We start from the raw sequence: 72089 nt of genomic DNA, 5'->3' as shown, positions 1-72089 counted from the left end.
GCTATGGAAGGGGTGAGGAGCGGAGATGGGCACAGTAGGGTCTCCTGGTGGTTCCAGACATTATAAGGGTGGCAACGGTGGCAAGGGAGAAAGTGGCTCTCAAAGAGACAGTGTCATAAGTTTGGTTGGAGTGGCACAGAATGGGCAGGGCCTGGTGGCACAGGGTTCCTTGGTGAGAGGATTCAGCATGGTCCAAGCTAAAAAAAAAAGGAGCCTCAACCAAATTCTTTTGCCCCAGGGGACTCATTGGAAAAATGCTATCTCCTACATCCACCATATATGGAGGTATCTGATTTGGCCTAATGCTTGATGCTGGACCATTCTCCTTTCTTCTGTATTTTTATCTGACTGGGACTCATTCTTTCTTCATGCCTACCCCATTTGGGAGAAAAGGTCTCTATGCAATCAGTCCCACTCCTCCCATATCTTGGTGCCCCAGAGCCCAGGACCTGACAACTGACAGGACTGCAGAAGGAGGTGGCCCACCAAAACCTGTGCCCCAAAGCCTAATGCCCTGGGGACGATGATGTTCGTGCTGCAAAAGATGCACTTTTGGAGGACAGGAAGAAGGAAAAGCCACCGGAAAACATGCCCTTCACCCACCCACTGCTGCCAAGGCTTTAGTCCTACTCTTAAGGGTGTTGACAGAGGCCCCCCCCAGAGTGGAGAGGTTAGGGGGTGGGGATGGCAATAAGAGGTCCCACCCTCTCTGACAAAAATCCCAACCCCTTTCCCCACCCCATCTAACTGGGCTGTGGAGTGTGCGCGATTTAAGTGCCTGAATCCTGGATCGCTGCCCTCAGCTACTGCCCTCCCACACCCCTAACTCACTTCGAGTGATCATGGATGGCCCAGAGCCAAGATCTGGGTGGCCCTTTGCCCTCCATGCTCACCCAAGGCACCTCCCTTCCTGCCAACTCCTCAGAACCACCCCCTCCAGGGTGTTGCTGTATGTTCCCTGTGTGTCATCACAGATACTTCACCGAGGGCCAACGGGAGATCCTGGGATCTCTAGTTCCCCCCCTTTGGTGTCTGGGCCTTAGGCCCCTCTGATTTCCAGGGATACTAGGACTCCCCCTGGGGAAAGAGGAAGGGGACATCTCCTTTCCCAGTGGCCATCCTCCCATTCAGCAAGGTATCTTTTTGGGTCTCAGACACTCTCATCTCCTTACCTCCCCATGTAGCCCAAGCCAGAGAGATGGGAGACTGAAAGACAGAGTGGGCATTTGCCCCTGCCAGCCAACCGCCCGTCTGGGACAGTGGAGATTGGGGCCAAAGGGGTCAGGGAAACCGCTCCTCTGCCCCAGTTCTCTACTGCCCCCTCTGCCAGTGCCTTAAAACCAAGAGTGATGCCCTTCCCATATCCATGTCTCCTCCCCCCATGCCTCTGCCTGCCCCTCTTCCCAGCTCAGCCCAGGCCAGGCCAAGGGGAATTGCCCCACTGCACTTTTGTCTTCCCTGTTGGCTCTTGGGGGCGTGAGATAGATTGGAAAAGGAAAGGTCACTCAGTCCAGTCCCCTACTCTGTGACCAATCCCTGAGAGAGATGGGGTGAACCCCAGTAGGGAGGGAAGGGGGGACTAGGGGAGGTCCCATAGTCAAGGTCCAGAACAAGTCAAGATCTGGCAGAGAGGGAGAGACTGCCAAACCCCAACTGGCAAGGAGGGCAGTACCCTGGCCCTGACTGGCTTTTCCCTAGTGCCCTTTGTGCCTGGGCACTCCCCTCCCATTTGCTCCCCCATAAACACATATACCCCAGCAGAGTGAGGAGTAGCTCAGGCCTGGGGTGGGCAATCTGTTAAGCATTTCCGTTGAGCCGCTTTGATAACACTAAGCTCAGGGAGCCAGCCCTAGGCCTCCCTCCTGCTCTCACCTCTGACCCTTCCTCCCCCAGTCACCAGGGGAGAGAGGAGACACTTGGGACTCCGCTTCTGGGCTGCCCTCGGGCCTTGTGAGGCCTTCCCCCTGGTCTCGGAGGGGCCCCTTTCCCTAGAGGGGCCAGAGCCATCCAAGGGGCACTGAGCCAAAGGGGCTCCTCCCCTACCATGGGACTCTCGCTCTTGGCCCCAGACCCCACTCTCCTCCTTTCTCTCTTCTCACCCACCCACTGCCACCTCCTCCAGAGACCAGACTTTCCTCTCAAACTGGCACAAAGGCGTGGCAAACCCAGTTGATCCAAAAGAGAAAGACCAGAGTTTCGTAAGCTCCCTCCTCAGTTCCCCTCCCCACCCTGTGCCATCCTTCTCACCCTCTGGAGCTTCCCCGATGGCAGCTTTGTCACCTAGTGGCAGAGGGCGCGACCCCCCATGCACTTAACCCTGTTGTCTCCCCTCCCCCAAGAGGCCTCCAAGCCACTGGATGGGGATGGCCTTTGGGACCTGAAGTGAGCCTCTCTTGGGGGTGGATGGGTGAAGAGTGTGTGTGTGTGAGTGTGTGTGTGTGTGTGTGTGTGTGTGTCTGTGTGTGTGTCTGTGTTGGGGATGGGGTGGGCTTTGGAACCTTCGGTACAGGCAACCCTAGCTCCCTAGGGTTTTAGGGGTGGGGGTGGGAAAGGACCGCATTCCAGGCGGGACCTTGCGGAACCAAGCTGGGCTAGCAAGATGGCGGTCAAGGGGAGAACTCAAAGCTAATAAAACTGCATGGTGCTTAACCAGGAACTCGTGTGACCTAGCTCAAGCTGTCAGCTCGGAGCTGATAAATGCATGGCAGACTATAACTGGCTCTACCTTTCCCCCTCTCCACCTTCCCCTGCCCCGTCCTCTTTAAAAAAAAAAAAATTATATAAAAAAGTGAAAAAAAATTCCATGTTTCCTAATTTGCACGAAATTTTCTATCACATGATGTGCCTTGCCTTCCAAGAATAAGTATTAACTTTCAACGGTATCACCGCACAGAGATAGCTGCATGCTCTGCTCGTGTAGTTAAAATAAAATCAAATAAAAAATAAAAATGGAAAAGGGGGATGTACTTCTATTTGTAAAAAAACAAAACAAAAAAAAATCACCGAACAAAAAACTCCAACCCATTCAGCGTCCAGCCCTCCTCAGCTCCTTCTTTGGGCCCCACCTCCGTCCATCTCTGTTCATGTTTCTTGGGCCTAAAGAGGGGTCTCCTCATGGAATGGCCACCCCAAAGCCTTTCTAGCTCTTGCCCCTTTCTCAGCTATCTGCCCAAAGCTAAGCTTGAAGGGTCCAGGAGGCCATTTGTTTTTAATTTTGAAATTTTAGCATCCAAGCCCTAAAGGGATAGCCTGAAATTGTCCTTGGAAGAAGAGGGCTGTGTTCCTACCACCCTGGAGGACCACCTTGTGGAGTGTTATTCTGAGTGACTGTCTCCTAGGGTTAAGACCCTAATAGAGACAACCACCTCCCAGAGCAACACTAACTGGGAATCTATCCCTGAGGGTGTCACCCTAACTAAAAAACACCTGTCTTCTAAGATGTCACCCCGACTGGAATAAATGCCTCCTAGGGTGTCAGCTTCATGGAAACATCTGCCCCTTGGCATGTCATCCTAACTGGATGACTGTCATCTTAGGTGTCACCCTAACTGGAAACCACTTGTCCTATAGGGTGTTACTTTAACTGGGTTGATTGCCTCCCTGGGTGTCACCCTGATCAAAACACCTGTCCCCTAAAATGTCACCCTACTTGGTATGATTGCCTTCCAGGGTGTCACTCTAGCTGGGACAATTGCCTCCCAGTTTATCACCCTAAGCTGAGATGACAGATCCCTTCCTTCCAAATGCATAGATCCTCTGCCTGTCTCCTGGACAGACAGGCAGGAAGTGAGTCGCCCAGTTAGGGTTCAAGGTTATCCAATTATCATTTAACCTAGGAGAGATGGTCATTCTTATGTCTCTTCCATCTGACCCCTTCCCCCAAATAAGTTTTGCCAAAGCCCTTCTTTTCCCTCTCCCCTCACTCCCCACTTGGTGGGCCATTTGGGGTTGGATTTGGCTCCTGTCCTGACAGCTTCTCCCTTGCTTCATGTCTTCCAGTTGTGAATACAAATGCATCTAGTATGGCAAAAGTATATATTTATCTATCTCTCTATATATGCAATACCTGTTTAGTCTCTGCTCCTAGGTCTGGCTAACCACTCTCAGTGACTTCATGGTGAGAGACAGGAGGAGGGCCTTAGAGAAGCTGCATTGATCTGGGAGTGGACTGGGATGGAGGCCAATGCTCCCGTTTCATTTCCTTGGCAGTTTTGTGTGTTTGTTTGTTGTTTTTTTTCCTAATTGACCAAAGCAAAGCATGTGCTGCATTTCTCCTCCCTCTATGCTTTCCTTTCTCCTCACCCCTGGTTACAGGGGCCCAGGGTTTGGGGTGAAGGGCTGATCCAGTGACCTAAGCTGTGAAATTAAGGGAAAGAACTGCCTTCCAGCCTCTGGTCCTTTCTTTTCTGGGGGTCTCTTCTTGGAGAATCCAGCTTCCAACAATCATCTGTTTCATCATTAGGTCAGGGATACTCGTCTTCCCACTCAGCCCCATTTTTTATGCTCTTTAGGGAGTAGCCTAGAAACAAGAGTAAGGGATCACCAAGGACTTGTAGCTCATCATACAGGCCTTGGGCAATCTGGAGAGGTCTGAGATTCTATCTTGGTCATGATGGCTCAATGGCTTCTTCTTCATCACCATCCCAAGCTATCATCTTCCCTGGCCTCACTTGACACTTGCTTTTGACTCTTGGGCAATGCAAAAAAGTGGAGCCACTGGTTCCAATTTCTGTCCAATGAGAGCCCCACTTCATCTTGGATTTTAGCAACTCCTTTCCCTTTCTGTCCCATCCTGTCTTCTTTCAAAAGTGCCACCAAAGGCCAGAGCAGTGGGGATGGACTGTATGACAACTCCATGCTATCTTGTCAACCAAATCTGAAAGCCGTGGAAGTTTGTATCTGAGATTCAGATTGAATGTGACTGACTTAAACAACAAAGCCTCTTTTGTGGGCTAGAGGGTTCCTGGAGAGATCCTAGGGGTCAAGTCAGAAAGAGTCTTCCTGAAGTCATTTTGTCCATCTCCCTATCATCATGCTTGCCTGTACCTCATCACCATTCCTAACTCAGGAAGCATAAGTAGGGTTCCTCCAAGTCAAGAGCTCCCAGAACCAAACATCTCTTTTTTCTGTTCACTCATTTCACAAATAGTTTCTGAGGGTCAGGGGCTATTCAAGACCCAGATCTGTCATCTTCCAATTAGACTCTAAAACAAGTCAGAGTTCCAGCCAGTGAGGCTCCTGAGCAGACAAGACCCCATCACTTTCTCCTTTCCTTTTTGTTCCCATTCTCTTCTCAGTAGTAAAGACTTTTCTCCTGCCAATATCCAGGAGCTTTGGAGGAGAATTCTATGGAAAGGGAAAGAGAGATTTGAAACCCATCATGTGCATAGAAATTCCTGCAAAACAATGGCCTTGTTGCATAATGGACTTAAAACACAGTGCCTGTAGGGCCCAGGCTGGAGTGGCCCTCGGGTCTTTGAGAGTGAAGGCGATCTAGTTCCTTTCTAAGAGTTGCCAAGATCACCCTCTCTCCCCTCCCAAATTGCAAGAGGATATGCTAAGTCACAGCCCTTGGACTAAGTGGTCAGTCAATGTATTTCACTCCTCAGGCTAAACTTATGGAGTTGGTATAAGAAAAAGAGATGCCCTAGTGTTGGTAGATATGCATCTGATTTGAAAGGCTAACAGAATCTTCCCAAACAAAGGAGATTTTGGTCCAAGGATCAAATTCTCCCAAATTCGAACCTCACCACCTCCCAACATCCAGGTGCTTAGGGAGATCTGGGAGCTTTACTAGCCATGTCCCCATTCTCACGTGCTCCATGAACAGAAGAATTCAGGTTCCTATCTAGTTCCCCTTGTATTAAAGATGTCTCATTGGTCACCAGTTACCCAACTGCCTTCAGGGCACCTGTCATCTGCCTGGCAGTTTCTGCTTCCTTCCTTCATTTACCAAGATATGAAACTCTGAATGCCACCTCCACCCAAAATATGGTATGGCTTTGACTGACCAAATGGCTCATCTCTTCCTGGTTCGGAGTCCAATGGCTCTCGTTGCACTAACCTATTTACCATCAAGTAGTTTTTTTCATATGCTTTGTCTGTTCCTAGAATCTCCTCAGACCATTCAGGGCATGACCACACATAAGCACACACACACACACACACACACACACACACACTCCCCCTGACCCTTAAGGACAATATTTACAAGACTTTCAAAAGAGACCACCCCAAAAGTCCAATACTGGATTAAACCTAGGAAACCAGGTCCTAAAGGGGTTGGTCCTGCATCATTTGAAATTCAAGGTCCCCTTCTGGATGAGGAAGTTGTGACAAATAAGTCTTCACTCTAACTCCATCTCTTGAGAGATATCTCAAATCTTTAGCAGTTTGGTCTGGGCCACCTTCCTTCTCCCCAAACCTCCCCCACTCAGGAAGGAAATAAACTTCAGGGGAAAGATAGCAGAGGGGAGCCACAAGCTTTATTTGATTGAGAGAAGAGGCCAGAGGAACTCTGGTTAGCCTCTCTTCTCTCTCAGTCCTAGAGAGTGCAGAAAGGAAGGGATATCCCTCCCCCCTCAATATGGTTTTCTTAGAGAGGCATCAGGGGATGAGGGGACACTACTTTCCCAGGGATATGCGTATTACAAATCTTTGTTCTCTTCCCTCAACTTCACACTCATCCAGACACAGGAGTGGAGGATAAGGGCAAAGGGGAGAGAGAAATTTATGCAACTAGACAGTGAGCACCCCAAAAAAATGAGATGATAATCCCATCTTCAAGGTTCTAAGATGGAGTTCTGAGATGACCCTTTCCCTAAGTGCTCAGCACCAAAGCCAGTGTCCATGCCTCAGGACTTCTACCCTCCAAGCGGCCCTCAAAATCCAAATGGCTTAGGCCTCCAAGTTTGGCTGTTCTTGGCTTGGCATTCATGCACTACATTGGCTGTCTTGGTGACCACAACCTCAAGTTGGCTCAGATAGAAGCAGAGGTGGGAGGGATGTGTGGAGATTACAGTGAAAGATGAGGCCCACAGAGACCTGTTCACCAATTCCAGAGTCCTCCAACAGAGCTCACTGGGAAACACCTCAAATCAACAAAATTTAAGCTGCTTCCTTCCACCCAATCTGACCATCCCCAGACCAGGCCTCATTGATGGTACTTTAAACTTTATCATCCACACACAATGTTTTTGTGATATGGATCATAAATTGCTGCTCTTGAGGGGTCAGTTTCTGTAACTGGCACATCATCCAAGAACCTTGGTTTTGCTCTTCATTTTTGAGTGGATGAACATCTTCCTCCCATTCACATCCCCACCCTCCACCCGGTCTATATTTTCTCCTGTACCATGTCATGCTACTTCCCCTTCCTGCCCACCAGGCATCTGGAAAGTGGTAGATCAGCTGCTGAATCTCTGATCAGCCTCAGTTCTGGTCATAGTGATTCCCCCTTCTCAAGTGTGCCTCCTACCCCTCTAGTATCTACTCTCCATTATAGCTGGATTGAGGCCCCTCTGGTGCTCCATCATTTATTCATGATTAAAAATAGCCACACAATTAATAAGAAGGCCTCTGTCTCTTTTCAAGGGAGGGATTGGGACAAGGGAGAAGGAGGGAAAGCCAACCAAAAGTCAAAGCAGCAGGACTGTTGACATCCAAACCAAAAAACAATTGTTCCCAAGCAGTGCCTCGCAAGTCTCTGCTGGCCTGGCTTTGAGGGGTATTTCTCATCTGGCCATCTGAGTCCTTGCTTAGGAAGCTGTAGAGAGAAAGAGGGTTATTTGCCTCCTAAAAAGTGTATATCTCAATCCTGAGAGGATAAGTCCAGCCTGTGATTCAGGTGAGGGCAGGGTTCTAAGGTGATCTAGAGAACTTAGATAGAGTCAGATGTTCCCTGGTCTGGAGGTCTTTGAGGCTATAGATTCCATATTTTCCAGGGCTTTGGAACATAAAGGTGGTAAAGACTGAGCCTGGCAGAATCCCAGGTCTGACTGGAAGCTGGAATGGGAGTCTATCTGTTCTTCCCTGTGGAGCCCACATTCCAGACCTGGAGCCAGACTGGAGAACTCTGGAGCAAAAATGAGGAGATGGGTTTTGTGAGGGGCTGGGGAGCATCCATCTAAGACTGCCTTCCCAATCCAAAGCAGTGCTCTATTCAGAGCCACAGGCCTCCAGAAGCCATCCGCTCCATCCTCCAAGAGGGTAAGATTCTGCTCTACCAATGAATCCATGGGTTTATTGGACAGAATCAGGGGATGAGGAGACAGTCGTGGCTTTCCATCAGCACCCTGGACAAGGGAGCAGGTGGACAATCCAGGGCGCAACTCTCCTATGGGAACCCTGAAGAAAGTCCAGTCTCTAGCTCCTTTGTCTCCTGCCCTGGCATTGCCCTCTCTGAATCTTGGCCTCAAAACGATCTATCCTCCCAAATACTTGGGCCCCAATGACCCCTCCCAAGCACCACCACCACCAAAAACCAAACCAAAGGCTCTATCTAAGACACCCTTGGTCCCAACCCCAGACTCATCCTTTCCCAGTTCCTGACCCAGCAAAGTAGCCCCAGGCTCCCGACTCCTCTTCAGTGCATTGGACAGGAGTTGGCAAGAGGCAGGAGGGACAGTTCCCTCAACCCCAGTCTTTTCTGTTACAGTTTCCATAAATCTTATTTTGATCGCTCAAAGACAAAATACAAGTGAATGGGGTGGGCGGGGAGGGAGGAGAGCGGATGTTACATAGAGTGAGATCAAGTACCAGAGAGCTCTCTCTGGGAATATGATATAATGGAGAGAAAAAAAGAATTTGCTTTACTGGTGTCCTCTTCAATTGTTTTTTTGTGTGCGTGTTTTGTTTTGTTTGTTTTGTTTTCTCCAAGATTTCTTTTTCCATTTTATATTTTATCAATATTATGGGACTAGTTAATCTGTTTCTTGCTTCTTGCTTACTGCACCCATCCCACAATGCCCTCAAATACACACACACACACACACACACACACACACTCACACCATGCATCATAGATTGGAAACCACCGCAGGCCCAGGACTGAGCTCTCTTATCCTTGGCCTACCCATCAACAAATACATACACAGTTGGCCCAATTCCAAGGGCACAATATTGGAACTGGGATGGAGGATGGGATCTAACTGGGCCCTTCCTCCTCCCCCCTTCCTCCTACCTGTTCCCTCTCCTCCTGCCTCAGTTTCCCTCTCTCCCTTCCCTCCCCCACCCCCCGTCCTGCGCCTCACACCCTATTTGATTATAACATTGTATGATGCAGCCCTTACGGTCTAGCCGATGCGCCTACCTAAATACCATTTACTGAAAGTGACGATGGTTTGTTCCCTATGCAAAAAAAAAAAAAGAAAAAATATTCCAAAAAAAGAAAAAAATGTATAAAACATTAAACAAGCTATGCTCCAACTCTACATGTGTCCCCCGGACTCTCTTTTCTTCGACGGCGGGGACGGGGACGGGGCAGGTCAAAGGACACAAATGGGAAAAGGGCTGAAGGAGGCCCTGAGCTGGCTGGGCTCTGAGGAACTCTGACTTCAGCCCTGGCCCTCTCCTAGGCTTCCTGAAGAAGAGGGGACCTAAGGAGTGGGGGGTGGAGGCAGGAGGGGGAGGGGGAACAGGAAAAACAAGGGAGAGAGAGAGAGGAGGAGAAGGAGGAAGAGAAGGATCATCAGGACCCTGGAGTCCAAGTCATCTAATTTTTTTTTAAACCCTTATTAGATTCTGCCTTGGCATCAATGCTAAGTAGAGGTTCCAAGGCAGACGAGCTGCCTGAGGGTTAGGCAGTGGGGGTTAAGCGGCTCGTCCAGGGGTACACAGCTAGGAAGTGTCTGAGGCCACATTTGAACCCATACCTACGCATGGCTCTCCATCCACTGAGCCACTCAGCTGCCCTTCCTTCTGTTTCTTTTTACAAGTGTCACCTGTTGCCACTCATCGTCCCTTTAGGGCCAAGCTGAACAAATGGCCCCTTCCCTCGCCGTGACAGCTCCAAGCATGGAAACAGCTTCTCCAGGAAGAGGATCCAAGACTAGGTCTGGAGCCTGGAAATGGATCTGGAGACTGGGAGAGGGTCTATTTGGTGGATTCTGTTGGATTGAGGCCATCTTTAGTCCTCACCGGGTTCCACAGAAACCAGCCACAGAAGTTGTGGCTGGCCTTGGTCAAGGGTCTGTGTGTGGGTGTGGGTATGTCTGTGTCTTAATATTTGCACTGTTAGGGGCAGCTGAGTGGCTCAGTGGATAGAGAGCCAGACCTGGAGTCAAGAGGTCCTGGGTTCAAATTTGACCTCAGACACTTCCTAGCTGTTTACCCCTGGGCAAGTCCTTTAATCCCCATAGCCCAGCTCTTACGATTCTGTCTTGAATTGGATAGTATTACATGCATTGGAGATAACAGTTCATAGGCAAATGGAGGCTGGTTTTGGGAATCACATTGTATTTTTTCCCTGAATTTATTTTTAATTTTCTTATTGCTTTTCCTTTTATATTTTTAATAGAATAATAGATTTTTTTTGCCTTTTTATTCTAAGACAGGAGGTAAAGATTCTTTAAAAATACTAGTACAGTGGGGGCAGCTGGGTAGCTCAGTGGAGTGAGAGTCAGGCCTAGAGACAGGAGGTCCTAGGTTCAAACCTCAGCCACTTCCCAGCTGTGTGACCCTGGGCAAGTCACTTGACCCCCATTGCCCACCCTTACCAATCTTCCATCTATAAGACAATAAGTACAAGGGTTTAAAAAAAAAATACTAGTACAGTGAATGATAATGATAATAGTATTTACATAGTACTTTATGGTTTACACATGCTATCTCATTTGATCTCCTCAACAGCCCTAGGAGGTAGGTGCTATTCTTATTCCCATTTCATAGATGAGGAAATTAAGGCACAAAGTCAACCACCCTGTGCCTTAATTTCTTCATCAGGGATCAGCAAACTGCTGCCCACCACCAGGCTTCCTATTGCCTGTGAGTTGAGGTGAATTTGATTGGATTTTAAAATGCAAGGAATACTCTTGGCTCGAAGGCAATACTCTAGTTTGCTGACCCTGCACTGCTGATCTGTATCTGCCTATATATATCTATGTGGCTTTGGTTGCTGTCTCTTGGTGGGGTGGGGAGAAGATGTGTCTGTCTGTAGCCAAGGGGTGCCATAGTGCATAGAATATCAGGCCTGGAGTCAGAAGAACTCATCTCCTTGAGTTCAAATCCAGCCCCAAACATGTACTAGCTGTGTGACCCTGGGGAAGTCACTTAACCCTGTTTGCCTCAGTTTCCTCATCTATAAAATGAAGTAAAGAAGATGGCAAACCATTCCAGTATCTTTGCCAAGAAAACCCCAAATTGGGGTCATAAAGAGTTGGACAAACTGAAAAATGAGGCTCTCTGTTGCATACACCTTTGCTGGGTGTCCATGCATGCTATCCATTAGTGTCTGTGTCTCTGTGTGGATTTAAGTCAATTTAACAGGCATTGATCAAGCAACTCCTATATTCAAGGTGCTGGAGATACAAAGAGAAAAATACAAAGAGAAAAAAATATAAATAATACAAAATATTTACAAAATACAAAAAAAGAAAAAAAGACAAAGAAAATGAGATGCCTCCTGTCCTACCTATGCCATATCTCTCCCTGACCGTGCCACCTCTCTAGTGCAAGCCCTCATCACCTCACACCTGGACTATGGCAAGAGCCTGCTGGTGACTCTGTGTGCCTCAAGTCTCTTCCCACTCCAATCACATCCTCTGTTCAGCCATTAAAGTGATTTTCCTACAGTACAATCCGACCTTGGCATCTCTACCCCCAGACCCTTATCTCCAATAAATAAACTCCAGTGGCTTCTTACTGCTTTGAGAATCAAGTGCAAAATCTTGTTTGCCATTCAAAGTCCTCCACCCTTCTTACATCTTAATTCACCTTATGCCCCGCTCCTCCAGAATACTTCTTGACCCAGTGACACTGGCTTTCCAGCTGATCCACAAACAAGACACTTTGGGCGTTTTCTCCAGCTGTCTCCCATGCCTGGTGTAATCTCCCTCCTCCTCATCAATGCCTCCCAGCTTCCTTCAAGTCCCAACTAAAATCCCACCCAATTCTAGTCTGGTATCCCTGTCTTAAACACTGGGAAATAGGGTGGCTAGTCTCATGATCCCTTCTCCTAGTCTCCTCTTTCTTGTAGAGGGGCGGGCAACGTTCCAGAGACATCTCTCATCGTCTCCCGTCAAGCCACCTGTCTTGTGGCAACTTTCAGCGTTCCACGTGGACATACAAATCTGACATGGGCAGTAAACACCTTACATGAGTGTCAGAGAACACATAGTACCCCCGGTGGGGCTGGTAGATAGAGGACTAGGAGGCAGTGCAATGTGAAACAAGACACGAAACTTGGGTTGGAGTCAGATTAGGAAGGCTGGCCTCCACATACGTGTCTATATTTGTGTCCCTCTGTTCCTCAGGGTGGCTATCCCCACCTCTACTTCTGCAAGCATGCACATGTTGGGTTTGTGTGTGTGTCTACCTCAGTGCTTGAGTCTCTGTTATCTGTAGCCAGGTATGTCAAGTCAACCTACTCATTCTTGAACTGTAATGAACAATATGATCAAGGCTTTGACCCAGGGCACCAACATCCAGAACCTTTCAGAAGAGGTCCTCCAGCCCTCTGGTTCTGGGCTGTTTGACCCCATGAAGATTCTATTCATTTCCCTCCCTATTGTAGCTCCTACCTCCTACCATTCTCACCTCCCTTCCCACAAAGATTGCCTGGCACAGCTGTACCCAACGAAGGTATATCCTGCATGCACCACCAGTGCCAATTGAATTTGTCCTGAATTCTTAGGGCCCATTTTTTTTTCTGAGGTCCCTTCTAAAGCTTACTTACAAAGTAGGAGAAATGACCCAGCCTGATCCCAACAATCCCTCCTCTGTCCCCTTCATATATATCTCCTACTATACTCAAGAGAAAAGACTCCTAGGAGTACGACACAGAGCAAGACCTGGGACACATTAGAGGTGAGACATGTGCGTCCAAGCCCCCATCTGGTCCAAGGATCTTGGCAACCCCATGGCATATGAAGCTCCCTACTAGGCACTTTGAGCATCACACCCTCCACTACATGGAAGGACAATGCCCTTGACTAGCTAGTCACAAGAAAATATACTATACCATGGCGCCAACAGTGGGGATAAGGTTCAAAGGGTCTCCTATGTTCTATTGTGAAGTCCATCCCAGAACCCAAAAGACCATTAAGAAATGCCCAACTCGGGTTGAGGACAGAAGGCTACAGTTCCAGCTCTGGGCAAAGCCCTCTCTCTGAGTTTGGATATGGTATGGGGAAAAGAGAAGAGAGCCAGGACTTCCCCCTTGGCAGCAACCAACTCTCTCCTTGAGAGAGGGCCTGACTTTAGGAGCATAGTCATGGGAGTCCATCTCTAGCCCCTCAAACCTCACTCTGTTCCTCCATCTTATCATTGCCCCTCAAAACAATCCTTCCTCATTTTATCTTAGCTTCCATGAACTTACCTCTGCTCCCTTCATTCCATCTGCCCTCCCAAACAAGCCTCTGATCCCTCATCCCACCCTTGTTCCCCTAAATAAGCCTTTACTTAGCACAGTATTTGGCACATAGTAGGCATTTAATAATGTCAATTGGCTGATTGAACCAAACCTCTGTTTCCTGATCTCATCCTTGCTCCCCTAAGCAAGGTATGCTGGAGTAGGACTTGGGTTCCAAGGACTTTGGGTAAGTTACTTAACTTATGTTGGTCTCGGTTTCCCCATCTATAAAATGATAGTCTCTAAAGTTTCTCCTAGGATCTAAAACTATGGTCTTACAATCCTGTTCCTCCTTTCCCCAATCTGCCTCTGTTCCTTATCTTATCTCTATCCCTTAAGCCCACACCTGCTTCCTCCTATTCCCCAAAACGAACCTCTATTCCTTCACCCACAAGACAGGGTGGAATTGGGGACCAAGTACTAGACTTGGAATTAGGAAGACAGATTTAAATCCTGCCTTAGACCTTTCGGATGGCAAGAAACTTAACTGCTTTGGGCCTCAATTTATTCATCTCGAAAATAAGACTCAGTGACCTCTAAGGCCCTTTCCAACTCTAAATCCATGATTCGGTGATCCTTGTTCTACTCTCTCATCCTATCTTTGCCCTCCAACCTTCTGCTTTCCCCAGTCCAGTATCCCCATACCTAACTGCCAGCTCTCCCAAACCTATCCTGCTTTCTCTAGATCCATCTCTGATGACCCCCACTTGACTCTGAAAGGGTCTGGATGACCATTTTGTCAAATATATTGAATAGGTTCAAGTATTGGTTGGTCTAGATTGCTTCTGAGGTCTCTTCCAACTCTGAGATTCTATGGGTCTGAGAAGGTCTCTGGAGCTCCCCAAACTCTGGGGATGATAGATATCAAGCTGAAAGAGATTTAAGAGGCCATCCAATCCAATCCTACATTTTGTAGATGAGTAAACTGACTCCCAGAAAGGTTAAGTGTCATGCCCCAGGTTATACCAGTGGTAAGTTTCTGTGCCAGGTTTTGAACTCATGTTCCCTGATTCTAAATCCAGAGCTCTTCCTCCCAGATCATACTGCCTTTTGTTTCAAAGTTGAAAAGAGCTCTTAAAAACTATTGAGTTGGGGCAGCTAGTAAGCACAGTGGATAGAGCACAAAGCCTGGAATTGGGAGGACCTGAGTTCAAAACTGGCCTTAGATACTTTCTAGCTGTATGACCTTAGGCACGTCACTTAACCATGATTGCTTAGACCTTGCCACTCTTCTGTCTTGATACTAAGACAGAAAGTAAGAGTTTTTAAAAATCCATTGAACCCAACCTTCTCATTTAACAAAAAAAGAATCAGACCCAGGGAAGTTAAATGACTTTTACACAAGTCATATGCATAGTAAGAGGAAGAGTCAAGATTTGAACTCATGATCTCCAACTTCAAATCCAGAACCTTTCCTCTTTCATCATGCTAAATTGAAAAGGCACTTAGAGATTATCCAGTCCACCTCCTCATTTCCCAGATGGGAAAATAGGCTCTAAGAGATGGAGAATACCCCAAGGTCCAGAAGGTGAGTTAATGGCACTTTACCTACTTTCTAATTTTGTGAGTGGTGGGCATAGACAGGCCTCCTCTCCAGGATCAGACAGATAAGAGCGGTCAGCTGAAGAGTGAGGCCATAGACTCAACCATGAAAACCCAGGGATTTAGGACTATAGGACTAAAGGAGATGGAGACTTGCCAAGGGGATGACAGGATTGTAGGAATGACTGCTTGTAAGAAGGTGGGCATGGAAAGAGAGACCCTGAGAACCCCCTTCTCCTGTTGAGTAGGGCTTATCCCTCCACACCCTACCCCCAAGCTCATGAACAGCCGAGGCTAAGAATATGGAGACTGGGGTCCAGGACTCTTAGGTTCTTATCTCCAAATTCCAGAACACTAGAACGTTAGGGCCAGAAAGGCCATTAGGCAATAAACACCTAGTCTAGAGCCAGCCCGAACCAAAGGCACAAAATGGGAGAATTGGAAGGATCCTCTGGGTCCTTTCATCGAACTTGTATCTCAACAGGCATACCCTCTGCTACGTGCCCAACAAATGATTTTCTATTTTCTTCTTGTAAACCTTGGAAAGTATGCCTCTACCTGAGGACCCATAAAACTCTTGGGTAGTTCTACACAACGATAGCTGGAAGAGACAAGAGTCCAACATCTTGGGGAAACTGGCTGGAGAAAGGAAGTCAGGATGTGGAAGCAGATCTCCTTACCCTCACTTTCGGGGGGCTCTTTCTGATACGTCAAGCTGTCTGTTCTCAAAATAACGGAGGAACCCATTCAGGTCAGGGCTGGAGGAAGGGATGGGGGTGATATATGGGGACTGGCAGAGGTACCCACTTTCAGAAGGGACTGGACCCCAGGTTTGGGTCCCCATACCCACTGTAGTGGAAAGAGAGTTGGGCTATTGATACAGAGAACCTTGGTCTTCATCCCAAGCCCTGCTATTTACAGTATGTGAGTGGATGTCTTGGGCATCCATCCCTGGACCACTATTTCCTCACCTGGGTGATGAAGGAGGTGGACCCGATCACCTGTCTGGCCCCTTCCAGCCTCAGATACTCCTCAGGTTCTTCTTACAAAGGGAATATTTAACCCCCATAATGCTTCAACCAAAGGGCTTTCTCTCTCCCCAACCCCATCTGGGCCAGTTAGGGCTCTGCTGTGAGCCTCTGGTACCCTCTGGCGGCCATACCAGGGACTCCAAGAGCAAGGACAGAACATTTTGTAGCCACGGGCTGGTCTCTCCCCATGCTGGAGAGTCTCTTGCCCTGGCCATAACCATCCACCAGCCCATGAGCCTCCAGTGCCCCTCATCCTGGACTCCACAATCAGATCTCTCCCTTTGCCCACTCTTCACCCATGGGACACCAGGAGGCAAGGTACTGACTTTTTGACCTAAGTCAGAGGCTCCTCTCGTGCCAGGGCCCTTATCCAAAGGGTGGAATCGGGGTTCAGTTTTACCAGTAGGGGCTCAGGCTGGGGACAAGGCTGGAGTTTCAGTTCATTCCAGATGATCACCCTCATTATCACCTGACTCTACCCACTATAGCCCTCTCTAGGCATAGTTCCCTTCACTGCCCTGCCTCCATCACGTCTATCAATTAATAAAAGAAGAGAAAAGGGTAAACGAGTGGAGACTTAGTTCTTTATCTCTCTGTTGTGGAGAGATCTGACGTAGAAGAAGGTGAGGAACTCAGGGCCAAAGAAGAAGTCTGGGAACCCAAGGAGTGAATGGAAGAACTCAAACCACTAAGGACCAGAAAGTCTATGTGTTTATGATGTCCATCCTGTTTTGTCCCCCTGCTCCAAGTCTCTCTGGTCCATCTTCTACTCAGCTGCCACAGTGATTTTCCTAAGTGTCAGGTCTGACCACATCACCTTCCACCTCAATAAACTCCAGTGGCTCCCTATTACCTCTGGGATCAAATATGAAATCTGCTCTGTTTGACTTTTAAAGTTCTTCCCAACTTACCCCCTTCTTACATTTTACGTTTTATTTTATTTTTAATTTAATTTCATTTTTTTTCCCAAGGTAACATGTTGACTCCCTCCCTTCTTGTCTTCCCCCTCCCAGAGCTGACAAGCAATTTGACATGTACTATCACTCAAAACCTATTTCCATATTATTCATTTTTGTAATGTAAATATAATTTTGTAATATTATTAATTTTTACAATCTCTTAAAAACCAAAGCCCCAAATCCTATACCCAAATAAACAAGGGATAAATCGAATATTTTCTTCTGTGTTTCTGCTCCCACCGTTCTTTCTCTGGATGTGGATAGCTTCTTTCTCCTAAGTCCTTCAGAATTGTCCTGGATCATTGCATTGCTGCTAGTAGCAAAGTCTATTACATTCAATCACCCCACATACAGTTTACATTTTAGTCCTTTCCACGTAGGCTACTTGTTTGATCTGTTGTTTCTGACTCTTTGTGACCCCAGATAGGTTTTTCTTGGCAAAGATCCTGGAGTGGTTTGCCATTTCCTTCTCCAGCTCAATTTACAGATGAAGAATGAAGGCAAACAGAGTTAAGTGACTCGCCCTGGGTCACATCGCTAGTAAGCGTCTGAGCCTAGATTTGAAATCAGGAAGATGAGCTTTCCTGACTCCAGGCCCATCATTCTATCCCCTGGTTCACCTACCTGCCCTGAATAATCTGCCTTAATAATGGCTAGCATTTATATACTACATTAAGTTTTGCAAAGCATTTTACAAATATTATCTCATTTTATCTTTACAACCAGCCTGTGTAGGCAAGCACTTTTATTATCACTGTTATATAAATGAGGAAACAGACCGGCAAAGGTTAACTGATTTGCCCAAAGATCACGCAGCTAGTAAGTGCCCAGATTTGAATTCAGGTTTTCCTGACCCCAGCTTTAGGCACTTTCCCCAGTGCCACTTAGCTTCTCATCTTTCCTTTTTTTTTTTTTTTAAACCCTTACCTTCCACCTTGGAATCAATACTATGAATTGATTCCAAGATGGAAGAGTGGTAAGGGCTAAGCAATGGGGGTTAAGTGACTTGCCCAGGGTCACACAGCTGGGAAGTGTCTGAGGCCAGTTTTGAACCCAGGATCTCCTACCTCTAGGCCTGGCTCTTATCCACCAAGCTACCCAGCTGCCCCCACATTTTTCCATTCTTTATGTGTGACGCTCCTGATCCTTCCTTTTCATTCACTGTCCCCATGCCTGGAGTGTTCTCCCTCCTCATCTCTAACTCCCAGCTTCCCTGGATTTCTTCAAGACTCAGATGAAATCCCACTTTCTGTAAGAAGACTTTCTCAGTCACCTCCTATCTCCCTCTCCCTGTGCCTTCCATCTGAGTTCCCTGTATATCCCTAGTTATTCACACATTGTCTCCCTCATTGGAATATGAGTGCCTTGAGGACACAGACTGCCTTTTACTTCTTTTTGTATCCAGCAAATAGCACAGTGCTTGGTATAGTAATTACTTAATAAATACTTGTTGAGGGGGCAGCTGGGTGGCTCAGTGGATGAAGAGCCAGATTTTTTAAAAATTATAGTTGATTAAAATATAGTTAGTAAGGGCAGCTGGGTAGCTCAGTGGAGTGAGAGTCAGGCCTAGAGACAGGAGGTCCTAGCTTCAAACCCGGCCTCAGACACTTCCCAGCTGTGTGACCCTGGGCAAGTCACTTGACCCCCATTGCCTACCCTTACCAATCTTCCACCTATGAGACAATACACCGAAGTACAAGGGTTNTATATATAGTTAGTAAAAAATCTCCCAAGGGATGGGAGATCCTGGGTTCAAATCTGGCCTCAGACATTTCCTAGCTTTGTAACCCTGGACAAGTCACTTAACCCCCATTGCCTAGCCCAGTGATGGGCAACCTTTTGAGCTTGGTGTGTCAAAACTCGCCAAAAAACCAAGCATAACTCGGGTGGTGTGTCCCTTTGAGAAAAAACCATAATTTCGTGATAGTTATAGTTTAAATAACAAAAACATATAATTGTAATACATAAATTAATTATATATTTATATGTAATTATATATGTCATATAATTATATAACTTAATTAATGATATATTTAATAAACCAAAATAGGCAAATTAATAGAGGTAGAATTGTCATCTATAGTGCACAGAGTGTCTACATTATAGCAAATGTTTCATCCTCAGCATGCGGCCCCATATTTCTCTGTATGCAGCCTCATGTCATTGAAAATGGCTACGTGTGTCAGTGCTGACACATGTGTCATAGGTTTGCCATCACTGGCCTAGCCCTTACTGCTATTCTGCCTTAGAACCAATACACAGCCTTAGAACCAGTTCATAATATTGATTCTAAGGCAGAAAGTAAGGGTCTCTAAATGAATGAATGAATGAATGAATGCTAGTTGACCAGCTGAGCCCAAGTAGAATAAAATGAGACTGGCTATAGTAGAAAATCCAGTAACCTCAGATATAGTGATTGGGGAAAGCTCAACGGGCCCAGAGCTTACACACTTCAGAATTGTCAAGTTCTCTAGAGAATACGAATCCAACCCACTTAATTTACAGTTGGGGAGACTAAGACTCAGAGAGGGAATGGACATGTCCCTCAGTCACTCAGGCAGTTTAGTAGCAAAGGTAGGAGCTGTCCCCCCCAGTCTCCTGATTTCTAGTCCAGGGTCCTTTCCATTACACTGCAAGATGACAACACCCCAAAGTGGATGACAACAGGTTTTTTTTTTCCTCCAAATAAATGAAGAAAAAACCTAGAGCTCAGAGCCCAGCGGAAAATAGGTGTTCTATGCAGAGCTTCTACGTGTTGCTCTGGCAGCAAGCATTGAAAAATTCCCAAGTGTGACCAGATTAAAATATAGTCAGTAAAAAAAAAATGAATGAATGAATAAATATATATATATATAGTTAGTTAATTAGTTAATTAATTAGTTAGGAAGTGTTTAACAAAATAAATAAAAATACAACATAACATAGATAATGTTCATTTGAGGTTTTTGGATTCATTTCAATTTGATTATGTCACCATTGTTCTATCCAACCTATTCATCGTCCATTCCTTGAAGCTGTAATAATAACAATGTAAATAAAATGTGGGTGAAAATGGTGGTGGTGGAGGAGTGCGGTTGGGAAGTACCAAACACTTGTGGATACTTCTAATGCCTGTCTTTCCAAAGAGACAGTGGACGATGATACTCTCTTTATATCTGAAGGAGGTATTCTGATCTCTTTCTGGCAGTTCTTGTATCCTCATACTTGGATTGAAGATGCTGTGCTAAGGACAGTTAGGTGGCTCAACCTGGAGACAGAAGGTCCTGGGTTCAAATTTGAACTCAGATACTTCCTAGCTGAGTGACTCTGGACAAGTCACTTAAACCCAGTTGCCTAAGCCCTTACCAGCTAGGAAATGATCTTCTGCCTTGGAACTGATCATCAGTATCAATTCTAGGACAAAAGATGAGTGTTTTAACAAACAAAAGATGCTATGCCCACCCATATATACCAAGGGAGGAAACTGAGTCCCAGTATATACTTGTCTTACTAAGCATCTGCTCTTCATTAAAGCAGACACCCTAACTTGGCAACACTGGATAGGCTGTGCTATCCAATGGCTGCATTTCCTTAAAAAAAAAAAAATCCTAGAATTCAGACTTTTCATTTATTCTTTTCCCCACAAAATTTGATTGTTTCTTACATCTGAATCTTGTCTCCTAAGTGTCCCAGTACAGGAAACCAGGGGAGGAGAAAGACGCCCTTTTACCACTGTGCCTGGCTGGTTGTCATATCTAGTTTTAGGACCACAAAGCAAATAGGAAGGACACAGCAATTGGTGATGTTATAATTAAAATTAATTTTGGAGACATATTAAATCTGTAATTATTTATCTGTAAAAGAGAGAGAAAGAAACAAGGGGCAGTCTACCTAGAAGGTCTCCAAGCTTAGCCACGTCTTTTGACTCCAAGTCCCCATCTGCACAGCAATGGCAGCCACTTTTCCCAGAGAGCTTAGAGAAATAGCTGCTTTGGCCCCAGCCTTCAACCTCAGGCAGGGAAAGATGGGAAAGACCATGAGATTAGATAAGAGCTGGACTGTTCTTGGTCTGGCAAGAAAAAATGGCAGAGAGCAAGTCTCTTGTCCTGCTGGTCTTTTAAACCTTGTTTTAATCACTCCTACCAGATTTTCTGGCAAATTAAAATACACGACTCTATGGCACCTAAGAGATGTCTTCCTGGAATTGGAGTTCCCTAGATATTTAATTCACAGGGCACCTAGGTGGCTCAGTGGATGGAAAGCCAGGCCTAGAGATGGGAGATCCTGGGTTCAAATTTGGCCTCAGACACTTCCCGGCTGTGTGACCCTGGGCAAGTCACTTAACCCCCATTGCCTAGCCCTTACTATTCTTCTGCCTTGGAATAATACATTGATTCTGAGGCGGAGGGTAAGGGTTTTAATTTAAAAAAAAAATTTGTCTCTCCTGGATCTATTTTCTAGGTTCGTTATTTTTCCAAGGAGATCTAAGTATCTATGGTTTTTTTAAATTCACACAGTGAGAAATTAGCCTGTGGTGAAATGAAATTAGGGAATGGCAACTCAGGCAATTACTGAAGAAGAGGCAGAGGGTGCAGGCAGGCCAACCCATTCCTTTTCCAGATGAAGAAATTGAAATCCAAAGAAAAGTGACTTGCAAATGGTCATCCGGCCATCAATAAAGATAATAGCTAACATTTATATTGGGGCAGTGGATAGAATGTCAGGCCTGAAGTCAGGAAGAAGACTTCGAATCTGACCTTACACTTACTGTGTGAGCCTGGGCAAAACCATTTAAAATTGTTGGCCTCAGTTTCCTCACCTGTAAAATGAGCTGGAGAAGGAAATGGCAAACCACTCCAGTATCTTTGCCAAGAAAAACCCCAAATGGGATCATGAAGAGTCAGGCATGCCTGAAAAATGACTAATGTCAATATTTATGTAGTCCTTACTATGCATAAACCATCACAAAGAAATTACAATTAGCATCTCATTTGATCCTCATAATAACCATGGGAGGCGGGTGCTATCTTCCTCCTCATTTTACATAAGAGGAAATTGAAGCAGGGAGAGGTTAAATGACTTGTGCAAAGTTACATAGCTAGTAAGTGTCTAAGGATGGATTTGAACTCAAGTCTTCCTGACTCCAGGAGGTTTGGCATTTCTGCCCATTATACCTCCTAGCTGCCTCGGTAGCATTCAAACCGGGGTCTTCGCATCTCAGACTTCTTTTTTTCCTTAACCTCATTGGACTTCTGTTTCATCTGGAAAAAGAGGGAGTGATGACCCCGTCGATGACCACTAGAGGCCCTTTCTGAATCTATGATCTCAAGTTCCTAATTACAATTCAGAGAAGAATAAGCCATCACTGACAGCAAAGGGGCTGGGCTTTCCATAAATAATCATTTATTTGTAAACTCATCTGCAGGGAGGGGAGGAGGAGGGAGAGGAGGCTGAAATCACAGCCCTGGTTCCTCCATATTTCCTGTTGAGGAAAGAGAGGAGGCACGGAGTCGAGGATTGACAGGATTTTTTGTTTATTATAGATTCAATCATTCTTGGAGCCTCATGGGGTTGTAAGTGGCCCCTGAGGCTGAAGATGGAGTTTGAGAGATAGGCATGAAGAAATCAGGGCTCCGTGGTGGCCAGGCATCCCTCATAAGCTAGTATGTTTCTCAGTATCACTGGTGCCGGTGGCTTTTTCATTTAGTTCCAGGGCTTCATTGGTGTGGCCTTTCTCCTTTATCGAGTCGTACATATTCCTAGAGAGAGGATGACTAGATCTCAATGCCAGCTTATTTGAGGGGAAACAGGAACCTCCTGACTGGGCCTGCTCCTGCCCAAATGAAGACACCCTCATCCCAGATGGGGATCCAGGCACCACCTCTTGGAAGGAGGTGACAGGGAGGTAAAGAGGTAAGAGGGGGTTCTAGACAACGCAAAAAAAGAGGGGGAAAAGGAGATGCTGCCCATACGGAGAAGCTACAACCTTTCACAGCTCCCACAGCCCACAGGAAAAAGTCCAAACTCTTTTAGCCTGGCATCTGAATCGTCTATGGTCTGGCCTGGAGCTCCTTCTCCAGATTTGTCATCCTGGCTCCCCTCCCTCCTCTCATGGCCTCTCTTTTCTCCACAAACTCGGCTTATTCCCACCTCTGAGTTTTTTCTCAGACTCACTTCTCTCTTCTCTGCCTCCATCTCCTTGTCCAGCCATTAGAAAGTGCCATAAAGGACAGTGGGGGATGCATAACTCATGGACACAGGTTCATCCACATATAACAGACTCACCTGTGTGCGTACAGGAACAGGGTGGTATAGACACATCATTTCATTAGTATGAGGCACTTCTGGTGGAAAAACTCGCCTCTGCTTGACTCCAGAGGCCATCAACAACTTCTCCATAACTTAAAAATCTGAGTTGTCTGAGGCATGGAAGGGATGATGACAACCACGAAAAATGAACATTTCTAGAGTTCTCACTCTGGGCCAGGCATTAGCTAAGAGCTTTACAATGATTATCTCACTTGATCCTCACCACAACCCTGGGAGGTAGCTGCCGTATTTTACAGATTTATTTTACAGGTGAGGAAACTGAGGCTGAGGGTCACTGGTTCGCACCTCAGCTTTAGATCTAGGACTATAACTGTTTCTAAGACTGAAGTTTTTTTTATACTGTACTATGGTAGCTCACAGAAAGTGCAGGCATGATAAACCCCAAACAACATGCACACATACACGCTTGTGTGTACACTCTACCTCAGATTAATGTTCCCAGAGGAGTTCTCAGTTGATTGATTCTCTCCAAACTCCTCGTCCTCATTGTCCCTGGGGAGAAATGGAAATCAGGAAGCTCTCCTAGCACCAATTAATTTCTTGCTTGCTTTTTCTTCCTTTCTTCCAAGCCCTTACCTTCTATCTTGGAATCAATACAGAGTATTAATTCCAAGGTAGAAGGACAGAAAGGGCTAGGCAATGGGGGTTAAGTGACTTGCCCAGAGTCACACAGCTAGGACCTATTGGAGGCCAGGTTTGGCCCCAGGACCTCCTGTCTTCAGGCCTGGCTCTCATCTCCTAGCACCAATTTCCCCCCCTCCAATCCCCACTTGCTCCCTGGTACCCAATTCCACACCATGGATACTTCCTCAAGCTAAGGCTCAGTCCCTGGGATTCCAAACCCTTAGTCATTGAAGAGGATATCAAATTCCCCTGTTTCAAAGATTAGTAAACTGAGTCACTGGATGAGGAAATGTTTTGTTCAAGGTCCCACATAGGGAGTCTGTGATACATTTGACTGGGACTCTAACACAAGTGACCTGGCTCTCTGGTCAGATCAAATAGGGTGAGGATAGCCTTAAGGAAGAAGAGAGGGAGCTGGGATTCAGCCCCCAGGCCCAGGGAGCAAGGATTCCCACCTCTTCTTGGAACACCATAACCGGTTGACCAGCATTAGGACGAAGACGATGAAGAGGAAGCCCACAACGGCCGTCAGACCCATCAGCCAGGGCTGCAGCCTCCTCTCAATCACTGCCAGGGACAGAGCAAGAGAGAGAGACCCATTGAGCTTCAATGAGAGGATGTGGGGTTTAGTGCCAGGTCCTGGAATAATTCCCCTTTTCCCTGTTCCAAAAGATCTATTTCTCCATGTGAAAATAAGGAAGTTGAGTCCTAGAGCCAAGATAAGAGTATATGGCTGTCCCCAGAAGCCCATTACCCAGGGAAACACCACCCTTGCTTCTCCCCCATCCTTGATCTCCCACCTTTCTGGGCATCCACTGATGACAGCAACAGTATGGAGAGTACGAAGAAGGTCTCCTGGAGCTCCATGAGGCCAAGCTACCGTGGCTGGTCAGTCTGTCCGGTATCCTAGAGTCTGGCCTCTGTCTGCACTGGCTGCAGCAGAAGGGAGCTGGAGAGATGGCTCTGAAATGGCCCCACCCCAGATAAGCGAGTATGGCAGGGGCAGAGGTTGGGGGGGTGGAGTGTTGGTGGGGGAGTGCTCACTGAGCCCGGAAAGCCCCACTCCTCACTCACACCTGCCAGCTGCTCAGGGGACTGCACCTTTCTTCCCTTTTAACCCTCTGCGGAACTTTGAGGAACTAGGTGCCTGGACTTCAAGGTAACCACAGAACGAGACTCTTCATTCCCAGTTGACCCCTTCTCTATTATTCTGCCAATATTTCCCACAATGGAGGGGTTTGCCAAACTGTGCCTGTTTGCTCTGGTCCTTGTGTATCATCCTCCACACACAAAGGGTTAATAGGAGGGGAATGGGGGGGGGGGGAGAGGAGTAGACTCTGGACTTAGGTAACAATTAACTCAGCCCCATTCTGAGGAAGTGAAAATCCATCATCCCTACTCAATGCTAAGGACAAATGGCTGAGGTCCTCCCAGAGGGCATGACTTCACTAAAGGGCAAGAAAGAATCCCAGTCCCAGCAATCCAGGTCAACAAAGCTTCAGGCTACCTGCTCAGAACAGGTCATTATCGTCTGGGTTCCCTTAGAGACTCCTAGTCCTCAAAAAGAGATTTCCCCTCTTCATCCTTAGACTTGGGGATCCTCTGTATGTAAACATTTCATTGGCTTAGGCCACTCATCTGACGAGCTTGGGAAGCTCTTGGACCCTCCTTTGTGGTGACCAACTCTCTAATGCCAATGGTTGGGGCCCCTCGCATCCATTTTCCCAGCCCAGGCAGAGCTCAGTGTCCCCTCCACATCGATCACAGAAGGCAACATAAATATCAATAAGCAGGGAACTTCGGCACCCATGCATATAGGAGGCTGTACCTCCACAAAGGGGCTCTGATGTGTGAGCTGAACCTCAGGGAAAGAAGTCAAATGGGCTCCTATTCCAAAGAAGAGCACAATCCCACTGAAGGAAGGGGCAGAGTCCACTGGAGCAGCAGGGAATCAAATCTCAAGTCTTGTAAATAGTATCTACTGAAGGACCAACACCCATACCATGGTGCCCCATGGAAGGTAGGAGGAGAGATGAGCCAACACAGTGGCCTGGAAAGAGCACTGGATAGGCTGAGCAAACAAGTTCAGGGAGGCGAATCAGTGGCAGAACAAATCTTAGATTTAGACTCAGGCTTTGTTAATTATTGGCTGGCTGTCACAGGGCAAACCAAGCACCCTCCCCTAATCTCATTTTTGCCCTCTGGTAGGGGAACTTGGACTAGGTAATTTCAAAGTCTTTTTCAGTTCAAAATCCTATGATCTATGAGTCATCCATTAGCCTTGGCCCTTCCCTGGGTGAAGGTGAACTCTATCCCAGCTTCCATGGGAGAAGCTATAGACCTGGCACATGGTCGGAAGGTCAAGGTAGTAAGCAGTCAACTTTCTTCCTTCCCACTCACCCTTTCCATAGGAGAGACCCAATGAAGTATTAAGGGTTGGGGGGGAACATGGGAAATTAATAGGGAATCGGTCCAGATGTTCCCTGGAGGATGGAGAGAAAACAACACAAGCCCATAGCTGGACTGTTTGATGTTTTCCAGAGTACTTTCCACATTAGCTCATCTAATACTTCATATTTCTATTGAAAATGCATTTGTTTTTCCCACAACCACCCTTTGAGGTAGATAGTTCAAGCATCTTTGTCCCAATTTTATAGAAACTGATGCTGAGAGGCTCATTTGCTTCATTCGCATGGTGTCACAGCCAGGATGCTGTGTCTTCTCATGCCAATGCACTTTCACAACATGATGCCTCTCAAGAGTCCTAGCAGGTTGGCAGCACAGCAGTTATTCTCAGTTGACAGAAGGAAGACTGAGGATCAGAGAGGACAAGGGACTTCCCGAAGATTCCACAGGGAGTCAGTAGCAGAGATGGGACTAGTAGCTAGGTTCTCAGACTACCAGCCCAGGGGCCTAACTATGTGCTTAGTGAGTCTTGACTCCAGCTGTGCAGTGAGCCCAGTCTTATGCTCAGTTATACTACAGGAGAGGCAAGAGGAGCCACTGTCCTCAGGGAGCTCTTGGCCTGGCACAGGAGATGAGAATCACACTTCCAAAAGGATAAGAGAACAGTAGGAGCCCAGGAAGAGCCCAGGTTCAAAAGACTGGAGCCAAATGGAACCTGAGAAATCAGAGTCCAACTCCATTTTGCATGAGGGGAAACTGAGGCACCAACTTGCCCAAGGTGACACAGGTAGCAATTATCAGTCAGGATCTGAATACAGGTCCCCTCATTCCCAATACAGAGGATCCCAAATGCTGAAAGTTGCCCTATAACTCCCTTCCACTCTACCCCATCTCCAAATGCAACTATTTCCAAACTATCAAGTCATATCCACCGCTGGATAGAAGCTGGAGCTGGGTGGGAAGTACAGGTGGGAAGCAGAAAAATTGAGATCTGAAGGACTTTCCGCCTTGGCAATGTTTTCTAATTTGGGATTTATAAGTCATCCGACCTCTAAGAGTTGTCACATAAAAGAGGGTTTGATTTACTCTCCTTGGACCCAGAGAACTCAAGTCAACTAGGGGAAAGTCACAAAGAAAATTTCAGCTCAATGTGAGGGCAAACTTCTTAATAATCAGAGCTGTGGGAGACACTGCGGTGTGGTGGATCGAGTGCAGGCCTTCCACTTGGGAAGTTCATGAGATTTGACTGCTTTGCAGCAGTGTGGATTGGATAACACTGGTTTGGGTAGGTTGGATTAGATGATCTCTGACGCTCTTTCCAGCTGAGATTTTATGATTTTTACCAGGCCAGTGGTGGAACGGAAGTCATTTTCCACAATTCAGTCTGCAGACTACTAGTAGAAATGAAAAGAGAGGTCTCACAATAACCCAGTTTAGTGAGATTTCCTCCTCTTTCTACCTTCTGTTCTGTGGTAACTGAGCCAGGGCCTTTCTGGCAGCCAACTTTCTGCTTGCCAACCTTAGGCCCTTACTAAGTCCCAGGGAATCAGAAAGGCCCTCTATTTTTCACTCTCTCTAGTCTTCACACTGGCTCTTGGAAGGTGATGACGGAGGGGCGTCGAGGAGCAGGGCGGGGAGGCCAGCAGCGGGTGGCCCGGTCCTCTGGGGCCCCAGCAGGGGCCTCATCTGGCGAGACAGTTAGTTCTTCCCCACGCCAGGTCAGGGCCAACTCCAGGTCCAGCTCCTCCAGGTCTTCGCCTTCTAGGCCCTTGGGCAGCTCCCTTGGAGAATCTGGCTGGTCTGGCTTCGGCCCAAAGGCCCAATCTGCACATAGGATACAGACAGGACAACCTCCTTCCTCCTCTTGCCCTTCTCCTCCCACCTTCACCAAGAGGTTGGGAGATAGGCAAGAGCAAGGAGAGATGCAGAAAACAACAAGGGAATTTGGCTGTGTTGACACAGACCCAGGACCCAAGCCTACGTCTTCTGACTATTGGCTAAAGTTCTCTCTCTGAGAAAGGGATTTGGGGAAAATTCCAATTCTGGCTACGACTAGTCCCCTTTCATTTCCCCTGATGGGTCTCTAGGGGAGGGGAGATAGGATTGGAACCCTTCCACATCTGTCTCATCAGTTTCTTCTTCCTACCCCTACATCGCCATTCTTCTGGTTCCTACCTATTTAAAAAGTGCTTTACAAATACTATTTCAGATTGATCCTCTCAACAACCTGGTGAAGCAGGGAGTACAAGTATTATCATCGTTACCTTACAACTAAGAAAACAGAGACTGAGAGAGACAGAAGTGTCACACTACCCCTACCTCTAATTTCTTGGTGTCATACAGCCAGGAAGCTGAAGAACCAGGACTTAAACTTGGGGCTCTGCACGCTAAAGCAAACATTCATTTCTCTACACCAGACCTCCTGCAGACTGAATAACAGATCCTGAAAACATGTATTACTTTTGTTCAAATGTTTGTAGATACTACTGGGATGAATATACAAATTCACTTAAGAGCATTCCTAAATTAATGGAATGGGGGGGGGGGGGTGTCATGCCTTCCACAGTACGTGGGAGTTCTGAGTTTTTCAGAAATTAGAGATTGTCATAATTGAAACAGCTGACAACCACTGTGCTCTAACCTGTCTGCCCAGGTGCCCACCTTCTTCATGCTCTCACAAATGAGCCCTGCGCTGGGAAGGGAGGTTCCAGGGAGAAGAAAAGGGAGCTGTCTGAAGGCAGGCTTCCCTGTCTGCCTACCCTACACACCCCAAGGGCTACAGAAGAGACATGCTAGCATGCATGAGTTCCATCCCCCTCATCTACCACCTGTCTGAGCCCTGCTCTGGGGAAGGGGATTGGAGGACATCTGAAGGGAACACTTCTGCCCTGCTTTCAGGAGGGCTCTCTAGAGGATGTGGGCCACCAGCACTCACCAGCCAGATCATGCATGAGGTCTTTGATGAGGTGCCCAACGATGGCATAGGCCACAGCGATGACAATGAGGGCAGCAAGCAGCAGGTACAGCACATACTTGGGCAGGCGCACAGCATCTAGGGCAGGTGGGCGGTAGTCCTCAAACAGGGGTGGCTCTCTTGTGTGGTCCTCGCCTTCTTCTTCCAGCAGGCGCCGGGGGCCCCAGCACCCCACCATTCTGGTCCTTCAGCAAGGTGGTCTCATAGGGGGAGGCCACCGTCTGCCTGCCAGGATGTGGGGCATGGTGCCCAAGAGGTTGGCAGTGCTGGAGTAACCCCCAAGGGCGGGCAGCGGAAGCATTAAGGGTCTTAAGGACTAAGAGGATTGTGGAGATTATGATGGGGAAGGGTGGGGGGATGGGACAGGAAGAGGGTGGTGGGGCACAGAGGCGATGGGATCAGATATTCAGCGTGGCTGAGCTGGAACTGAAACCACTTCTAGACTCAGATCCAAGGTTCCTTTCAGTACCCGATGATTAGAATTTCATTGAAGGAATCACCATTACCCCATCTTCCTCTTCCTAAGACATAATGGAAACTGGATGGGGAACCTACCACATTCCAGGCAAGTCTTCATTTTACTTCCCTACAGAATCTTGGTTTGGGAATGCAGGGTCTGGGGCAGGGAGGCCTGGATAAAGGCAGCAAAGGGAACCTCGAGGAAGGTGTGTGCTCTACACAGGAAGGCACTTGAGACTTTGGAAATCACCTAGTTGAATTCCTTCCTTTTACAAATGAGGAGACTGAGACCCAAGGAGGGGAAGACACTTGTTCACTATGTGTGGGAAGCTAATAAGAGAATAGATAAAAATCTGAGACTCCTCTTTTGACCCCTTTTATGATCCATACCTTTTCTTATTGGAAAAACATTCAAGACTTATTGAAAAGTTTTAAGTTCCTAGCAAACCAGAAGGTACAGAGTTAACAATTTCTCTCCTTGATAATTAAGAAGCCTGAACTCCAAAAAAAATATCTTAGACAATCAAGGCCGGAAACAGACAAAGCTAGACAAGACTTTATCTGACCAGGAGCAATCCTGTAAATCAAGAGTAAGGACTCAATTTGTTTAGGATCTCTATGAAATATATTTCTGCTCCCAGAATTAACCTCCTACTAATTGGTGGTTGGAATTTGGCCTTTGACCCTGGACCTATCTCTCTACTTTTTTAGACTTTAATGGGTTTTTGTATAATTTGTAACTCCTTCACAGCTGTGATTCTTTCTCTGTGCTCTTTGTGTGAAACCAGTATATATTAAACTCAAGACTCCATGGCAAGTTGGAGTAGTTATGAGCTAAGCATTTAGTCCGACAGTTCTCATTCAATCTAAATGCCTCTCTGAACCCCCAGAAATATAGAACTGGTTCTCTATAACTATGAGTTAATGGCAGAGCTGGGACCACACACAGGTCTCCTGACATTCATTCATTCATTCGTTTGTTTATTTATTTAATTAAGGGGTCCTTACCTTCCATTTTAGAATCACTACTATGTATTGGTTCCAAGGCAGAAGAATGGTAAGGGCTAGGCAATGGGGGTTAAGTGACTTGCCCAAGGTCACCCAGCTAGGAAGTGTCCAAGTTCACATTTGAACCCAGGACCTAGGTTCTCTAGACCTGGTTCTCAATCCACTGAGCCACCCAACAGCCCCCTCTCCTGACTTTTAGTCCAGAATTCTTTACAACAAACTACTTAATTGTGATTATCATCTCAAAAAACGAGAAGGGACATTAGTGGTCATCTGCGGCCCAATGAGGGAAATAGACTTGTTCAAAAGTTGGGACTAGACTCAGACCTTCTGACATCCAGTCCAGGGCTCTTTCCATCTCACCCTGTCGCCCCACATAGACATGTCACATGATCTTTTCAGAGAAATAATTTAATATTCTGCTCAGATGACCTCTATATCCTGGGACTCAACTCCAGACCTCCTCTCACCTCTCCCCAACACCCTACCACCCCAGCTCTCTTTCCCTGGGAAGAATTCACTTCAGAATTCTATCCACCTCATGATCCACCCCACTCCACTTCTCTCAAAGAGAAGGGTTCCCATCCCCCCATCCCAATTATCTGACTGGAGAGGCACTCTCCATTTCTTCCAGACAGGCAGTGGGTGGATGGTAGGAAAAGGAATACAAATGGGTGGGCTTCCCTCTTCAGTACTGGGCTGGTTAGCAAGCAATGGAGCAGACACAGCAGCAGGACATGGGCTAAGTAGAAATGACCAAGGGCTTGGGAAGAAGGGACTGATCAACTGAGAGAGAAAGAAGTTCTCCAGATGGTCTGGGACATATGGACAGGTAAAGAGCAGCAATTCAGAATAAGCTTCACCCATATGCCTTTTCCCCCGATCAATCCAGATTCTTTCCCACATCTTCTCCAAAAGAGCCCCAATAAACCTAGTTTTACTGACAAATAATCCCAATATCTCTGAATAAATCTAGATCACATATTACCACTAGATTCTCCCGAGAAAACCCTGAAGATACTCCCAATCTACTCCCCACAGGCCCTATTATTTCAATAGATCCCAACACCTTCTAGCAAACTCTGAGCTCATTCCCAATGGCTCACTTGTGTCCCCCATCAAAAGATCCCAAACTGCTCCCAATAGATTCTGTCCCAAAAGAGAAGAATGCCTTGAAGGAGATCTTGATCTCATACCAACACACAAGATATGTTCCCCAAAGAACTGGCCCGGCTCCTAGTTGATTCTGGCATCTCCAACAGATCCAATGTCCCCTTCCCAGAAGACCCCTAATTGCTCCTATCTTCTTCTAACCCACCCAGGTCATTTCAAGTTTCCAGTCCCATTCCAATGGGTAGCCATTCCCATGAGAGGACAAAGTAGGCTGGGAGCAAGAAAGATGAGGCCAAAGCAGATGATGGTAGAAGCTACCAGAGCATGGCAGCAGCAGGTTTACAAAGTCAGGAGAATCCATCCAGCCCAGCAGAGGGCAGATGAAGCTGGCTGAGGCCATTGGCATACTGAAATTCAGACCCATTCTCATAGGCATACATATCCAGGGCCACCTCGCAGCTCTCACGAACTACGCGCTCCCCATCAGCTGCATGGGCTCGAAGGGCTGCTAGACAATCAGGGTGGGCAATAGAGCCTAAGGCTTCAGCACACTCGTGTCGTACCATGGGGTTCTCAGCTTGGCAGGCCAGAGCAGCTGTAAGCTGGGGTATACAGGCCTCATGTTGCAGCTGGCCCAATACATAGCCCACCTCGTGTCGGAACAGAGCACTACCGCAGCACAGCCCTGGAAGCAAGAATCAGGAGAAGCTGATCAGTTGGTTGTGGGGGGAGGAATCACCCAAGTGAGAAAGTAGGAGGTAGGAGTCATCTGGGAAGGAAGGTGGGGGAGGGAGTGGTATTAACCCAAGGATAAAGAATTCAGCCAGGGAATCAAAGTTAGAAGGAAAGGAAGTTATCTAAAGGACAGTCACTTAGGGAATAATCTAAGGAAGATAGTGCTGATAGATAGAGGAAGTCAACTTGGAGGATGATAGTTAAAGGAGAAGGAAGACTGAGGAAGTAAACCTAGGAGGGATGGTAAGGAAAGAGTCAGCTAGGAGGAAATTTCACTGTGTGTGAAAAGTGGGTCTGGAGAGGAATCAATAGTTAGAGATAATTCTTCAATTTACATGGAACAACCAAGGTTCAAGGTCCAAGGTCATATAAAAAGCCTCAGGTGAAAAGCCACATATCCTCACCCTGGACTAAATAATATTCAAATCAGAATACCAGGGGAATAAAAGCAGAACTATAGACTTGTTGGTCCCACGCCTTTATCCCACCCTGGGGTCTCTTCCTCACCTTCTGCAAGGGCCAGTGCAGCCTCCTTGCCTCCAGCATTTCGAAGAGCAAACATAGCCCGATAGCGGTCAAAGAGTGGGCATGCCTCATCCAATAGCATTGCCCGAAGACGGCTCACGTCCTTTTCCTCTGCTGGTGGGGCTGGGTCCACAGACAAGTAGGGACTACCTGTAGGTTCTCCTCCATTCTGCTGCAGCCACTCTAGTCGTTGCACTGCCAATTGGCATGTCTCTGCCACCTAGGAAGAATGAAGGGACACTCAGAAGCCTTCATGGCCTCCTCAATCTTCTCTCACCTAATCCTCACTCTAAGGGACCTTATCTGGACAAATGAAAAGAGGAAGAAGCACTGGATTTGGAGTCAGAAGACCCAAGTTCAAGTCCTGAATTTTAATAGCTGTGTGACTATGGGTCAGTTATTTAAGTTCTCTGAGCTGGTTTCCTCATTTGAGGAACAAGGATCCTAATATGGCAATGCCTACTTCACAGGGTTATTGCAAGGAAAACTTTACAAGTTATAACAGCATTTGAGAAATATCAAAATTATTCAGTTTGGGAATTCAAGATGGGAATGCTGTATGATAACAACAGCAGTAGATGCATCTGAAGCTGTACATGTAGATGATTTGGATGCCAGTCAGGAGTTTGGGCCTGATGATGTCCCTGGGTCCTCCTGATGGGTTCTGTGCAAAGAATGAGGAAGCCACACCTCAGAGGAGACAGGCTGCATGGAGGTGTGGGAGCTAGCAACAAGGCCTGGGATCCCATCCTAGCTTTGTGATACACTTGTGTGTAGCAACACACACAATGATTGTGACAGCAATGTTTAAAAAGCATAAATGAGTATTTAAGGGAGAAAGTACAATGAGAGAGCTAGTTTCTGAATCTCTAATTGCCTCTGCCTGGTATTGGAAGGCCTCCACAATCTAGTAACATTCTACCATTCTGGCTTAAGTTTCTATTGCCACCCCCTCTACTCTGCGCCCAACCCTAAATCCTATCATCACACAATATGTATCCCTCCCGGACTGGCTAAACAACATGAGAACTGGTAGCCACTGTGGGAAAATGAAGGGGTATTATTTTACCTCAATCACAGGATCCTTGGAGAATTCCTTCAGGAGTTCCAACACTGCTGGATCGCCAATAGCTCCCAGAGCCTCTCCTGAAAAAGAAAAGCACATGGAATACTAGAGCTGGAATGGACCCCAGGGCACAGAAAATCAGGGCTAGAAAGAACCTTGGCAGTCAGCCAGGCCAGCCACTTCATGTGACAGCAAAGGAGAATGAGGAAAGAAAGGTGGAGGGAACTACCCAGAGCCCCTCTACTTATGCATTCCTTACACCTGAAATCCTTCGATTTCTCCTGATGTCTACTTGATATTTTATTTTCTCTGCCTTGCATTTAAGGTCTTCTATATCCTGGTGCTACTCTCCCTTTCTAGTCTTCTCTCCCTTTATTCCCCTCCACATAGTCCACATTTAGACCCAACTGGTCTAGTCCATGCTCTTTCTGGCCTGTGTGACTTTGCTCACATTATTGCTAGGAATGTCCTCTCTCCTCTCTGTCTCTTGAATTCTTTGAAAGAGCAGCTCAAGTCCAGCTGCTCAAGACTTGAACTCATGTCATCTAACATACCTCGGTGGAGACATGAAGCACTCCCACCGCTCTCTTACTGCCAGGACCATGGTCTACAACAAGAGTTTCATCAAACTGTGTTGTTGTGCACACTGAACCCTACCCCCCAATGTCCAGGGAGTACCACTACCATCTATTCATAAATATCCATCTTACTCACCAGCCTCATGGCGAACCATAGGCTCCTGGCTTGTATCCTTCAGTACCTCCACTAAGACAGGGATGGCTCTGGTGTCTTGCATCTGGCCCAAGCAGTAGGCCAACTCATGCTTCAGGAGGGCTGACTCATCCCTGAAGGCCTGACTGATCCAGGAAATGGCCCCAGGCCCACCTAGCCCTCGAAGGGTGAAGAGGGCCCGGAAACGAGCTTGCAGGGGCTGCTTGGGATCCAAAAGGGTCTGCCCAATGGCCTCTACTTCCTTCTCTGTTACCATGGTACTTGAAGTCCAAAAGCTTCTGCAAGGCCAGCCAGGGTGACTTGTGGGCTTGGGTCCTAATGGGGAAAAAGAGCTCAAGTTAAAGCTATCCAACCTCCACTTGAAGACCACCAGGGTCAAGTAACTCAAGTTATTTAAACCAGCTCATTTCAACTTTGGACTGCTCTGTTTGGAAGTTTTTCCTTTTATAAAACCTAAATCCACTTCTCTGCCACTTTTGTCAATTGCTTTGGAATCTGGCATCCATTGGGGGAGGGGGCAGACAGTGTACACAGAAGAGTCATCTAGATGGTGCAGTGAATAGTGTCATGACTGGAGCCAGGAAGATCTGAGTTTGTTCTGGCTGTAGCTACTTGCTAGCTGTGTGAACCAAGGCAAGTCACTTAATCTGATTGCCTCAATTTCCCCATCTGTTAAATGGGAGTGATAATAATAGCACCTACCTCCTAGGGTTGTTGTGAGACCCAAATGACATAACAATTATAAAGCACTTCACAAAGTATGAAAAAACAAAACTATGAACTCGTGAATACTTGTCACAAGTTCCACAGGCCTAGCAAATCTTTCAACCTTGGCTGAGATATTTTTTTTAACAAAGTCTATTACTACCATAGTTCCAAAATGTGGCAGAGAAGCCCAGAAACAAAACACAAAAACACAAACCTCTGTACTGTTGATGAAAACCGTTTTTTGGGGGGTCTAAAATGTCACCAAGAATTAAGATCATTCTGGTGGAGATAAGCAGAAGGGTTAAAAAAATATGTAGAAAGGTATTTACTTTAGGCTTCCTGCAAGATGTTCTCTCTTGGGAGCCATCCAGGGGTACCATGCCCTAGGAACATTTTCCCAGCTCCTCTGTTATGAGACTATTCTATATCTTATCCATCACAATTTTACAAATGTAGAGGTGGGGAATATATAATAATCACTTCAGCTACTAAATGAACCCTTACCTCTTGTTACAAAGAACTCAGAGGCAGACAAATGATCAGAGGTAGTGGATGCTACTAAATATCTAAAAATTACTCTGAAGGCCCCTTAAAATCAACAGATATTTAGCTCATTAAATTCTCTAAGGATTGTTAATACAGGTTGTAACCACTTTGATGGAGTCCATCCATCATATATGTGACAGTTAACAAACAAAATTAAATCTTAAAACAATTACTAAATGCAAAATATGTGACAGGATTGGCACTGTATTCCAGAGTCCTTTTTCTTCACTCCAATAGCCATGTTAAAAAGACTTGTTCAGGGCAGCTGGGTAGCTCAGTGGATTGAGAGTCAGGCCTAGAGACAGGAGGTCCTAGATTCAAATCCGGCCTCAGCCACTTCCCAGCTGTGTGACCCTGGGCAAGTCACTTGACCCCCATTGCCCACCCTTACCACTCTTCCACCTATGAGACAATACACCGAAAGTTAAGGGTTTAAAAAAAAAAAAAAAAAAAGACTTGTTCACTATTATGGAGGGGAAACAAAACTGAAAAGAATTAACCATTAATAAAACAATGGAGTCTGAAAAGGCTTAAAAATCACCTCCAAAATCATTAAATTTCCTTCTCCTCCCCAGTATCATCATCCATCTAGATTTGCTTTGGTCACACCTCTTGGGATCCCCATACTGGCACTGAGCATAGTGTGGACAAACCTCATATTGGATGCGTTGCAGATTATTCAGACTGTCAATCTTCTCTTAAAGAGAGAAAGATGGATGGCCACATATCCTGCTATCATAAGCATACCCAGGAACAGTGTTAAGTATACCCACTGGGATATATTCTCTGGGAATATAAATCAATTTAAATACCAAAGAAACAATGTTGTTCCAGCTTGGGAAATGCTATCAAAAATCATTTTGAATGGTTTTCTTATCATGTTTAAATTTAAGTATTAGACTGCTTGTAATTCTAGTTTTTGTTTGTAGTGAAGCTACTGAGTAGGTTTTTACTGAGTAGGTTTTTCCCGTGGCTTGGGGTTAAGGTCAAGGTGTGAGAATTCATAAGTAAGGGTGTGGTCCCTTTAAGTACTTCACAAGATTTAATTAACTTTGGGTGGAGGGCAGGCTAGGAATCTTTTGTCTGAGGCCCAGTATTGGATTAAGTAGCTGCTGAGGGTCTTTTGGGCAAAATGCAGCTTTTCTGAGGCAAAAGGAGATTTTTCAGGAGTTAAACAAGGTAAAAATGCTTAATTTCAACTTAAAATCACTCTCTCTAATAAAAGCTAAGTTAAGCTCAATGATTTTTCTCCACTTTTTCCAGAGATCTTTTACAAGGTGAAATTCTTTGGGGCACGGAACAGAGATGCTTTCCCTCTGAGAGGGTTTTAAAAGCTTTTCTCTAGGTGTGGCTCACAGTTAATTAAGAAATGAGCAGCCTGTTTGTTGCCAGTAAGGCAAACTAGGCAGTTTACAACTAAGGCAGCTGAAAGATATAATCCTTCCCAAAATCTGAGGGTTGGTTAATTTGAAACAGTTCCCCAGGTGAGGCCTATACTCTCCAGAGTTTTTCCTGGTGTGGGAGGGGTTGGTTTGGGAACTAATTCTCCAGGTGGGGTTTTAGGACCCAGCAGCTAAAATTCAAACAGCTGTGTGCTATTTATTCTAAGGTAAATGGGAAAAAAAATTGAACTTACTTCTTTAGCTGTATTGAGTTGAGGTTTACAGAGTGAAAGAAGAGGCAAGAAAATATCAGAAGATTGAGGGTAATTGGGCACAACCTAAGTGGTCAACCAAAAATGTAAGGGGGGGAAAAAGGGTTTTTTGGGGTTCAATATATTAAAAGATGGTCACTCGCCAGAGGATTGAACTATTATCAATCCTCAATTAAGAATAATCTCAAATCAAAATTGACTTTTATGGAAGTTTATTTACAATTAAGAAGAGAGAGGAAATAAGAATCTAACCCAGTAGATAATTTACTACAATCCTCTAATTAATCCAGGTAGATCTAATTACCCCTCAGCTGAGAGTCAGAGAGTCAGAGGGCCAAAGGCCCAGAGGTGAATGAAGTAAAGCTTCATTTACAGAGTCTATTTAGGAAGTTCCTTAAGAAAAGTTCAGGAAGATTCAGTCAGTCTTTAAACTCACCACCTCCATGGACTAGAAGAGCTAGAAGACCTCTTTCACCAGCCACCCTTCTCACTCACTCAACTCCCTCTTTTTAAAGGGGTCACTCATGCATCACTTCCTGTGCCTTACCCTAGTTTGTGTGTCCATTCACAATAGAAGCCTAGGGGGCAGTCTTCTGATTTGTCACTCACTCTAGCACATGTGGATTAGGACCTCCCAGAATAGGAGGTGCTCTCACCTTTGGTGATTAAATCTAAAGATGGGCAGTGTAGACTTAATCTAATTATCACAGTAAGTGCTATATAAATCTCAGCTACTATTATTATATAGAAGAAGAAACAAATTGGGGGGGGGCGGGATCAGGAAACCCCTCATATGAGGCTATGCTCAAGTTGAACTCTTTTGGAAGCTAGGAATTCTAGGAGATGGAGGTGAAAAGGGAATGCATTCCAGGCACAGGATAACCTGAACAAAGATATGGACACAGGGGGCAGCAAGGTGACTCAGTGGATAGAGAGCCAGGTCTGAAGTCAGTTGGACCTGGGTTCAAATCTGGCCTTAGAAACTCCCTAGCTGTGTGACTTTTGAGCAAGACACTTAACCCCAAATGCCTATCCCTTACCACTCTCCTGCCCTGGAACCAATACTTAGTATCAATTCTAAGACTAAAGGTAAGAGTTTTGAAAAACAAAAACAAACAAGATATGGGCATGGGAGATGGGATATAGCATATATTAAAATAAAAAAGATAATCAGTTTGGTTAGAATAAAGAATTCGTAGAGGTATCTGTGCAATAAACTAGCCCATAGAGGCTGATTGGAGACAACTTATGAAATACTTAAATACCACAAAGAAAAAATTATATTTTATCTTAGGGGTAACAGAGACTGGGGAGTAGCATGGGCAGTCCTGTGCTTTAGTAATCTTTCTGACAGGAGTATGGAGTATGGACTAGGGAGGGGAGAAAATGGATGCAGGGAGACCAATGAAGATTCCAGCTACTGTCCAGGAAAGAGATAATGGTGTAGTATCACTAAATTCTTTCGACAATTCTTGTAAGGAACAGATTGTAGGATTAAGTATGTGTAGAGTTGTGTCCAGTTCTCTGAGGAAGACAGGAACCTAAAATAGAGAAGAAGGCATGGTGGACAGAACAAGCCTCAGAACCAGAAAAACCTGGGTTCAAGTCCCTACTTTGACATATACTGGTTATGTGATCTTGGGAGGCACTTTTAAACTTTAGAGAAGCAACTCTCTAAAACTATAAATTACAAATAGTAATAGTTCACATTTACATAGCACTTGAATATTTCCCATATATTATCTAGTTTGATCTATAATACATCCCTGTGAGGTAGATGCTATTATCCCCATTTTATTGATGGGGAAGTGTCTGAGAATCAGGATCAGAACTCGGGTCTTTCTGACTCCAAATCCAGGTCTTATGCCACAATGCCTCATAGGAAAGGGAGTGTCCTCATCTGAGAGTTCCCTATACCAATGAAATCACAGACCCAGCCCCTGCCTCCCTGGAATCTAGAGTTAATGTCTTGTCTTTCCTCAAATGTGGCATTCAGAATTGAACATGACATTCTGATGGGAGCCTATGGTTCTTAAAGACCCTTCATTCCCTATGACTTCTTTCAAGGTCCTGGTCCAGAGCCACTCATCCCACAGAGCCTTTCTAACAGTCTCACCATCGAAAATAATGACAGCTATGCAATTACACAGCTGACCCCCTGCCCAGGCACTCATACCCAGAAGGTGAGGGCAGGGTGCTCTCCTCCACTCACTGACTCCTTCCAACATTCATTACAGGGCTGTTCACACAGCATGTGTGCAAGAAGAAATAAATACCTACTACATGGGTTCAAACATAGACCATACTTTTCCTTCAAGTCTAGATTGAAAAACCCCAAATGACCTACAATCAGCATTTTTTTTTCTCATTCCTTTCAAAAAGATCTCAATTTAGAGGCATAAGCCTCATTTAGGAGCACTGGAATGAAATAAAGTGTATTGTTAGGGGGGAAGTTGGGTGGCTTAGTGGATTGAGAGCCAGGCCTAGAGATGAGGCTGGGGGGTGGGTTCTGGGTATAAATATGGCCTCAGGTATTTCCTTGCTGTGTGACCCTAGGCAAGGCACTTATTAAATCCCATTGCCTAGCCACTCTTCTACATTGGAACCAATACACAGTATTGATTCTAAGATGGAAGGAAGCACATAATTAGAGATGTGTATGGCAGCAAAAGGAGAGCAGCTTGTCCAAAGCACGGAATCAGGGATGGGTAGATGGTTCAAATTTGCTCCTCTACACTACTAGAAAATCTAGGGGAGGGCACCCAACATGTTGGAAGGAGCTCCTGTGGAGCACTGATGAAGAAAGTTGAATGAAATACAATCGGTACCACTGGAGGTAGCATGCACAGCAAGGAGAGCCTCTGAATTGTAAAATATGGAATTAAATTATTTTAATATAAGAGAACAGATATGAGTTATAGCTCATAATTGTTGATGATTAATTAATAAAAGCAACTAGTGGTACAGTGGATAGAGGAAGTCAGGAAGACCTTAGTTCAAAAGCTAGATACTTACACAGCTGTGTGACCCTGGGCAAGTCATCTAACCCCTGTTGACCTTAGTTTCCTATAAAATGAAGATAATAACAGCAACCACTTCAAAGTGCTGTTGTGAGGATTAGATGCGATGATAATATTTGTAAAAGCGCTCAGCAAAGTGTCTGACACATAGTGGGCACTTACTTTTCTTAAGGGTAGCTGAAAATCTGGTTCCATAATTGCAAATTTGATATAGCTAGTCCAAATTAATAAGGATACAAGTTGCATGATCTAAGGCAAGTCCCTTGTTCTCTCAGGGTCTGGGCCCTTGCTCCTGGCAAACCCCAGGAGGAAGGAAGCAGAATCAGGAAAACACTGTCCCCATAATGACTGCAATATGAATGGAAAGAACAATTGGAAACACAACAAACCAAAGAGAAGGCTATGAAATCCTTCTGAAGAACAAGCAGGGCTCAAAAGGGGCAAGAGAGAAGACACTTCATCCACACTTGTTTTCATGCAATTAGGGCAAGGAAAGGACATGAATATGAGATGAGGGAATGCCATTTATTATCTGATTTTCTTTAAAAAAAAACACACACACACACACACACAGAATATGAATGACAAAAAGAAGAAAAAGAGAACATCAATGACCTAAAGAATCTAAGGGACAAAAAGAGTAACAGATAAATCAGGAGAGTAAGTAAAAAAAGTAAATTAATATTTTAAGGGGGAATATTACCCCCTCATTAGTAAATCACTGTTAGAGATGTTAGAACAACAGAAAAGAACAGTTCTCAGAAGAAAAGGCCTCTTAATGGTTTGTCAGGATTCAAGGTAGTCAAGAGGTTTTGATTTATGCCTCTGCCTTTTGGGCATTAGGATAACAAGGACAGAATATTGTAGGGGTGGAGGCAGATCAGTGGAGGGAAAGTGGGAGTTGAATATATGCAACAGAAATGGAATCATCTGACAGTAGTGTGAAATGCCCTTATCAAGGCAGGAGAGGCTGAGACAAGGGTCTTTCACTAACTCTGCCAAAGAAATATGGTCCCTTCAAGAAGTAAGCTACTACAGGATCAGGTGGAAGGGGTGAGGAGTGGGAAAAGGAGGAACAGTTGGCTACTTGGTTGAATAACTGGGGGTAAGTCAATTAATCTTTTTGAAGCTCAGTTTCTTTATATGTAAAATGAGGAGGGCTGGACTCATTCATCTCTCAAGGCCCTTTTGGCTTTAAAACTATGACCCAATGATCCTGTTGTTGTTTTAACTTAGTCTCTCCACAGAGTACCAGTCCAGACCTATAGCATTAACTATATTTTGAGCTATATCCTAAGCATCTAAAAACCCAGTATGTCCAAACCAGTAATCTCCTCCCCATCTCTCCACTCTCTGATACTGTCAATGGAGAGCTCTTTCTATAGGAACATGCTCTTTTTTCACTTGTCCTCTTCCCATCTATACAGTCTCATAAGACTACAAAGATTCATGGCTTTGCAACTTTTCTATGACTTAGAAGATAGTTTAAAGAGTTGAACTAGCTAAAAAAAAAAAAGTCACCATATGATTGTCAAATTTTTTGTTATAAACTCTCCCTTAACTTAAATATGATAATAGCTGGCTGCTGAACAGATGATATCCAGCCAGCTTGCTGGTTTGTATTTAAAGAATGAAAAGGACTTGCCAGAAAGTGTGATGATGATGGAACTTTGAGAACCCATAATTTCTCTGGGAATGAGGTAGCATGGTACATGGAAGGATTATTGGGTTGGGAGTTGGGAAGACCTCGATTCAAGGCCCAAATCAGACATTCATCATAAGAGTGACCACAGTCAAATCAATTAACCAACCCTGTGAGCCTTGGGGGACTTAAAATAAAGTAGGCTTGTTGATGGTAATGTATCAATGATGTTAATGAAGTACAAATAAAGCAAACATCCCAAGAAGACTTATCCTGAGACACCCCTCTCCCCAATACACACACAAGCAACAGAAGAAGGCTTACACTGGGGAACAAATAAGTGGTATCACACCTTCTGACCATGAAACAAACAAGATTCAAAGTATGTATGTAGCAGCTTTGACACTACTAAAAAACAGGTGATACTAGCTTTTATGAAAACTTCTAAAAAATCCACTGGTATAATAGAGGAGAGATAGTTGTCTGCGCATGTAAAAAAAGCATTAAAAAGGCCCAGTCAACTTCAAAGAGAATCCAGTGAACGAAAACTGAGAGCTATAATGCTGTCTGGGAATTCTGGGAGAATTGGCAGGGAGTTTAATAACCATCTAGGACAGAGCTTCTTAAACTAGGGACTATAACTTCTTTTTATATTCATGTGCATGAATATATATGTATATATATATGTGTGTGTATATATATATATATATACACACACATCTGTGCACATGTGTAATTGATTTAAAATGATTTTGTTAACTATATTTTAATGTAATTGGTTTCCTTTGTAATTCTATATATTTTACTTTAAGCATTTAAAAACATTATTCTGAGAAGGATCCCATAAAGTGATGACAAATGAATCTAGGACACAAAAAAAGTAAAGAACAACTTATCTGGTACAAACCTTTCTCTTTACAGATAAAAAAACTGAGACCTGTGGAAGGGAAGTAACTTGCTCAAAACTGCTAGTCTCCTCACTAACAGTGTCCCGTATATCAGAGGTGTCAAACTGGATCAAAACTCTTGAGTTCTGCCAGAACCAGATTAAAATGTTATTGGGAAATGTTTAACAAAATAAATAAAAGTACAACAGGACAAAGATAATATAAGTTGTGGTTTTCTAAGTCAATATGCCATTTCAATTTGAATTTGACACAACTGTCTCTCACAATGATTATAAGATGATTCAATGACATTGGCCTCCTTGCTGTTCCTAGTTCACCACACTCTATCTCCCAACTCCCAAGCATTTTCACCTATTGTCCCCCATCCGAGGAATTCCCTCCTTCCTCATCCCCAATCTCGACTTCCCTCAAATCTCAGCTAAAGTACCAACTTCTGAAAGAAGTCTTTCCCAGCCCTTCTTCATCTTTATGCCTTTTCCAGAGACTATCTTCAATTTATCCTGAATATATCTTATCTGTACATAGTTGTTTGTATGTTGTCTCTGCCATCAACAGTTAACTCCTTGAAAGCAGGGACTGTCATTGTATCACCAGAGCCTGGAACAGAGTAGATGCTTAACAAATGCTAGTGGACTGATTTTTACGAGCTTAGATCGGTAAGTACAAATTCTTTTGTGGGGGGGGGCTTTCTTTATTACTCCATCACAGTCCCTCACATTGTAAGCACTTAAAACACGCTGAAATTGAAGGTAAAAGCAATGAATGAGTCCCGAGGCTCTAAGGGATCAACCACTTCCCATTCCTGCCTAACTCCTGAGGAAAAGGATATACCGTCTCCCATCAAAGGGGGTCGGGATAGGTGGGATACCCAGAAATTGGATCCGCTCAAAAAGGAGACTACCTCTCCCTTTCCCCAGAGGTCGGATCTCGGAGACAGCGGAGCAGCTGAATCCCTTGAAAATGGAATCCCTAGAGACTGGATTCTCCAGGACTGTCTTCGCTGAAGAGGGCAGACCCTATGGAGGATCAACCAATTAATAGGTGGCATTTATTAAGCGCCTACTGTGTATCAGGAGCTAAACCAAGTGCTGGAAGAGAAGCAAAAGCGTGGTCCTGGCCCTCAAAGAGCTCAGGAACTAGCTTCTTCTCAGTGGCCAGCCCTCAAAAGGTAAGATCACTGGGAGACAAACACTGTCCCCGAGCTTAATCCCTATGGACCTCTCTGTTTTCTCCACCCCGAACACCTAAGGGAGAGGATATGCCTGACCCACGTGTAAATTCGCAGCCAATTACCCCTACCCACCTCCCCAAACTCACCCAGCGGCTCTCCTGGCAACAGTAGCACGCAAAGTTGCCGGCTCTCTCAGGGAGCGGACATCTTCCGCTCCATGTGACCTCTTCCGGAACGTACCAATATGAGCGGAAGAGGGGAACATGCTGACCCATGTCCTCCAAGAAAAGAGAAACTCCGAAAACACTAAAGCAACCTAGAAATGAACACTTATGGATCACGTTTAAAGTTACCCTTGATGTCCTGTATTGATTTTTTCACGAGGAAAGGATGAAGAGAGGAGGACTTTTTGTCCCTCTGGAGAAAAGGCTCCCCTTCCGTCTAAAGTGGTAGGTACCGATTCAAACCCGGTATAATGCGCGTGCGGGATAGTGCGTACGGGCCCTGCTTCCTGAGGCGCTCCTCGTGGAGGGACCCGAAGGATGATGGGTAGGGCTTGCGCGGCTAAGTCTCTGTAGTTGAGATTCGGGGCTGTCTCTGACTTGAATGGCTTGGGCTCCCTTAGAATTCATTACAAAGGACTTGAAAACCTTATAGCCCTTACAGTTGAAATATTGTTCCACCGATATGTATTTGGGTCAGAACTGTAATTTTAGCTGCGTAGGTAAACTCCCTGGGGTGGAAAACTCCCTCCATTGGTGCAGTTCTGCTACTACCTCTATAATGTGCTCTTGGGAGGACCCAGAGCTCTCATCATTTGCCCATGGTGAGACAGAACTTTGGCATCAGAGGCCGGTGCCCAAGTTCTATTCATTCACCCATAGGACACTATGTTGATTAAGTTCTTACTATATGCGGCACACCGTGCAACCTATCCTGGAGTTAAAATAGGAGGGGAAAAATAGGTACTGGATATTAAATTGGGATGACCCCAATCCTGACTGCCTTTCATTTATTACCTGTGTGATCTTGGACATTGTTCTCCTCCTCTGAACTTCTGTTTCCTGTAGCTGTAAAGAGTGATAGAGAATTATTCTTGAATTGCTTACAAAGGTGGTTTTGAGGATCAAAAAAGATTTTGTTTAAAATGGTTCTTTGGGGGGCAGCTGGGTAACTCAGTAGATTGAGAGTCAGGCCTAGAGAAGGGAGGTCCTAGGTTTAAATTTGACCTCAGACATTTCCCAGCTGTGTGACCCTGGGCAAGTCACTTGACCCCATTGCCTACCCTTACCTCTTTTCTGCCTTGGAGCCAATACACTGTATTTACAACAAGATGGAAGGTAAGGGTTTAAGAAAAAAAAATTAAATGGTTCTTTGTAAAACTTAAAAGGGTAAATATCTCACCCAAATAAAAGGCACCAAAAACGTACTGTTTCTAGGAGTCATAGAATATTTGTTAGATGCTTGTTCTGTGCCAGGCAGCCTGCTAAGTCTTGAGGATATAAAGAAAGGGGGAAAAAAAAGATAATTCCTGCCCTCCCCCCCCAAAAAAAAGCTCACAGTCTGATGAGGGGAACCTTGCAAACACTTATGTACAAAGGATATATACAGCATAAATTGAAGGTTACCTCAAGGAAGGCACCGAGATAAGGCTGAGCAAAGCAGAGCCCTTTCTCAGTCCTTGGTAACTAAGAAGTGATATGAAGACAGACTCATGGGTCCCAAGTCAGCAAAAAGCATAAAGTTCAGTTCATGTGTGAATTTGTGTTTTTAAACATAATTTAATTTAACATAATCTTTGCTGGAAGCCTATAGGATCACTTTGTTTTGTAGGAAACCTCTTTAGGCAAAAAATGTATTTTCTTCTGAGCAAGAATGGGCCTCTTTTGTGAAAAAGTCACTTTTTCTTTTCTTTTCTTCCTCATCCAGAATACTTCTCTATTGAGAAGAGGAAGTTTCTGGAGGGTAGAATTTTTTTTTAGATGCTCATTTATTGTTATTTGTTTGAGTCTTGTCTCTTCACCCCTTTGGTGTTTTCTTGGCAGAGTCAGTGGACTGGTTTAACATTTCCTTCTCCCATTCATTTTACAGATGAGGAAACCAAGGTAAAAGGGTTAAGTGACTTTCCTAGGGTCACACAGCTAATAAGTATCTGAGGCCAGATTTGAACTCAGGAAGATGACTCTTCCTGATTCCAGACCTGGAACTACATCCACTGTACCACCTGGCTGTCCCTATTCAATTGACCCTGTATCTTACCTGATCAGATAGAAAAGACGACAAATTCATTTAAAAGTCAAACACATACAATATCCAAAGTTTTGTCCTATTCCAAAAAAAAAAAAGACAAGGTCTTTGTTCTCGAAGGTTGTCAAGTCAATAAGAATTTATTAATCACCATGTGCCAGTCACTTTCCTAAGCATTCAAAGAAGTGCAAAAACAGTCTCTGTCCTTGAGTTCATATGGAGAGATAACATGTAAAAAACAATGTACAAACAATATCTCCAATTGGAGATAATCAACAGAGAGAAGACACTGACATTAAAGGATATACTTCAAGGAAGCCAGGGGCAGAGTCTAGGAGGGAGAGAACTCTAGGTTTGGAAGACAACTAGTGAAAATGTCAGGAGTTGGAGATTTAGTGATTTGTGCTAGGAAAGGCAAGAAGACCAGTGCCACTAGATAATAAGAGTATATGTAGGGGAATAAGGTGTCAGAAGACTGAAAAAGTAGGAGGGGACCATGTTATGAAGAGCTTTAAAAGCCAAACAGAATTTTATATTTATTCATATAGGTAATAAAATGCTGCTGAAGGTGATAGAATAAGAAGTAACAGGCACTTTAGGAAGATCACTTTGCTGAATAGAGGATAGACTGGAATAGGGAGAGACTTGAGGCAGAGAGACCAACCAGCAGGCTATCATAGTACTCCAGGTTGGTGGCAGTGTCAGAGGAAAGGAGGGGGCTTATACAAGAAAGGTTATCAAATTAGAAATAACAGGATAAATTAGATATGAGGGTTGAAGATGAAAGCCATAGATTGAGAGTCTGGGTGAACAGAAGGATGATGTATCCTTGAGAGTAATAGAGATGTTCAGAAGTAAGAAAAGTTTGGGGGAAAGGATAATGAATTCACTCTATTTTTTAAAAACCCTTACCTTCCATCTTGGAATCAATAAAATTCAATATTAAATATTGGTTCCAAGGCAGAAGAACAGTAAGGACTAGACTATGAGAGTTAAGTGACTTTCCCAGGGTCACACACAGCTAGGACATCTGAGGGCAGATTTGAACCCAGAATCTCCTGCCTATAAGTCTAGCTCTCAAATTAATGAGCCACCCAGCTGTCCCTGAATTCACTTAAGGATATATTGAATTTGAGGTTTCTATGGGATCTATAAACTCCTTGAATATCCATTAGAGATGGAGATGGTTCAGAGACAATTGGAGATATAAGCCTGTAGGTTGGTGAGAGGGGTTCAGGCTAGATAAGTAGATCTGTGAATCATTTGCATTGAGATGATAATTGGGAGCTAATGAGACTACTAAGTGAAATAGTATTGAGGGAGAAGAGGGACTAGGATAAAGCACTAGGGAGCACCCACAGTTTAGCAGGCATGTCCTGGATTTGAAAATCCAGCAAAGACTTGAAAAGGAATGTGCTCAGATTGATAGGAGATTTAAGAAAGAACAATGTCTCATAAATCTAGAGAAAAGAGTATCAAAAATAAGAGGGTAGGCGGCAGCTAGGCAACTTGGTGGATTTAGAACCAGACCTTGAGACAGAGATCTTAGATTCATATTTGGCCTCAGACATGTCCTAATTGTGTGATCCTGGGCAAGGCACTTAACCCCCTAGCCTTTACCTAGCCTAGCCCTTACCACTCTTCTGCCTTAGAACCAATTCACAGTATTGATTCTAAGATAGAAAGTAAGGAGTTAAAAAAAAAGAGAGGTTGATGACAGAGTCAAAGACTGTAGAGAGGTCAAGAAAAATGAGGACTATTAGAGTAGGCAAATGAGACATTATTGCTAACTTTAGAAAGAGCAATTTCAGTTGAATGCTGAAGTCAGAAGCCAGCCAGTAGAGAATTAAGAAGAGATAAGAGGTGCCAGCTAGGTGGTCAATGGATTGAAAGCCAGGCCTAGAGACAAGATATCCTAGGTTAAAATTTGACCTCAGACCTTTCCCAAGTTGTGTGACCCTGTGCAAGTCATTTAACCCCCATTGCCAAGCCCTAACTGCTGTTCTGCCTTGGAACCAATGCACAATGTTGGTTCTAAGACAGAAGATAAGAGTTTAAAAAAACAAAAACAACAGGAAGTAGAAAGGTGGGCAGATTATATGTGGTCTTTTCAAGAAGCTTAGCCACGAAAGTGAAGAGAGAGAACAATAGCTAATCAGGGATGGATTTATCAAGTGAGGGTTTTTTGAGATTGGGGGAGACATGGCAGTCAGCCAATAGGCATTTATTAAGCACCTACTATATGTCAGGCACTGTGCTAAATGCTGAAGCTACAAAAAGAGGCAAAAGATAGTTACTATAGTCAAGATACTATAGTACACTTTAAGTTACTATAGTCAAAATACAACATATACAAGGAATTTACAAACTATACTCAAACAACATTGCAATCTAATGGAGAAGACAAGCAAAGAAATATGTTCAAACAACCTATTTTCAAAATAGGAAGTAACCAAGAGAGAGGTAATTCAATCTATGGGAGTTCATGATATTGTAGTGTATGTGTAGTGAGTGAGAAGAGAAGAGGGCCCAGGACAGAACTCTGTGGGACACTTACAGTTAGAGGATGAAACTTGATGAGGATCCAGCAAAGGAAACCAAGAAGCAGTCAGAGATACGGGAAGAAAAAGGAAAAGGAAAGATTGGTGTCCTAAAGGCCTTGAGATAAGACAATATCAAGATCAGGGTGATCTACAGTGTCAAAGACTACAGAGAGGTCAAGGAGAATGAAGATTATTGCTATTATTATATTACATATTATTATGATATATTATGAGATCATTGGTAAAGCTTGAGAGAGTAATTTCTGTGGAATGATGAGGTCAGAAGCTAGATCATAAGGGGTTAAAAAGTGAGTGTGAGAAGAGAAAGTAGAGGCACTGCTAGATACATCCTTAAGATATTTGGCCACAAAGGATAGAAAATATAGGATGATTGTTAATAGAAAGGAACAAGGGAAGGTTTTTGAGGTTGAGTGAGAAATGGTCTTGTGCAGAGGCAATGGGGAAGCGGCCAGTCAAGAGAGAGTGTAGGTGATAGAGAAGAACGTCTTGCTGGAGAAGATGGAATGGAATGGGATCACTTGTCCATGTAGAAGGGTCAGCCTTGGCAAGAAGAGCCCCTTCTTCACTTGATGATGGATGAGAGAGGAGGCATCTGAAGTGATGTGAGATGAGGAATAGAAGAGGAAGAGCTCTTGGTTAATGAGGCAAGGTCCGCAGCTGAGAAGATGGGGAGAAGGAAGCTATGGGAGGTTTAAAAATGAAGAAAAAGGTCTGTGGAAGCTGCTGTAGGCAATGGACTAAAGAATCTGATAGGGAGGTATGAAAGGATTGATCACCTGGCTGCAGAGAGCGCCCACTTGTAACATAGATTTGTGGTTTACCAGGTCAGCAGGATTCTGTGCTTTTCTCCAAATTTGTTATCAGCTTTTACATTGGAGCAGTCGGGGATGGTGGGAGTATTCTAAGGCTGAGGAGACTTGGCAGGGCAAGTTCATCGCTACAATAAGCTCTGGAGAAGAAGACAGTGTAGAGTTGAACTGGTTCACCTAGGGGTCAAGATTGGGAAAGGAAGACAATGTAACTAGTACAGGAGTGATATAGCTTGGGAAACAGTTGGGATGGAGGGATTAGAGGTCTTGATGAGGACAAAGAACAGGAGAAGGGGTTACTAGGCAGAGGGAGAGGGGGAGTGAAAGCAGATTATGATCAGATAAAGGAATTTCAGAGTTCAGGAACTTGGAATTGGAACACTTGTGGAGGTTGGCAAGATTAAGGATAAAACCATTTAAGACAATTTGTGGGGGCTGCCAGAAGAGTTAAAGAAGGGAGGCACTCCAAGGGGTTGTGGCAGCCAATTGGAAGTTAAGAAGGGAAATCACCTCCCACCTCTCTGCAATAGCCAATTGTGAGGCTTGTCTCCACCCCAAACATCTGCCTTTATTCCCTAACATTCTTCCCACTCTGACCTCAGTCCAACCTACCCCTGACTGAGTCGGTGTGCGTCCCTTCTGCAGTTATAACCTACATAACAACTGTCCTGGGAACTTTAGGAAGATTCCACCTCCCCAGACCACCTTGGGGCTGTAGCTGGCCAAGCTTGAAAAGGCAATGTTTGGTGAGTAAGAATGCTCTTTCTCTACTTTTCATTTTGGATGCAAGAGACACCCAGGTTCTCACAATTTCTGTGTCAACTTGAACTCCTCTTTTTCCTTTATCCTTGGCAAATCTTGTTGGTTCTCCCTCCTCCCACCCCTAACCCCTATTTCTCATGCCTGTCCCTTTTCTTTCTACTCTCATAACCCTAGTAGAGGCCCTTAACACTTCCTCATGACTATTAAAATAGTCTCCTCAGTGCTCTCTGCCTCAAGTCTTCTCTCCACTCCAGTCTGCTCTCTCTGCCCTCCACAGAACTTCTAAAGTGACTTATCTAAAAGTTCAGTTCTGGTGGAAGTTAAATTTTACAAGGATTTGCAAGAAGCCATGCCTGTGGGCAGGGTTTGTAGTTGGACACTTGGAATCTTTGGAGACTGGCTATGTCATAACCTTACTCTGAGAACTGCAATAACTCCCTATCAAACTCTAGAGTCAATATTATTTCATCTTTATCTCATCCTTTAAAAAGTATTTTTGGTTAAGTTTTATAATGTATATAATTGGTAAAGTAGGGCATGCATATAATTTATAAATAAGCAAATTTAAATACATGTTCTTTAGATAGAAGGTATAACCAATTTCTTTTACTGATATGTGTAAAAGTTTGGAGATTATTCATTTAGGAATGAGGATGTTGGATTAGTTAACCTCTAAATTCCTGATTTATACAGCAAAGATCATGTCTTAATAACTTTTATTTCTAATACAGTATCTAATAGTTAAAGCTCCAAGAGATCGCTGATATCTTCCTAGATGCTCCTTGCCTATCCTGTATGTGATGTTTATTTACCTCCTCTCATAAGTTAGCCACAGATGGTCCACCCAAAGAGCTGGAGGCATTTCTCCAATCTTATTGGTAAGCCAAGCTAATGATCTTTTTATTGCCAAATGAATGGTCTTTTCTCAATTCTCATCCTTCTTGACCTCTGCAGAGGTTGACAATTTTCTTCTTTAAATACTTTCCCTGATCTCATTTTGTTTCTTGGTTCTCCTCATACCTATCTGAATAGTCCTTTTCAGTCTCTGCTCCTTTGCTGCATCTTTATCCTTATCAGTTTTACTAATTGAGGGTACTCCTTCATCCCCTCCTCCCTCACCCCTTGTCTGGAGTCTTTCCTTTTTTCTCTTTATTCTCTCTCATTTGGTGACCTCATTAGCTCACTTGGTTTCTATAAATAAAGCAGCTGCAATGTGAATGGGTAGGACCTGAGGCATGGAATCAGAAAGATATGGATTCAAATTTGACTTCAAAATAATTTTTATCCATGTGATCTTGAAGCCAGTCATTTAACCTTTAATGGTCTAAAGTTTCCTCATCTGAAAAATGAGTGAGCTAGATAGAATTACGAATAAATTCCCTTCTAAATCTAAATCTACAATCCTATTACTCTAAGATCTATGTATCCAGCTCTAGTCTCCCTCCTAAGTTTCAGCCCCATACCTCAAATTTATGTCCAAATTAGAAATAATTATATAATTTCAATCTGTAGCTTTCAAAGCTCTTCTATTTATTTGTGTTTCGTTCTGGCTTTCCTTCTGTGTTCTCTACATTTAAAAAAAAGAAAGAAAGAAAAAATGTCTTAATGGCCCTTCCTTCCTTCCTTCCTTCCTTCCTCCATCTCTGACCTCTATAGCCCTCCCTATCCCATCCACCACTATCAGAAAAAGGAAAAAAAAAGCCTTGTTTTTTAAAAAATGATATGAATACACAAGCAAAACAAATTCCCACATTGACTGTGTCTGAAAATGTGTATGTATGTCTTATTTTGCATTTTGAATATCACTTCTGTAAAAAGGTGAGCAGTAATGTATTTCATCATTAGTCCTTAGGTTGATCACAAAGATCAAGTCTTTCAAACTTGTTTTTCTTTATAATGTTGTTAGGATATAAATTGTTCTCCTGGTTCTGTTCACTATAACTTGTTTAGCCATTTGACAATAGATGGGTGCAAGCTTAGTTTACAGTTCTTTGCTATATAAAAAGAGTTGCTCTAAATAATTTTGTCCTCTTTCTCTTTATTTTCTTAGTGTTTAGATTGGCCTAGTAATGGGTCAAAGGGAACAAATAATTTAGTGATTTTGATGACATTTCAAATTGCTTTCCAGAATTGCTGGACCAATTCAAGCTCCACCAACAATGCATTAATGTACTTGTTTTCATTCAGTCCCTCCAGCAATTGATTTTTCCTTTTCATTATCTTTGTCAGTCTGATGGGTGTGAAGTGCTTTTATTCGAATTTCTCCTAATTATTATCAATTTGAAGAGTTTTGTAATCTGTTTATTGATAGTTTGGATTTTAGTTCAGCTTCCAGTAGTCATGGGTGTTCTTTTTCTCCTCAGATAAACTTGTATTGCTTGTCTATTTGCAGGTTGTATCTCCTCCACTAAATAGAAGCTTCTTACGGACAAGGGAATATTTTATACATCTTTGTCTTTGCTTCCCCAGCTATTAGCACAGCACTTTGCATATAATGAGAGCTTAATGAATGATTTTTCAATTGATAGAATCTATTCAGCCTTCTGGAGACCTTCCTCAAGGTCTTTTAACATTTTCTAGGTATTAATGCAAGATTTCTTATATTATTCACTTTTGTTACATGTCTGGCCCATTTTTTTTTAAGGCTTCTGGCAGCCCAGTGGATAGAACCAGCTCTGGTGAATGGGAGTCCTGGGTTCAAATCTGGCCTTAGATACTTCCTAGGAACCTTCTATACCTTAGAATCAATTCTAAGTGTCTGTTCCAAGGCAGAAGAGCCAAAAGGACTAGGCAATTGAGATTAAATGACTTGTCCAGGGTCACACAGCTAGGAAGTATCTGAGGCCAGATTTGGTACCAGGACCTCTTGTCTCTAAGTTTGACTCTTTATCCACTGAGCCACCTAGTTGCCTTCCCTTCATATACAGTATACTACAATTTTGATTCTTTGGAAGCTGAAGGATTGCATAATTCATAGCATCACTGGCAGAAAATTGGTGTTTTAAAAAATGAATTTGGGATTGGAAATGCTTTGGAATTTCCCAAACCTAATCCAACCTACTTTCTTCTTCCCGTTTAATGCTAGACTCAGTTAATTTTCAATTTGTAATAGTTGTCTAGGGAGGTACATATACACAAAATGTTATATATGTGTGTGTATGTATACCCCCACAATTACATTCCTTTAGAACATAAGTTCTTTGAGAACAGAAACTATTTAATTTTTTGTTTTTGTATCCCTAGTATCTACCATAGTGCCTGTCATACAGTAGGCATTTAATAAATGCACATTTGAATTATCTGTTGACTAACTTAATAGACTGCTCATCCAAATGCAAATAATGATGATAAAATAATTAGCATTTATTATATTTTAAGGTTTGCAAAATATTTTATAAATATTACCTCAATTAATCTTCACAAAAATGCTGGGAGATAGTGCTATTATATATTACAGTTGAAGAAACTGAGACAGATCACACAGCTAGTAAATGTCAGAGGCTAGGTTTAGACTCAGGTCATCTTGCATCTAGACTCAGCACTCTATACACCATGCCACCTGGTGCATTTATCCAGCCATTTCCCCCTACAGGATTGCCAGATTGTTGTTTTCTGAGCCATTGTAGATGTGAAGAAGGCCCTAGAGCTGGAATTCATAACTTTTTTTGTGCTTGTCTTGGAATCCTTTTGGCAAGTCAGGAAAATCTTATAGATTCCATTATTAGAAGGAAATGCTAAATATGTAATTTTTTTCTCCATCTAAGCTCATAGACCTGCTGAAGTCTAACCAGGACTCCCAAAGGAGGCCCATAAAGACTTTAGGTTAAGCAACCCTGCCAAAGTAATATCTAGGATTTGACACCATCATCAGGACACAAAGAAGCATCTGAAAGGTCCTATTCTTGAATGCCAAGCTCTTCTCTTTGAACTCTGGAGTGGCCGTCTTCCATGATAGTGGCATGGACTTCTGCTAAACATGTCTTCCAGTTTTGTGTTATATACTCACAGGGAATCTTGAACAAAGTTAGCTACATGGTTGTTAATCTTATTAAATCTTAACATATTAATGGAAGACAGCCTTATGAGAGGACAGCATTTATTCGCTTATTTATTTATTTATTTATTTATTTATTTATTTATTTATTTATTTGCTTGTTTGTTTGTTTGTTTATTTATTTATTTTTAGGAGCCCTTACCTTCCATCTTGGAGTCAATACTGTGTATTGGCTCCAAGGCAGAAGAGTGGTAAAGGTAGGCAATAGGGGATCAAGCGACTTGCCCACGGTCACACGGCTAGGAAGTGTCTAAGGTTAGATTTGAACCTAGGGCTTCCCGTCTCTAGGCTTGGCTCTCAATCCACTGAACTACCCAGCTTGCCCCCTGAGAGGACAGCTTTTAAAAATGCTTTTTTCCTCACAGAATCAAAAGGTTGTTGGTTTTTTAAAAAATATAATCAACAATAAACACAACAGAATCTTATATTCACTACACATTTCAAAGATTGTAGTTATAGTCTGATAGTAGAAAACCATTTGGGAGGGGCAGCCAAGTGGCTCAGTTGATAGAAAGCCAGGCCTGGAGTTGGGAGAACCTGGGTTCAAATGTGGTCTCAGGTATGTCCTAGCTATGTGACTCTGGGCAAGTCATTTAACCCCAATTGCCTAATCCTTACCATTCTTCTGACTTAGAAGGTCTATTCCTTCTTAGTCAGAAGGTAAAGATTAAAAAAAAGAAAAGAAAATCATTTGAGAAAGTTCTTCTGTTGTCTTTTAATATTTTCTTCAAGGATATTTGCACATCTTTTTTATAGAGAATAGAAGATAATAAGGATCAGGAGGCTCAAAGTCCTAGTGATTGCTTTTTTGGGTGTAATTCTATCAGTTTTTTCCCAATTGTTATTTTTTTTCTTCCCCCTTTTTAGATATTTTGAAAATTGACCCCTTAACGCTTTGAAAATTGTCTTAACTCCAACCATGATATCTTCTGTGTGTCATTGGCCTGGCTTAGCTCCCCTTCCTTACTTCATCATCTTGATGACTTTTTCTATTTAAGCACATTGGTCACTGAGATGTTAAAGAGTACAAATATTGTGGTTCTGTTTTCACCATTGATAATAGATGCCTCCAGAAACACTGACAAATCTGTTCTGTTAGAAATGCCCTTGGGATGATCTGGCTTAGTTGAGTCTCGTGCCAAGCAGGCACTGTGTAGATTTTGTTTTGCCCTCTGTGTATTTTTGTGGCTTGATGTTTAGAGTAAATCATCTTCCACCAGCTTTTGTCATATTTTAAACTATTGTTGTTTTTGGCGTCCATATTTCTTTCCTTAGCAAAGAACCACTTGCTGCCCATGGTGGTAGCTGGGACTTTTTGGCTTCTTTATGATGATTACTTTCTCTCAGTTAAAATAGAATATAAACTCCTTGAGGCCAGGAACTGTTTCATTTTTTTACCATTTTTTTACCATTATCTCCCCAGTTACCATTATCTTCTTTGTTCATTGAATTCAATGTTCATTCAGTTGCTTTTGTTGAAACTTAAATAGTTTAACAGGTGGCACAGTGGATTGAGTGCCAGACTTGGTATCAGGAAATTTCATCTACCAGAATTAAAATCTGGCTACAGAAACTAGCTGTGTGACCTTGGTCAAGTCACTTAACCCTGTCTGCTCAGTTGCCTCTTCTGTAAAATGGAGAAGGAAGTGTCAAAACATTCCAGTATCTTTGCCAAGAAAACCACAGTTGGGATTGAGAAGAGTTAGATGACTCAACAAGAACAAACCTTTTCCATCACCCATTTCCCATTGTTCATTGTCAGTTGTTTGTTTGAGTGGGTCAGGTGTGGAGCCTGAATATTTATAAGCAGTGTCTTCTCATCTCTTCTAATTTGATGTTGATTTTGACTGTCATTCTCTTAATATGTATACATTTAATTGGTAAATGATTTTTAAATAAGTAGTCATTTCTTGTCCCTTTAAGATATAATCAGATTAATTTTTGATACTTTCATTTGGGGCTCATCATGTCAAATGCTTTCTTGCTGTCTTCCTGAGCTTTTGACCTTTTTCTTTTCTTATTCCTAAAACCCTGCTTTATAGTATAGTATATCTTTTACCATTATTTCCCAAGTCCACATTTGTATTCAAGTCACTTATCACCATTGTATTTGTTGACTTGGTTTAGAGCATCTAACCAAGTTTCTCATAGAATTTTTCTATCTTCATTCTCTGCACCAGATGTTGTCTCATAAAAATGTAGTTATCCTTATGAGGGCAGTCATTTTTTGCTTTTGCTTCTCAGGAGTATTGCAAGACAATGACTAAAATAGCTGGTGAAATTATATTTCTTGTTGCCATTGGGCACAAGATTTAATTTACCAGATGTCCATTAACTCTTTTACTTATTTCTCCAGAGAGCATCTTTGAGCCATCCTTCTATTAAGTAAGTAGTAACAATAGGAGAAAAGTTCTAATGTGAAAACAAAAAAGAAAAAGAAAGGTCTGGCCAGTATCAGGAGGTTGGAGGCAGGCAGGGCAGAAGCTGCACTGAACACTAGAGCCAAGACATAAGTATTCTGACTCATAACTGAGGGCACTGCAGCACTAGGTATGCACTTTGGACTGGGTTCAGTCCTCGTAGAGCTGGCCAGGCTCCCTTTTCTCATATTCTTTGGAATTTTAAAAAGTCCTCTACTCAGCTCTTTTTGTGGTGACAAAAAATTAGTCATTGAGGGGATATCCACCACTTGGGGAATGGCTGAATAAGTCGTGCTGTAGGATTGTGATGGAAGACTGTTGTGCTATAAGAAATGATGAGCAGGATGCTTTTAGATTTACATGAACTATACAAAATGAAATGAGCAGAACCAGGAGAACAGTATATCCAGTAACAGCAATGTTGTAGGAACTGTGAATGACTTAGCTATTCTCGGCAATAGGATCCAACACAATTCCCAAGGCCTTGAAATGAAAGATATAATCCACCTCAGAGAAAGAACTGATGGGGTCTGCATGCAAATCAAACTTTTAATTTTATTTTATTTGAAACCCTTGCCTTCTGTCTTATAATTGATACTATTCCAAGGCAGAAGAGTGGCATGGTCTAGGTAACTGGAGGTTAAATGATTTGCCCAGTCATATAATTAGGAAGTGTCAGATGTCACTTTTGAACTCAGAACTTCCCGTCTTCTGGCCTAGTGCTCTATCTACTGAGCTACTTCTGAAGGATACTTTTAAAAAGTTTATTTTTCTTGGATTTTTTTTTGCCTGTGTTTTCTTTCACAATGGCTAAAATGGAAATGTTTTACATGACAACACAAGTATAATCTATATCAAATTGCTTGCCTTCTCAAGGACAGAGGAAGGGAGGGAAAGAGAATCTGGAACTCAAAATTTAAAAAAATGAATGTTAAAAATTGTTTTTACATGTAATTGGAAAAAATATATCGAAAGTTTAAAAGTCCTCTACCCCAGCCCCTCAGAGAGGATTTTATCTTCAGGCTCACTGCATCAGTCTTCTAAAAAATTAGAGAGAAAACAAAGATACTTAATGAAGAAAGAAAATAAGCATGTATTAACCACCTATGTCAGGTACTCTTGTAAGCACTTTACCAAATATTCCATTTGATCCTCACAACAACCCTGGGAGGTAGGTGCTATTATTATCCACATTTTACAGCTTAGGTAAAAGAGGCAGAGATTACGTTACTTGCCCTAGGCCCTTCAGTAAGTATCTGAAGTCACATTTGAACTCAGGTCTCCCTGACTTCAGGTCTAGTGTTTTCTCTACTTTACCACCTATTTAAACCAGCTCAGAACTTAATCAAAATTTAAAAAACCCTTATATTCTATCTTAATATCAGTTCTAAGAAGAATAACAAGGACTAGGCAAGAAGGATTGCTAGGAAGTGCCTGAGGCCAGATCTGATCCCTGATCCTCCAGACTCCAGGCATGGGTGCAGTCAGGCAAGAGATGATCTAGTAAACATTAGAAAAAGAAGTCATGGTTGGTGACTCTGCTAAGGGATACTGAAGCCATTTTTCTCAAGCTAATAAACCAAAAAGAGAGATCTGCTTTCTTCCTCTTTTAAGATTTGAGACAGGAACCTCTAAGACAGACTTGTCAAACCAGATGACCATGCACTTGTGGTGATCTCATGTGGCACAAATGATGCTGCCGCAAGAAACCCAGAAAGTGTTGATCAGTATTAGGTATGAAGTATCTTGGGCAAGAAACTGAAGACCTCAGCAGTGTGAGTGGTTTTCTCGTCTTTTCTGGCTGCTAAATACAAGAAATTCAGAAAAGAAAAGCGGATTTGTGAAATGAACTGCTAGTTAAGAAGGGGGTTGTAGCCGAGAAAAGAATTTGATTCTCTAGTCTAGACTAGGATTTAAAAGTAGGATTGACAGGCTTCTGTTAGAGGGTGGTAGGGGCTTCAGTTATACAAGTTATCTGAGGCAGACTGCTATTTCTGTCTGGTTTTCCTTCCCTCTCCCTGTCTTTTCTTCTTTGTATGTCTCACCTTCAGTTGCAGAGTAGCTAATAACTTTTTTTTTTTATAAAATCTTTAACGTTTTATTCATAACAAATTAAATCATTACAAAATAAACATCCTTATTAAACGTGTAGATGACAGAAAGATGAGAGAGAAATAACCAAAATAATTGATGCCAAAGTTAGGATCAAGAAAGATTTTGACTAACATAAAGTCAAATTTAATAATGTGACATTTAGTAAGAATAATTCTTTCTATTTGGATTTCAAAAACATTTCAAAAATACCAAGGTAATTTTGTAAAATAAAAATTTCTAAGCAAAAATTCATTGGGAATGTTCTGAGGAATCTAGTGAATCTTTTTTTATTTTTTATTTTTAACATTTATTAATATTCATTTTTTAGAAAAGTTAACATGGTTACATGATTCATGCTCCTACTTTCCCCTTCACCCCTCGCCCTCCCCCCACCCCTGGCCGATGCACATTTCCACTGGTTTTAACATGTGTCATTGATCAAGACCTATTTCCAAATTGTTGATCATTGCATTGGTGTGGTAGTTTCGAATCAAAATCCCCAATCATGTCTGCCTCAACCCATGTGTTCAAGTAGCTGCTTTTCTTCTGTGTTTCCACTCCTGCAGTTCTTCCTCTGAATGTGGGTAGCATTCTTTACCATAAGTCCCTCAGAACTGTCCTGGGTCATTGCATTGCTGCTAGTACAGAAGTCCATTACATTCTATTTTACCACAGTGTATCAGTCTCTGTGTACAATGTTCTTCTGGCTCTGCTCCTTTCACTCTGCATCAGTTCCTGGAGGTCTTTCCAGTTCACATGGAATTCCTCCAGTTTATTATTCCTTTGAGCACAATAGTATTCCATCACCAGCTTATACCACAATTTGTTCAGCCATTCCCCAATTGAAGGGCATACCCTCCTTTTCCAGTTTTTTGCCACCACAAAAAGCGCGGCTATAAATATTTTTGTACAGGTCTGTTTATCTATGATCTCTTTGGCGAACAAACCCAACAATGGTATGGCTGGATCAAAGGGCAGGCATTCTTTTATAGCCCTTTGAGCATAGTTCCAAATTGCCAGCCGGAATGGTTGGATCAGTTCACAACTCCACCAGCAATGCATTAATGTCCCAATTTTGCCACATCCCCTCCAGCATTCATTACTCTCCCCTTCTTTCATTTTAGCCAATCTGCTAGGTGTGAGGTGATACCTCAGAGTTGTTTTGATTTGCATTTCTCTAATTATTAGAGATTTAGAACACTTTCTCATGTGCTTATTGGTACTTTTGATTTCTTTATCTGAAAATTGCCTATTCATGTCTCTTGCCCATTTATCAATAGGGGAAAGCTAATAACTTTTTGCCCTGCCTTTGTGATAATTTCCTCTCCAAAAGATGGTGGGGGAATCAACAAAGGGAAATTCCATTCAGGATTTGCTTCTGAGCCACAAAGAATAACCAGCTACTTAGATGGAAATGATGGGAACCTTGGTGACCAGTCACTGCATCTTAGATTTTGTGACAGAGGAAAAGGAAAGCTGGGAATAAACTGACAAACACGCTAATTGCTGGGGTGTGGGTGGGATTCAGAATCTTTGCAAAGGATTCATAAACAGGTAGAATTCCATCCACTTCTATGAGGGAAGACCATGAGAAATGGGAAGTGAAATATTTAGATAACATTTTGTTTGTTTAGATTAAAATTGCCTCCTTTAAAATTCCCAAAACATTGCTGTCACATAGGCTAAAATAACCCCAAGTATTGATGACATGCAATATCCGAGAGGTCCACCAGGTGGCAAGCTATTTGAGGAAACAAGATTCTGTCTTTAAGCTGGCTGCACTTTCTTCTCTGCCACTAGTAGGCACTAATAGATCAACTGTTCCTTTTCATGACTAGTCCAGCCACTTTGCACATTGACTTTTTGACACCAAAAAAAAAGGCATACCCCTGAGGTGTCATTGCTTCTACTTTACCATTTCTCATCTTGAGGAAGAAAATATTTCAAAAATTAAAAAAAAAAGTACATTAATTGGTGCAGTTATCTTGATTCCACTCCTGTGCTTTGCACTAGTTGGCTCTAAATTTCTTTTCTCTCAGTATCCAGTGAATTTAAACAATATATGGTGTCATTGCAGTTTGACTATATGTGAAATTAAAGTAAAAATAAAAGAAACTCACCTAGTACCACTGATCTAGAGAGGCATCATTTTCTATCTTCTTTCTGCACTATAACAATTCGTAGAAAATCAGGGGAGGGAAGATACTCAGAGTCCCTTGGTGATGAAGTAAAGAGGAGAAACAAAAGTCTTGCCAACTGTGATAGGCTTAGCTACTCTCAGCAAAACAATGATCCAGGACAGTTCTGAGGGACTTATGACAAAGAATGCTCCCACCTTGAGAGAAAGAACTGTTGGAGTCAGAATGTGGATGAAAGCATTCCATTTTTCACTTGTTTATTTGGGGTTTTGTCTTGGGGTTTTTGTTTTAGATAATTATTTGCTTACAAAAATGAACAATATGGAAATATATTTTGCATGATATTGTATAACCCAGATTGAATTGCTTGCCAGCTCCAGGAGGAGGGAAGGAAGGGAGAAAAGGAGACTATATGGATCATATAACTTCAGAAGGCTTATTTATTACTGTAATTGTTAAAAATAAATGAAAATTTTAAAATCTTGTCATTTCACCTAAATATTAACTTGCTAAGGAAGGCTCCTGCCTTTAACCAATCCTCAGAAAGCTCTGGTCATCTTGTGTCATAAGAGATCAGTATTAACCCCAGGTGGGGCCTTCAAAATAGAAACATTCAAGACTTTGCTCTCTTTCTTGATTGCCTTGGCCTTGGATAATTCAAAAGGCAAAGGCAGTGAAGTGAAGTTACCCAGAGGTTGTAACAAAAAGAGAAACTTAGTGATAAAAGTACATGATGTTCTTTACTCCCACCCTGTTGTGTACCATTTGCAAGAAGCATGGACTCAACTTAGTGAGCCTGTTCCCGGATCTCAGGCCCCTGGGCCCTTGACATCCTAGAACAGATTATTAAAGAATGGTTAGTTAACTTCTACAAAAGGAAGCAAAGGTCACGGGAACTGGTATGACTTCATCAAGACAGGTTATGCCAGACTAACCTTATCAGCTGTTTTCACAGTCTTACCTTTCTGGTAGATCAGGGGAATGTTGTGGGTAGAGTTAACTTAGATTTTATAGCAAAGCCTGTGACAGTCTCTCATGGTATTTTTTTTTTTAATAAGCCCTTACCTTTCATCTTAGAATCAATACTGTGTATTGGTTCCAAGGCAGAAGAGCAGTAAGGGGTAGGCAAAGGGAGTTAAGTGACTTGCCCAGGGTCACACAGCTAGGAAGTGCCTGAGGCCACATTTGATCCCAGGACCTCCAGTCTCTAGCCCTGGCTCTCAATCCACTGAGCTACCTAGGTGACCCTTCTCATGATATTCTTGTGTGTAAGATAGGGAAATGTGAACTACTTGATTATACAAGTAGATTGATTCAGAACTGGCTGAATGGCCAGACCCAAAGAGTAATCCACAAATGGTTTCATATTCATTTGGAAGACTGTATTTGCATAAGAGTTTAGTTTATCATTGATTATCTAAAGATATGGATGACATACTTTTCAGATTTACAGATCACATAAAATGCTGGTGGATAATTTAAATACTAGACACCTTAGACTTCTAAGTCAAATAAAAAAATAAGTTTTAATTTAAATAATAATTTACATTTAATATAAATGTAAAGTCTTACAGTTGGGTTAAAAAAAATAAACTTCACAAGTCCTAAATGGGGAAGATGTGGCTAATCAGAAGCTCTTGTGAAAAAGATCCAGAGGTTTTAGTGGATAACATGATCAGTGTAAGTCAATGATATGGCAGGCAAGAAAGCTAGAAATAGTTATGCTATTAATTCCCTATTATTTTCCATCCTCCTAGGCCCCCCGGCTCCCAATCTTGGTGTCATTCTTTATTTCTCATTCTCTCACCTCCCATTTACAATCTGTTTCCATGACCTATTAATTTTATTTTCATAACATCTTTCAAATATGTTTTCTCTTCTCTGAAACTGCCCCCCCCATCCTGGTGGTAGACCCTAAATACCAATAGCCATGGCCTGATCTTTGGTTTTCCTGCCATAATCTCTCTCTACTCTATCCCATCCTCTATTTAGCTGCCAAATTAAACTTTCTAAAGCACATGCTTTACCATTGTCATGTCTGCTATTCAATAACTCCAATGTGATTCCCCTTTACCTTCAGAACTAAATATAAAATCCTCTTTTTAGAATTCAAAGCCCTTCATAACCTGGCCTCCTCCTGCCTCTCTAGGCTTCTTACATCTTACTCTTCAATTCAGCAATACAAATTTCCCTGGTATTCCATAAAGAAAAAACCCCATCTCTGGATTCTGTGACTTTTCATTGCCTATTTCCCATGCCTAGAATGCTCTCCCTCCTTATCTTTACCTCTAGGTTTTCCTGGCTTCCTTTAAGTCTCATCTAGAATCCTGCCCCCTCCACGAAGCTTTCCTTATCCCCCTTAATGCTTGTCCTTCCCATTATTATCTCCAATTAATTTAGTATAGCTCTTGTCTGCACATTTTTGTCTCCCCAATTAAACTGTGAACTCCTTGAGGGCAGGGACTATCTTTTACCTTTCCTTGTATCCCAGCTCATAGCATAGGGCCTGGCACATAGTACATGCTTAAGTAGATCCTTGTTGACTCAAGGGAGAAGAAGGTACCTCTGGGGACTTGATGCTGAAGTTCTGAAAATCAGAAGTCTTGAGGAAAATGAAAGTTGGAAAGAGTCCCCAAAGTCCCTGGAAGAACTCACCCCCCTGGGAGGCGGGCTGGCATAGATGGATGGAGGCAGATATGGATGTTCCCTGGTGAGAAGGCCCAAGGCCCTGAGAATAGTAGCAGGGTGAGTTTGAAGCAGAGGTATTTAGTGTGATAAAGGCCAGAAAGTCAGAAGAACAGCTAGAAGGGAGATGTGTGTGCTTGCTAAAAGTACCTGCCACTATGATGGAGGTGATCCACCATGAGTGCTTTCCCAAGGATAATGGGGTCCTCCAGATATTCCTTTTTGCAGGTAACATGTTGATTGCATTGAGCCCCAAGACATCACAGACCTCCTGGAAGAGATCTGTGAATCATTCTGAGGACTTTGGCCTATCCAGCTGCACAGGAAAAACCAAATAGATAGAGAATGTTTATTGTCCAGATTTTAACATGCATTAGAATGGACTCTGCAACAGTATATCTAGGAAGGCAATACATGAGGACAGTGAGTTGGGCACGTGTTAAAAAGGAGCAGTGCAAGCCAGATCATTTTTTTTATTGCAAAGCAGTTTTACTGCATATCAGCTAAGGGCAATCATTTTAATGCAAATCCTTTCCCAATATTGCTGTTTGGTCGCCTGCTTCTGAAGAATTAAAGATGAGCATTTCACAGAAGGCCTGGGTGTGAAGAGGGCACCACTGTGACCAAGGAGCTCTGAAAAGCAGGAGTAAAGACCATCATCAGAGTTGTGTGACAGAGGAACATGGTCCAGCCACATGGCAAGTGCATAAAAGCCCAGAGAGTATTCTGAGATGTCCAGAGAAAGCAAGGGAGATCTCCAGTGGATCATCGTGACAAACTTTTAGAAGGACATGGATGAGAGTCTCCCAAAAGGGACAGGAATAGTTGGATTGGAATCCACATCACTAAAGAAAACTCCCAAATCAGTGAGATTATAGATCCTTTAGAGCAGGGGTCGGCAACCTTTTTGGCCGTGAGAGCCATAAACGCCACATTTTTAAAAATAATTTCTTGAGAGCTGTATAGTGCTCACAGTGGTGCTCCTGTAACAGCACCTAAAAAAAATGGACTTTATGGCTCCTGCAGAAAGAGCCATACGTTGCCAACCCCTGCTTTAGAGTATTGAAAAGTCTAAATTAGGCCTTTGGGGGCAGAGGAGAACCAAAAGAATACTAGGAAAATCTGACAGGGAGAGAATGTTTTGCATTTGAACCTTGACTTGGGGTGTCTAATCAGCAGGCAGAATCACAAAATTTTAAAATTGCAAGGGACCCAATTTATCTACCCAAATGAGTATGTCTTACTGTACCCCAAAAAGGATCATTCAGCCTTTCCTTGAAGAGGTTAAATGAGAGGGAATCCACTGCTTCCTAAGGCTTAGTCTATTCAATCTTTGGAGAGCTCTGATGATTAAGAGGTTGTCTTTTTTTTAACCCAAGTGAAAGTCTTTGCAAATATTCTTCTTTAAATGTCTTCTTTAATTTCACATAATCCTCAACTCAGTCAAGATCTTTTGAAGTCTGGCTCTTAACATTCAGTGTTTTAGCTATTCCTCCTATCTGTATGTCTTATCTGCAAGTCTGGGTCTGCTTGACTCTATGTGACTAATTCAAGGTCTTGCACATGATTCATTCTCAACAGACTTCTTTGAGAACTTGGGGTGGGGCAGAGAGTGAGAATTTGGACCTCAATCTTTGCCCACTAAAAAGAGGCCCTTGCCTTTTGAGATAGGCAATGTGTGGAGGAAGCAGATAATGATGTCAGGGCTACTCTGGGGAGGAATGACAGCCCTGAGATACACCCTGGTGTTTACAGAAGGGAGGCTTTATGCCAGAGCCAGTGGGCCTGAGACAGAAAGATAGAATAGAATAGGAAATCCTTAATTTTGCCATGGACAAGTTTGACCCTTTCTCCAGAGAGATAAAATAGGGGAGAGCCTTAAATTAGTCATGAAAAAGGTAGACCTTTTCTCCAAAGAGAGGCTCATTAGAGCAGGAGCCAGGGTATTAATTCTGCCACAACTTGGAGTTTGGGAATTACTTCTTCTTTATGAGCCTCAGTTTTCCTAACAGTAAGTAGAACTAAAAGTTTGGACTATATGATGTCTAAGGGATTAGCATTTCTAACACATACTATCTCTCATGTGCTTGTTTCACTTTTGCCACTTTTAGAAACCTTAGGTTTCTTTGGGCATCAAGGTGGGTGCCAGTTGCTCAGGAGGCCTTTGGGGGTCTTTCTAGCCATCAGTATGTTTTCCTACCTAAAATTGTCTCGTATTTACCCATTCAGTCTAGGCTAGGTGCCTTCCCTCAAGGAACACATCCTATAATGATGCTATAATACCCTACCCCACAACCCTAGTAGAGTGTAGGTTTTTTGAGGGCAGGGATTGTTTTTTACTTTGTTCTTGTATCCTCAGTTGGGAACACAGTGCCTTGGATATAGAAAGAAATTAATAAACCTATGTTGAATTAAAATAATGGACATTCTATAGTCTATGTCCCAGCCACTTCTTTGGTGGCTAATAAAACATGTAATATATTTCATTTTTTAAGACACTCTTTTGATCTTTTAAACACTCCTTTGCTTGTCTCCTGCTTTAGAAGCTCTGATGATTTCCTGTTTGCCTGGTATGTCTCTCACTTCCCAAAGCAGAGTATTAAACTCAAAAGTAATTGGTAGGACTAAAGCTGAGGAGGACACAATCCATGAAAATAAAAGCATTAGCCTGAATCTTAGAACGTATTAGCAAAGAGGCCTTGCCCAGCAGGGCTGCTAGTGAGCAAACAAGCCCCCTTTCTTTTGGTCTCCTCCTCTTAACCTTCTGAAAAGAGAAGGTTCCAAATAGAGCCACAAAGTGGTCACTATGTAGGGGCCAGCTCTAAAGGATGAGTCAAGTCATGAAGTCAGTTTGGTTATACTGGGTATAATCAGGAAAGAGATGGACATGGAGTCATATAAATAATAATATTAATAGTTCACATTTATATAGTACTTTAAGGTTTACAAAGCAATTTTCTTACAACATCCTACCTTGTAAAGTATGAGTCACAGGGTGAAACAGAGTACAGTCAGATCATTATATCAACAAAATCCTTGAGCTACCTTGGGATCTCCGACATAACCCAATCATTTTGCTGATGAGGAGATTCAGAGACAGGAAGTTGACCCTTTTCTAGGGTCAACATAGCAAGAGCTGGGACTAGTTTGAGGATATAATTTGCCCCAATTCACATGCTTTTGTATATGTGTGTTCATTCTTTTTTTTTTTTTTTTAAACCCTTACCTTCCGTCTTGGAGTCAATACTGTGTATTGGCTCCAAGGCAGAAGAGAGGTAAGGGTAGGCAATGGGGGTCAAGTGACTTGCCCAGGGTCACACAGCTGGGAAGAGTCCGAGGTCAGATTTGAACCTAGGACCTCCTGTCTCTAGGCCTGGCTCTCAGTCCACTGAGCTACCCAGCTGCCCCACTGTGTGTTCATTCTTAAGGGAGGAAATTAAATGAGGAGCCAAAAGGGGATTTACATGGGCATATCTTGGAAGCACCCCACTGTCATTAACATGGCTCCCTCTTACCTGATTTAGTGCTGAAAGGAACCTTAGAGACTATATCATACAATTCTTCCTAACCTTTTTAATGTGTCTTGGATCCCTTTGGCAGTCTATAGAAGCCTATCTTATGTTTTCCATGACTACACATATATAACCTATGTCAAATTACTTGCTATCTTAGGGAGGGAGGGGAAGAGGGAGAGAATTTAAAATTTTGATTTTTGTGTGTCAGTTTTTCCATTCAAATTATTGACTGTCATTGCTGTGTGTATTGTTTTCTTGGCCCTGCTTATTTCATTATGTATCTTTTCATGTTTCTCTCATTATCACATATGTCCTACAGCACAGTTTTATTCCATTACATTTATATGTCACAATTGGTTTATTCATTACCCAATTGATGAGTATCATACTTTGTTCCCAATTCTCATCTGTAAGAAAAAGTACTGCTACAAATATTTTTGAGTATATGAGAAAATTTTTCTTATTGATGACTTTGGGTAAAAGACCAGTAATGGAGTCTATGGCTCAAAGGGTATGGATATTTTAGTCATTTTATATGTGTAATTCCAAATTGATTTCCAAAATGGCTGTACCATTTCACAGCTCCACCAACAATGTATTAGTGTGCTTATCTTTCTACTTCTCCTCTTAACATTGACTTGTTGCCATTTTATCATTTTCGTCAATTAGTACCAAGTGTGAGGTAAGGCCTTAGGGTTATATTTGATTTCTCTGTTTATGATTTGGAGCATTTTTGCATGTGGTTGTGAGAGCTTTGCAGTTCTTTTGAAAACTGTTTGTTCATATCCTTTGACCATTTAGCCACCGGGAAGTGGTGATTATATATCTATATATTGATTGTTTGTTTATCTTGAATTCTGAACTCATCAGAGAAATATAAAAATGTTTTTTAAAAAGCAGGTTTATGGATCCCAGGCAAAGTGCTGATCTAGTTCAACTTCTTCATCTTATATAGATAGGGAAACTGAGGAACACAGAGCAAAAGTGACTTGCTTAAGTTCCCAGGTTGATTGGTAATCAGTACATTGAAACTAATTACTTGAATGAATTATTTGTTTACTAGAATGATTGGTAGAACCAGGAATCAAACTCAGGCCATCAAAGATAGCTTGGTATAATGATGGCAAGAGAGCTTGATTTGGAGTCAGAAGACCTGGGTTCAAATCCTAGCTTCTGCCATTTACCCCCTATGGGACCTTGAGTAAATTACTTAAATTCTCTGGGCCTGAATTTCTTCATCTTGACTAGATAACATCAGAGGACCCTTTTAGCTCTAACTCAATAATCCCATGACTATATGATTTTATCTTTCTTGGAACTAGAAAGCTTACTCTGTGTTAGAAATCCTGGCACTTGTCTACATGGGTTATGCTCCTCTGCCCCTTCTAGACTTCTTGCTGTGGCTACCCTGTTCCACTGTGATCAGATGTCAGACTTGGGGAGGATAAATGCACCTCTGCTGTACCTGTGGGCTCAGTCTGTGTAAAACCTTCCCTTGATCATTCTAACCCACCAGTGAGGTCTCTTTTCTCTCAATTCCTTTAGAACTTACTACTTGGACACATATAAAACTGCCTGGCTTCACTTCTTATCTTTTCATATGTGTCTTTGTCTCCCCAGGAAGGAGAGGCTGTATTTGCTTATTTTTCATTTCCCACATGCTTGGACCATCATTCAACAAGCATTTAAGTGCATATTTATGTGGCAGGCGCTGTAGTATATCTTGGGAATTCAAAGTAAAATAAAGCATTCCCTGCTCTCAAGAACTTTCGTTCTCTTGGGGGAGAGACATACACATGTCTATATAAAATAAATAGAAATCCCATCTTCTGCAGGAGGCCTTCCTCAATTACTCCCCCTAATCTTTCTCTCCAAAATTAACTCCAGTTTACTCTCTTGAATATATTTTATATATGTACATAGTTGTTTGCATATTGTTTTCCCTATTAGAGTAAGGGGGGCAAGGACAGTGTATTTTCCCCTTCTTTGCATAGTGTTTGACATATAATAAATTCTTAATAAAAGCTTGTTGGGTTAATTGACTAACAAGGAAATTTTGTGAGGGCCAGGGAGGACACTAGCAGCTAAGGGGATCAGGACAGGCCTAAGTTTGAGAGGTGGCACTTGAGCTGGGTTTTGAAATAAAGCTGTGTTTTCTAAGAGGTAAAGATGAGGAGGGAGCACATTCCATGGCTGCCAAGGCTCTGTGCCAAAAGAGGGAGTGACCTGTGGGAGGAACAACCAGAAGGCTAGTCTGGCTGGACTGAAGAGTATGGGAGGAAATGCAGTCAAGGCTAATGAAGCTGGAGAGGTAGTATTTATATTGGATTCCATGGCTGTACAACAGCTGTCCCACACGTGTGGCTTATATAGGTATTTGATCTGAGATCTGGCTCACAGTGTCTCTAAGGGAGCCTGAGATTTCTGTGTTCGTGGGAGCAAGAGGAAGGCCTGTGGTGGTGAAGTCCTCACCATTTTTCCTCAAGAGGAGTATTAGACTAAAATTAGAACTAACTACCGGGGGCAGCTAGGTAGTTCAGTGGATTGAGAGCCAGGCCTAGAGACGGGAGGTCCTAGATTCAAATCTGGCCTCAGACACTTCCCAGCTGTGTGACCCTGGGCAAGTCACTTGACCCCCATTGCCCACCCTTACCACTCTTCTGCCTTGGAGCCAATTGACTCCAAGATGGAAGGTAAGGGTTTAAAAAACAAACAAACAAACAAACAAAAACATACCTCAAATATTGGGAGTTGAAATGCATGATACTCTATTTTAAAGGTTAAAATAAAAGTCATTTTCTTTGGTCACTGGAGTGGGGAAAGATACCTTAGCTTCCCACTCTCTCCAAACTTGCAATAAACAGAAATTGGTAAGATTATACATATTAGGGTAAGTACCAGATTCAATCAGTCAATAAACATTTATTATTTTTTACTCCTTATCTTATGTCTTAGTATCAATTTTAAAACAAAAGAGTGGCAGGAGCTAGGCAATTGGGGTAAATGACTTGCCCAGGTTTACAGAGCTAGGAAGTGTCTGAAGCCAGATTTGAACCCAGGTCTTTTTGACTCTAGTCCTGGTGCCACTGTTCTATTTAGCTGCTCTTTAATAAACATTTATTAAGCACCAGCAATGTGCCAGGCACTGTTCCTAAGTGCTGAGGAAACAGACAAAACACTGTTCCTGCCCTCGAAGGAGCTCACAATCTAATGCAGTGATTCCTAAAGTGGGTGCCACTGCCCCCTGGTGGGTGCTGCAGCAATCCAGGAAGGCGGTGATGGCCACAGGTGCATTGCATTTATCTTTCCTATTAATTGCTATTAAAATTAAAAAAATTAATTTCCAGGGGCGCTAAGTAATATTTTTTCTGGAAAGGGGGCGGTAGGCCAAAAAAGTTTGGGAACCACTGCTCTAATGGGTATCCACTAACAACCTATATAACAGGATAAATAGGAAATAATTAAAAGACAGAAGGCACTAGAATTAAGAGGAGTTGAAAAAGAGTTCATGTAAAAGATAGAATTTTAGTAAAAGATGGGACTTAAAGGAAGGCAATAGGAAGAGCACTCCAGGCAATGCCTAGAACTGGAAAATGGAATAACAAAAGAGATCAGTGTCATTAGGTCAAGGAGTTTTTATTCAGTAAGGCTCTAATGTTTCTTGGCAAAGATTCTCAAGAGACTTGTCATTCCCTTCTCCAGTGTGTCTCCATTTTACAGATGAGAAACTGGGACAAATTAGGGGCTAAGTGATTTGCCCAACTATCATATGAGGCTGCATTTGAATTCTGGACATCCTGACTCTAGGCCCAATGCTCTCTCTACTTAACCACTTAGCTGCTCCCAGATCAAAGAGTACTGGGAATAAGGTATAAAAAGAATGGAAAGGTAAACAAGAACTAGATTATAAAGGGCTTTGAACTCCAAAAGATTTTGTATTTGACCCTATGGCTGCGATAGGGAGCCACTGAATTTTGTTGATTCAGGGGAATCATGAAAATCCCTTTGGTATCTGAAAGGAGGGTGAGGCCGGAGGGAAGATGAGGTGGGCACAAACACCAGTAGGCTATTACAGTAGTCAGGTAGGAGGTGATAAGGACCT

At 43.2% G+C, this 72089-nt stretch overlaps 2 protein-coding genes across 2 annotated transcripts; both read right to left on the bottom strand.

Moving 5' to 3' along the window:
• Nucleotides 1-22595: 22595 nt before the first annotated feature.
• Nucleotides 22596-29421, bottom strand: SMIM24 (small integral membrane protein 24). Its single transcript, XM_044658527.1, is given in 5 exon segments — nucleotides 22596-22837; nucleotides 23832-23900; nucleotides 24488-24599; nucleotides 24833-24995; nucleotides 29374-29421. Coding segments are annotated over 5 exon segments (498 nt in total). The 3' UTR covers nucleotides 22596-22731.
• Nucleotides 29422-31020: 1599 nt separating this feature from the next.
• Nucleotides 31021-35344, bottom strand: DOHH (deoxyhypusine hydroxylase). Its single transcript, XM_044658526.1, has 4 exons — nucleotides 35033-35344; nucleotides 34322-34398; nucleotides 33235-33472; nucleotides 31021-32677 (listed from the first exon to the last, which is right to left on the bottom strand). The coding sequence occupies exons 1-4, from the start codon at nucleotides 35304-35306 to the stop codon at nucleotides 32340-32342; spliced, it is 927 nt and encodes a 308-aa protein (XP_044514461.1). The 5' UTR covers nucleotides 35307-35344; the 3' UTR covers nucleotides 31021-32339.
• Nucleotides 35345-72089: the final 36745 nt, after the last annotated feature.

Source organism: Gracilinanus agilis, chromosome 1, assembly GCF_016433145.1.
Source record: "Gracilinanus agilis isolate LMUSP501 chromosome 1, AgileGrace, whole genome shotgun sequence".
Lineage (NCBI taxonomy): Eukaryota > Metazoa > Chordata > Mammalia > Didelphimorphia > Didelphidae > Gracilinanus > Gracilinanus agilis.
The sequence above is the reverse complement of the archived record's forward strand: the minus strand, read 5'-3'. Positions and strand labels throughout refer to the sequence as shown.

Excerpts from the sequence above, each read along its gene's own strand:
- DOHH (XM_044658526.1), bottom strand. The coding sequence starts at position 35,306 with ATGGTAACAGAGAAGGAAGTAGAGGCCATTGGGCAGACCCTTTTGGAT. Across the intron at positions 34,399-35,032 it reads TATGGTTCGCCATGAGGCTG|GAGAGGCTCTGGGAGCTATT; the intron begins GTGAGTAAGATG and ends TTTCTTTTTCAG. Across the intron at positions 32,678-33,234 it reads TGCACTGGCCCTTGCAGAAG|GGCTGTGCTGCGGTAGTGCT; the intron begins GTGAGGAAGAGA and ends TCTTGCTTCCAG.